General features: G+C 37.8%; 1 protein-coding gene across 1 annotated transcript; it reads right to left on the reverse strand.

Annotated features, from left to right (window-relative positions):
• Nucleotides 1–21,684: 21,684 nt before the first annotated feature.
• On the reverse strand, nucleotides 21,685–34,283 carry LOC112172316 (probable protein S-acyltransferase 23). Its single transcript, XM_024309607.2, has 13 exons — nucleotides 33,872–34,283; nucleotides 33,566–33,706; nucleotides 31,499–31,611; nucleotides 31,096–31,175; nucleotides 29,690–29,853; nucleotides 28,160–28,298; nucleotides 27,967–28,066; nucleotides 26,582–26,639; nucleotides 25,620–25,697; nucleotides 25,377–25,475; nucleotides 23,260–23,338; nucleotides 23,008–23,156; nucleotides 21,685–22,118 (listed from the first exon to the last, which is right to left on the reverse strand). The coding sequence occupies exons 1-13, from the start codon at nucleotides 34,127–34,129 to the stop codon at nucleotides 21,930–21,932; spliced, it is 1,647 nt and encodes a 548-aa protein (XP_024165375.1). The 5' UTR covers nucleotides 34,130–34,283; the 3' UTR covers nucleotides 21,685–21,929.
• Nucleotides 34,284–72,089: the final 37,806 nt, after the last annotated feature.

Raw genomic sequence — 72,089 nt, forward strand, 5'->3', positions numbered from 1 at the left:
ATGACCCGCTCTGATACCAAGTAGAAAAGAATACTTTGATTTTAGGGTTTTCAATAATAATTCTATTCATCCCACAAAGGGGTATATATACAAGGACAAGAGGAGTAGTCTAACCCTAATAGGAAACAATCATTCCCGCCACGCTTGTCGCTGTTTAACATGGTATCAGAGCAGGTTCAATCCTCTGCATCCTTTGAATCCTGAATCCCAAAGCACACCACAAACCGCTGCGTACCACCACCATTAAAATCAAGCCATCCCTGAATTTTTTGAAACCCCAGAAAAACCAAACCTGAAAAAAAAAAAAAAAAAAAAAAAAAAAAAACAAACAAACAAACCCCAAATTCCTCAATGGCCGGACCTGCAATTGAAGGCGAACAGTCAAATCCCGAGAAGACAATGGTGTCATCCTCACCGATCATCCATCACCACTACACCACCCAACAAGACAACTCTGCTTTCCCCACAAGTGTTGTCTTGAATGAATCCAACTACACCATATGGGCTCCTCTTATGAGAATGCGCATTGGAGCACGAGGGAAGGTTGGTTATCTGACCGGAGTAAAGGCTGAACCCGCCATGAATTCTGCAGAGTATGAAGCTTGGGCCACAGACAATGAAAAGGTGAAAAGTTGGCTAATTGACTCCATGGAATCCTCTCTCATGAACCGGTATATTCGTCTTCCTACTGCGAAAGATATTTGGGAAGCTGTAGAGAAAACCTTTTATGATGATTCTGATGAAACCCGAATCTTTGAGTTGAATAAAAAGTGTTTTGAAGCAAAGCAGAATGGAAGGCCCATTCCGACCTACTACAATGAGTTAGTGGCAATGTTCCAGGAGATTGATCAAAGGGTGGCCTCTAAACATGATAATGTTGCAGCTGTCGTTCAAGAAACTTCAGCAATGTCCCGGATGCGTGTTCACTTGTTTTTGAGTGGACTTGACCCAGAGTATGATCAGGTGCGTGGAGAAATCCTACGCAAGAAGCCTAAATTCTCCTTGGAGCAGAGCTATGCTTACATTCGCAAGGTGCAATCAGAGAAACAAGCTATGGGGCGTTCGGTACCTACCGAATCTTCTGTTATGGCCGTTCAACGCCGACCAGGTCCTCCTCCAGGCTTCTCAGGTCCTTCTCCACGCCGTCCTCATGACAAACCAAACCCATACACAAACAAAAAATGTGTTGTCTGTGGGGAAGTAGGTCATACCAAGGAGCGGTGCTATGAAGTGATTGGCTACCCTGATTGGTGGGACTTCACCAGGAAACCGCGAAAGAATCCGGGCAAGGCGGCTATTGCTACTACAGAGGAAGAGCATCTCGACAATGCCTCCGCTAATGTAGCGCAGTCAGGTATGAAGGGTAAGGCTACTTTGAATAATACATGGATAATTGATATAGGTGCATCTGATCATATGACCAATGACCCTAGTCTTGTGAAAAACCTTAGACATTCCTCTCAAAACATTGTCTCTACTACTGATGGTACTCCAACTCCGGTCACCGGAGAAGGTTCTATTGTTGTATCTGATACCTTAACCCTTGAATCTGTCCTAGTTGTTCCCTCACTAGCTTATAATCTCCTATCTGTTGGTCACATTATTTTGGCACTTGCATGTATTGTGACCTTCTATCCATCTTTCTGTGTGTTTCAGGACATTCTGACTCGGCGGACTCTTGGTTATGGTGTTAGAAAGGGAAAATTATACTACCTGGATCTGACAGAGACTGGAGAAAACCAGAAGCATCTTTTGGGGCAAGCTAATCAGATTAATGGGGTAGAGAATGCAAATGAAGCAGTATGGTTATGGCATCGCCGTTTAGGTCATCTATCTTTTAGTTATCTTAAGAAGCTGCAACCTCATTTTTTTTCGGTTGTCAGTGATTTGGATTTCCATTGTGACATTTGTGAACTGGCCAAGAGCCACCGTATTTCATATTCACCAAGTCTTAATAAAAGTCTTGTTCCTTTTATGAAAATTCACTCTGATGTCTCGGGTCCTGCAAAGATTCCTTCTCTTTCTGGAGCTCGGTATTTTGTAACGTTTATTGATGATTGCACTCGCATGACATGGGTGTCATTACTGAAGAATAAGAGTGATGTATTTGGAATGTTTATCGAATTTCACAAAATGGTGGCAACTCAGTATTAACAATCCATCAGAGTGTTTCAGTCTGACAATGGTGGAGAGTTTGTGAATGGCCCTATGATTGAGTTTTGCCGGTCACATGGAATTCATCATCAAACCTCCAATTCTTATACTCCTCAACAGAATGGGTTAGCAGAACGGAAGAACAGGCAGTTGATGGAAGTTGTTCGTGCTTCCTTATTTGGCATGAATGTACCTCGGTCCTATTGGGGAGAAGCAGTAAAATCTGCAGCATATCTTATCAACCGTACTCCTTCACGAGTGATTGAGTTTCAGAATCCTCATCAGAAGCTTCATACATTTTTGACCATCCCTTCTATGCCTAATTTGGAGCCCCGGGTGTTTGGGTGCACAGCCTATGTTCATATGCCCAAGCCTCAACGCAGCAAGCTTGATCCCCGTGCCCGTAAGTGTATCTTTGTTGGTTATGCTGACTTCCAGAAGGGTTATCGATGTTATGATCCCCTTACTGGCACTTTACATGTCTCTCTTGATGTTGCTTTTCGTGAATCCGAGCCTTATTACTCAGGGGGAGCTTCTCAGTCTTCCCTTCAGGGGGAGAGAGGTTGTGAAGGGAATCCTCATTCTATTATTGATTTTGATGTCTTTGAAGACTTGGAAAATTTGGAGGATACATTTGAGGGTAGAAATTTGGAAATAGAAAATGCAGTTGCCGAACAGAGCATTGTGAATTCCGAAATAGACAATGCCACTGCCGAACGAAGTGTTGCGAATTCCGAAACAGAAAATGCGACTGCCGAACAGAGTGTTGTGAATTCCGAGACAGAAGAGACGACTTTTCTGGATAGTTTGAATCAAAATCAAGACGTATCTGAAGCTCACACACAAGATATTCCCCCTTCTGCATCACCAACTGAAGATCCCGGTCAGAATGATCCTCCTCAGGTACCCCTAAACTTTAATGAATCTTCTGGGTTAGAAAGTGTCAAACCTAGGAAATCACAAAGGGTTACCAAGGGAATTCCTAAGAAACAATATGAACCAGATATCAAAGCCAAAGCTAAATACCCTATAGCTAATTTTATGTCTAACCATAGGATTTCTGGGTCACATGCACTTGTTATTGATCAATTATCTACTGTATCTATTCCTAGTAACGTGCAGGATGCATTGACGGATCCAAAATGGACAAAGGCGATGAATGAAGAATTGGAAGATCTTCAAAAGAATGCAACATGGGAACTAGTACCTATGCCGGTTGGAAAGAAGACTGTAGGGTGTCTTTGGGTATTTACTGTGAAGCTTAATGCATATGGAACTATTAATAGATACAAGGCGAGGTTGGTTGCCAAAGGATACACACAACGTTATGGGATTAATTATGAGGAGACTTTTGCACCTGTGGCAAAGATCAATACTGTTCGGATTCTAATCTCACTTGCAGCAAACAAAGATTGGCCCTTGCACCAGTTTGATGTGAAGAATGCGTTTCTTAATGGGAACTTGGAAGAAGAAGTGTACATGGATGTGCCCCCAGGTGTTAAGAATTACCCAAGTGAAGTTGGCAAGGTGTGTAAATTGAAGAAGTCTTTGTATGGCCTGAAGCAATCTCCAAGAGCCTGGTTTGGGAGATTTTCAAAGTCCATGAGAGCCTTTGGGTACAGACAGAGCAATTCTGACCATACCTTGTTTATCAAGCGCAAGAATGGTAAGATTACAGCTCTTATTGTGTATGTTGATGACATGATTGTTACAGGGGATGATCCGAAAGAGATGAATGAGTTACAAAAGTATCTGTCAAAAGAGTTTGAAATGAAGGATCTGGGGCAACTGAAGTATTTTCTGGGTATTGAAGTTGCGAGGTCTAAGAAGGGAATTTCACTGTCACAGAGGAAGTATGTTCTTGACTTACTTACTGAAACGGGGATGCTGGACTGCAGTCCAATTGAGACACCCATTGAGATGAATCACAGACTTGCCATTTATCCTGATCAAATTCCAACTGATAAAGGAAGGTATCAACGTCTTGTAGGAAGGTTGATTTATCTTTCACATACTAGACCTGATATTGCTTATGCTGTGAGTGTTGTCAGTCAGTTTATGCATTGTCCTAGTGAAGAACATATGGATGCAGTTTTTCAGATTTTGAGGTATTTGAATATGGCGCCAGGTAAAGGATTATTGTTTGAGAAAAAGGATGAATTGGAAGTTGGGGGATACACAGATGCAAATTGGGCTGGTGATAAAACTGACAGGCGTTCTACATCTGGGTACTTCACTTTTGTAGGAGGGAACCTTGTCACTTGGAGTAGCAAGAAACAGAAAGTTGTGGCTAGATCAAGTGCAGAAGCTGAATTTCGAGGTATGGCACATGGAGTCTGTGAAATGTTATGGATTCGTAATGTCCTGAAAGATCTAGGTTACAAGCTTAGACAACCTATGGATTTGCATTGTGATAATAAAGCTGCAATTGAGATTGCACATAATCCAGTTCAGCATGATAGGACAAAGCATGTGGAGGTTGACCGTCATTTTATTAAAGAAAATCTTGACAGAAAGGTTATTCGTTTTCCATTTGTAAACTCAGAAGAGCAGTTAGCTGATGTTCTTACTAAAGGAGTGTCCAGGAAGATATTCGACAGCTCAGTTGACAAGTTGGGCTTGATAGATATCTATGCACCAACTTGAGGGGGAGTGTAGAATAGCTGTAAATCTTATGTAATTATGATTCTTATTTATTTAGGTTATCATGTAATTATAGGAATGATTGTTTCCTATTAGGGTTAGACTACTCCTCTTGTCCTTGTAGATATACCCCTTTGTGGGATGAATAGAATTATTATTGAAAACCCTAAAATCAAAGTATTCTTTTCTACTGTTGTGGAAAGTGACTGCCTAATAGCAGTGCAGTCTATCAACACAGAGCTGAGCGATTTCTCCCCTCTAAGCGATTACAGACGTTAAAGGTTTACTGAATTCTAGTGAAGAGGTCTGTATTAGCTTTGCTCCTAGACAGGCAAATACAGTAGCTCATAAACTTGCTAGTTACAGCTTTGATTTTAATGTCCATGATGAATGGTTTGTAAATGCTCCAGACTTAATATTGGATGCCCTCATGTACTATTTGAATCATACTTAACAATAAAACTCTCTCTTCCTTCGGGAAAAAAAAAAAAAAAAACAGATGGAAGACTAATATTTTGAGAGAATTTTTCGGTACATACATCGAACCCCAACAACATTGGAAGCGATTAACAAAGTATTTGTATGATCGGAGATTCTTCAGCCCACCCAAGTGGGTGGTCACCTGGGCTCTGTTAACAGAGCGTGCACTGCACGCGTTAACAGACAGTCTGAAACAAAAAAAAAAAATTCTGATATTCATGTGCGATTGTAATCGGGAAGTCGACCTTACTGTTCTCTTATTTCCATTGCCGCTTGCAAACCAGAGCAGAGGAGACCTAACCAAAATTATCTCGCGCCTCTGTCGAATCTGCAACCCAGATCAAGCTATTGGATCTAAAGCTTCATCCAAAATTTCATCGAAGTACATTGGAACAGAAGATCTGCAACAAGCCTCTGCCATCAATATCTAATCAATATATGTAATTATCCATGTCAGTGGAGTTTTCCTTTGGATTGATTGCTTAAATATAATGAGATTCCATTAGATCTGGATTGGATTGTGAGTTTCTATGTGCAGAGAAAAGATGAAAAAAATGAAACTGATTTGAAATTGAAAGAAGGCTATAGAATTGTAATTATTGTCTTCAGTTAATCAGTTTTCTAAAAATTCAGCTTAGTAAACGCGTTTTGTCTGAGAATTTTTGTTGGTTCTTCTTCAACCTTCTCACCTGGGGATTTCAAATTCTTAATTCAATTGCCCATCTACTACAATTCTCCATTTGTTCACCCATAAAATTCTATCAAACATTTGATTCCTAAACCCACATACTCTAAATCAAACATGATCTGGCTTCACCATCGAGTCCTTGCTCGAGTACTTCTTGATTCCGGCGACGAGGCATTGTCGCACATGCCTTCGTTGATGGCCTTCACAATGATGCCTTTGCAGCTGGCCAAGAGACCCTGGAAGAGGATCACGGTCTTGTTTGGCTTCAAAAAATTCACCATGTTGGCGGAGAAGATGGAAAGACAATGAAGATTTTTTGAGAATAAGACAATGAAGATTAAAAATAGGAGGACTACAGAACTTGCGTCTTTTTTACTTCAATTTTTTTTTTTCGAACACTGTTAACAATGCTGACGGACTGATCGGATGGCTCAGATCGTTTAGTCGCCTCAGGAAGCAAGATCTGTTGACAACATAGTGGGTGACCACCCACCTAGGTGGGTAGAAGAATTTTCGCTGTACGATTGATGATCAACTTAATTAACAATTTAACAGTACTAGATAGGTTTATGAGGCGATAGGCCACCAACTCCGAAGATATTGGCAATAATAAAAACCTCTTATTTGATAATGTGACTTTCATTCTTGATTACGGTTTCAGAAACATTGCATGCATGTATACTGATCATGATGTGAATCGATGAGCATTCTAATGATGGTTCTTGACCCTAAGAATTGAAATCAAGAGAGTGTACCTATGCTCGACATATACTAGGGATAGAAATGAATTTTACCTTATTGAGTTATTGGATGCACTGAGTAGTGTAATAAGGTTCAAGGAGTACGTAATTAATTATTCTGTATTGCTTTTTTCTTTTTCTTTTCATTATTCATTGCTTCAAAGTTTATGTAATAATCGACTGCTTCACTTGAAAATTGAAGTTTCTGTTCTTGATCGAATGAATTGTTAACCTGGATAGAATTGGATTCCCTGGCTGTATGTTAGGTTAAGCGGCCCTGTCAGAATAGCTTATCAACTCATACATTTCATCTCATACATTTCATGCATCAACAGCTAGTCGCTATTGATTTTCATGAAGCCATTGTCATTCAATTATCACTTCTTTCAACAGAAGCAGTCATATGCTTTAGGCCAATCACACTTTTTATGCACAGTTGAGGTACATAATTGAAACTACGGTTGCTCCTCGTACCTGATATGCATCCAATATTATTTTACATCTTTATACATTAATTCTCATTGTGCCTGGGGCTGTAAAAATTTAACAAAATATATGCTTGATTTTATGACTAACATATAGGGGTAAATTAAAAAGTTGATTCATTGACTGATATATTGGGGTAAATTAAAATTATTTTGAAAATAAACTATCGTTGGAACTATATACTATACTCCTCTGTCACCATTCTCATTCTCATTCTCATGCCACCATCCAAAGTTCACAATTAATGAAAAATTTCTTACGTACATTTGTTTTGACAAAATTATCACTACTATATGACACACAAAATAAACACAAGAATTTTTGGGGCAATTGGATAATGATTCAATTCCTCTAAATACAACACAAGTATTACATCAATTAATTGAGTTATTACCACGAAGACTTTCTGTTTTCATTGTGGCAGAGGAAGATGAAGCTAGGGAATAGAAAGTTGAGATTGTCTTGGTAAGCTCTTTTTATTGGTTAATATTGATGTACACCAATTACGAACGATTTTAGACGAATATACAAGTTTGATTGTCAAGTCATGTAGCATCTAACAGATCAAGGCTTTAGTTTAGATTTTTAGATTTAATCGCATGTCATGCGTGGCATGTCAAATCTTGTCTACACCTTTTCTTTTCTTTTTTATCTTAAATATTCTTCTGTGATATAATCTCACTATTGGTAAAACAAGATTTTTAGAATCTGCTCCAAACTGCAAATATATCGACATGATTCTGTTTTATGATTTTTCTCATTTTCCCAACTCCGAAAAATCGTAAAAATTGATCGGGTAGAGATTTTTGAGTTCCATCAGTTATATAATCACTTAAAAATAATATTTTAAGTGTGTGAAGATTTTAGTGATAAAATAAGAATGTACGATTTTGACTGACAAACTATGTGCTATGGTAGTACAGTCCACAGTTTTGGGTGGTAACCATCGTTTCAGTCAAATTTTTTCTTTGTTGAGAGAAAATTCCAGGATTGCTTCCCACAGGATTGAAATACATCATCTTTCAGGGTGTACTTAGCTTCACTTGAGAAGGCACCGTTAGCCTTACTTAACATGGGTATTGTTAGCCTCACTATACATGGATACTGTTAGTCTCACTAAATATGGACATCATTAGCCTTACTTGCATGAGTGTGAACTTAGACTTGGGGACCTTTAGCGTCACTTGCCATGTTGAAACCCTGATTTAGGCCGCATGTGCCTTCGGCAATAACTCTTACTTACGAGGGTTGAAGCCTTGGACCCTAGCATATGTAGGCTTAGTTTGGGATTGTTATGCTATGAGAATAAGCACTTTCGAACTTACTGTGAGAGGAAGCACTTCCGAACTTACTGTGAGAAGAAGCAGCTAAGGTGTTTGGTAAACTGTTTTGAAAAGTGCTGTGAGAACGAAAAGCAATTTCTAGGTGTTTGGTAAGTTGCAAGGCAAAAGTGTTTTGGCTGGGTATAATTACCAAATTGGGCATACATGCTAAGATATGCTACTAAAATACATAATTTTATTTTTTGATTATGTAACCATACCTAATAAAAAAAATTCTCATGTATTATTCTTCTACCCTTGGTTGGACCGAATAAAAGATTTACTTTAAACCCTTCAATATACATATTATCATACTATGTTTTACTATTACACAAAATAAGTCTAGAATATTTGGATTAATTTCCCGACTATAGTTCAATGAGAACTATTACACAAAATAAATTATGGACTAAATACTATTTAGTCCTTGAGCTTTTAACCATAAAACACTTCAGTCCCTAATCTTCTAATTTCACACGTTTAGTCCCTGTACTTCAAACTTTTAGACCAATAGGTCCTTGCCGTCTAAAAGTCACTGCGAAATGTCTATTATGCCCTCAGTTCTTTTTTTTAATTAATTAATTATTTTATTTTATTTGGAAAATGAATTTTTTTTCCCTTTCTTTCTTTCTGTTTGAAAAAAAAAAAAGAATAAATAAATAAAAGAGAAAGGAATAAATTTATTTAAAAAAAAAACTGAGGGCATAATAGACATTTCGCCGTGACTTTTAGACAGCAATGACCTATTGGTCTGAAATTTTGAAGTGCAGAGACTATGTGAAATTAGAAGGTCAGGGACTGAAGTGTTTTATGGTCAAAAACTCAATGAATAAACAGTATTTAGTCCATAAATTAAAGTCACTTGAAATTTGCAACTAAATGGACTAGTAGATGCATTCATTAGACTTTGTGCAATTACATTTCTTAACACCTCCATTTCTTGTCTTCTCGGACCATCTCCATCATGTTCATTATCCTCCATCTCTTCACTAGTCTCTTCACTTGAGTAATTTCCACTTTCATCAAAATCAATATCTCATTGAGCATCTCTTCTTATATAGTTATGAAGAGCCATAGTAGCAATAACTATATATCTTCACTTGATTTTCATAAGGAAAGTGAGGCATATCACGTAAAATACTTCATTTCTTTTTCTATACCCCAAAAGTGCGCTCAATAACATCCCTAAGTGAAGAATGTGCATGATTGAATATTTTTTTATGATCGGTTGGTTCATCACCTCTACGAAAATGTGGAAGGTGGTATCGTTCACCTTTATATGGTCCAAAATAACCCTTCATTTGTGGATATCCGGCATCTACCACATAGTATTTTCTTGAAATTAAAAATGATAAGGAATGATTGATCTCGGTAAAATAAAAGATTATAAGTTATTATTTCCAGGAAAAAAAAAATACCATTTGGGGATTTAGGAAAATTTGATTGAGGATTGCGTAGAGCTGATAAGAATACTCTACTATCATGGGCGGTGCCTTCCCACCCTGCACATGCAAATGTGAATTGCATGTTGAAGTTGCATATAGCCAATACATTTTGGGTGGGTATTCCTTTTCTTCCAATGTATGGCACTTGATCACATGGAGATATCAAAGCTTGAACATGAACACCATCGATAGCGTCAATGAAATCCTACAAATTAGTTTATAATAGACTTGAATTAAAAAAAATGGCTTTCTAAAAAATAGCAAATTGGAAAGCATTTATATAACGATAACATTTTTAAAAGGATAGTACATTATACATACCTTAAAATGAGGCACGTATCTTGAATCAGTTAGAATTTCTTGTGGGATGCTCCTAAATTCAGGATCCAATGGCTTTATGAGCACTTTTGCCATATTATAGAAAATCTCTAACATCATATCAAAAAACCTACTAACCGTCTCACCAGAACGTTGAAAACGTTCTTGTGTATTCCTTTTTATCTGACCTTGTCCCAAAACATAAAGAAACATAGTCAACATTTCAACGATACTCATGTTTCTTGAACCCTTTGTGATGCCCCGGAAATTCGTAATTATTTTCCGAGGATTTTCCGGAATTAATTTTATAACTATTGGATGGTTTCGTAGCTCGTGGATGGAGCGGAAATGTTTCAGGCGAATAATTAATTGAAGAATATGGTTTTAGGGGGGGTTGCCAAAGGTTGACTTTTTATTCATTGGGATTCTCCGAAAACTTCCTTCACGAAAGTAGTAGAGCGCGTCGATACGATTTCGTGGACATGTGGAACGCGGAAATCGGAATTCGTATGAGAAAGTTATGGCCATTGGAAAGAATTTCCATTTTAGTATAAATAGAAGTTTCCCAAGTTGGAAACTTACTATTTTCATTACTTCCATTTTCGGAAGTTTACTTTCTCTCTCTCTTCTCTCTCGGCTGCACCTTCAGAATCGAAATAATCCGACTGACCCGACCCGGACCCGGTCGATCCGACCCGACTTTTCCGGCGAACTACGGCGGTCTCCGGCGACGAAACTTTCCAGATAGGATCGTCTCCTCAGTCTGGTCGTCCCTCTGGTGTCCTCTAGCGCCGATTCTCCTCCACGGCGGCGCTGCAAGGCAGTTCAGTTTGTGGATTTCGGACCCGGTCGGAATTCCTTGTTCCGACGTCGGCAAGGCTTCAAGTCTTCTTGGTTGAACTCAGAGCGGCCTCGTCGATCGATCCTTGGTGGTTGTTTGGATCGATTCACGTGAAACTTCGATCAACTCGGATTGGATTACTGTTCACGGCTTGTGAGGTAGTTTTCGACCCCTTATGCTTGTTTTCTGACTTCGAGCTAGTTATGAGAATTCACAAGCATGCTTAGATGAAGAACTTTGATGTTGGGAGTTTTGTGAAATAATGAGTATTTGGCCGGCGGCGGTGCACCACCGTCTGTGGTGGCGTTCCGGTGGTGTTCCAGCCACTTAAGGAACTGTTTTTGGTATTATATATGTTATACTCGTTGATACGAGCGTTTCGATATATAATATGTAAATTTTGGAGTTCGTATGGAATTGTTATGATTTTTGCAGTTTCATACCGATCGATTTATTCGATCCTTGAGGATTCGAGCGTCCGATCGACTTGTGGTTTGGTCACATCGATCGTGGACGTATTCTGGGGACTTTGGGAGGTCTCGGATGTGGTTTCGCCTCATTTGGAGTCACCTTGGGAATTTTGGTTCGATTTAGGGTTTCGAACGTTATCCCTTGTGATTCGTTGACTGAATGAGAGCTGTAATTCCTTAGGTACGTGACGTAGTACTCCTCGGACGGCTATTTTGTGGATTGGTTGCCTTGTTCTGTATTGAAGACGCAGCGGGAGATTCAAGGTGAGTAATCTCACAAGGTTCATTAGTGAATGAATTTCCGTTATCGTTTGTTGAGTATGATCGATATGTGTTATGAGCAGGATCGATATTTGTTATGAGTATGATCGATATGTGTTATGAGTAGGATCGATATTGTTATGAGTATGATCGATATTTGTTATGAGCAGGATAATATTCGTTATGAGCAGGATCAATATTTGTTATGAATATGGTCGATATTTATTATGAGCATGACTACCCTATTGTCTTGGAGTTATTAGGTTAACTACGACTATAGTTGCTATTGTGGCATTTTGAGTGGATGATTATGTGTGTGTGTGTATATATATTATGGGATGTATATATATATACATATGTATTCATGTATTGGTGGGTTCGTGATGATCGCTATCTATGTGATGACTGGCGATATTTGCGTGAATCTATGTGATGATCGCTATCTATGTGATGACCTGCGAAATCTATGTGATGATCGCTATCTATGTGATGATTGGCGAGATCTGCGTGAATCTATGTGATGATCCTTGAAATCTAGGTGATGATCAGTGTCATGATTGCTCGATAGCGGAGCTGAGTTGTTATTAAGTTAACAAAGATCGAGAGGACTGCTGTGATAGTTGGGGTTACCTACAGACGTCAGAGTGTAGGATTACTACGATTTGAATTGCTTGACTTAATGTGACCTCCTGAACTAAATTATATGCAGGGGTTACTATGATTTGTTTGGCTTGTTTTGATATGTGATTGCCTTGTTTCTTCTTGATTGTATTGATTGATGGTTTGATTTATCTTAAGAGCATAGTGGTGACGAATTGTACTCTGTGTTGAGGATAGGAAGGTGACTCTTTGATTTTCACCTTTGATGTCATGTTGATGACAAAAGCTCCTAGGGGGGAAAATGGGAAATGAGTGTGATTATGAAATTCGCCGTAATGCGTTAGGATGGCGTCAAACATTGCTTGAAGAAGTCTTGTTTGACCTAAATTTGTGTAATTGGATGCTAGGATTGAGGTTATGAGCAGGAGGCTTTTGTGAAATTTGTGTAATTGGTTTTGAGTTACTCATACGAGCTTCATAAGCTTACCGGGTTTTGTTGTGTGGAAACCCGGTGCACTATTCAATGGAATGGTGTAGGGGTTAATCCTGCAGGTCAGGGAAATTGTGGCTGAAGCTGAGGTGGCGCTTTTGCAGCTTTACGGTAGGAAGCCATCTTTGTGACTTTACCGTTGTTAAGGACTTCCGTTGTATAGTTACTCTGAGCTGCATTTACGTTTTATTTTGTTGTTGACAATTTAATTCGTAAGCATTGTAATATATACTCTATGGAGCGAGTGTATGTTAACTTTGAGGGTTCAGGGCATCAGTATGTACTTGGTTTAAAGGAAAAAGATTCCAGGTATTTTGTATTGATGACTGAACGTTCACGCATGTATAATTATGGGATTATATACATCGATTTTCTTGTGTGTAAAATCAGGGGCGTGACACCCTTCACTATCTTTTCCAAATCATTTACAAGCATCAGGAAGACTTGTTTATCCATCCTAAATCGATCATAACACCTACTTTCATTGCCTTCTAACACTTCCATTAACCAAATATAACATGTTTGGGAGCTTGTCATACATGGAGTTTTCTGAATGTACTTTTCAAAATAGACTTGAATAAGACGACCACATACACATAATTTGATCTATCTCCTCCTCATCTCCAGAAGCATCCATACTTGAAAAACAAACATGCCAATGTTTACTTGTTCATCAAATTTCAAAATATAAAATGGCTGTAACAAGACAAGCATGTATATGTACTGGAGCAGCAAGATAAAAATGGAACAAGAATAATATGTATTTGAGCAGCAGACTCCCTAAACTAATCAGTCACAGCAAACACAATTTCAAAGAACCAAACAGCCATCAGTAATAATAAAAAGATGCATCAATATCACTTTCAGCTTAGTAAAATCAAGTAGCATTAACAATGAACAACAATCAATCTTTCAAACTTGGAAAATCACAAAAATAGAAAGAAGCTCAGCTTAGGTCTAAACGACAAGCAACACGCATCTTGTTACAAAGTAGGATCAGCCTACTTAATTTTCAGTTTTTTTCTAATTAAGAATCAAAAACTAGAGCTTGAGATCAGCATCTGTCATAATAGGAAACATCTCTCGCTTCTCGTGAGAGCAGAATAACTCCATTGCAAACCACCATAGCTTGGTACCAGTTTCTGCTCCTGGTAATGTTGCAACAACTCTCATCACCTCTTAAATACTAGTTTCTTGTGAGCTACCATTATCACGGACAGATGTGGTTGTACTCCTACTTTCGACTACATCAACAAGATGATTGATTTGTTTAGACAATTTCACCGCACCTCCCACCTTTTCTTTCTTTCCCTTTGACCCTCCCATAACTCCTTTTCCTTTTTTTTCTTTATCAGCCTCTGTTTGGCACTCCACATTTGTTCTCTTTTTCCCTCTACATTCATTACCTTGCTTAAAATCCTCTTCATCATCTCCAGAAATTAGAAAATGCTCAGAATCCTCCACAACCTCTTCAATATCTGTAGTAGCTAAGGGAATCATAACATTGTGACCTAGGGTTGTGCTACCCTTGAACATGTTATCATAAGCAGCAATCAAGTCAGAACTAACTCTCACATCGCGAAATTTGAGATACTCTGGATTGATCTACAAATAAGAAGATAATAAAGGAATTACTTATCAAAAAATATAGATCACAAAGGTTTCCGGCAACGTAAAGTTAAAAACCTACGAACTGCTGCATAATTGCAGCTTGAAATACTTTAGTTAAAAACAAAACTCATACTAGGAAAAAAAAAAAAACCTATGTACTGCTGCATACTTGCAACTTGAATTACTTAAAACTAAAGTTAAAAACAGAACTCATACTAGGGGAAAAAAAACAAAACAAAACAAAATTAAACCACAAGCAAAGAAGGAAAAACACAACTGAATTTTGGTTTCCTACCATTCAGCAAGTGCATCGACAGTCTTCCTAGCCAGATCCCATCCAATGCCAGTTTCCTTATGCAACAGTGAACTCCACAATTTCCAATCATTTTTAAGCGAATCCCATTTGTTTTTCAATTGCTTTTTATCATAATCCCTTCCGGTTAACTCCTTAAAGGCTAACACAACATTTGACCATCCCTTTTTTATCAAAATGTGCACTGGGCCTATTTCCCTTTGCCACTTCCTTAACAGCTATATCACAAAATATAGCTACTACCTCATCAGGCCATGTGGCTTTTGGTTTTCCAGATCCTCAGTTTCAGTATTGGTGGATTTCTTCTTTCCCATCTAAAGATAAAACATCCTTAGTAGTAAACAAACAATTGTTATAAAGTACCATGTCTAACACCTAACATGACTCTCACAAAACAAAGATGTTGACCACAATCTAAAGAGCTACTTTGTTTCAACAAGCAATCTTTCGATTGATGGGGATTAATATGCAGAGGCACAAGGTCATGTTTTCAGATGAATAGCTCTCTATTTTCTTTTTTCATTTGTTATATACAATCTGTATTCTCTTCCTTTCGGCCTCAAAAACAATGAAAAAAAGGCAAATGACAAATACAAACAAATGGCTTCATTCCAAGCATGAACACATCGTCCGGCTTCAACACCTAGCTGTCATTTAATTATGAGGTTCACCTACTTCCAGTTAACATATGAACTGGGTTTCTAAAGCTGAAAACAAAAGAAAAAGAAAAAAAACCAAACGGCCAACAAAACCAATGCTTCATAGGGAAGAACGTATCACATGTTCTACACATATAGTCGTTTATACAATCCCTAAATCCCTATCCAAGAGATCATATAATACACTCTCTACCAACAAATATGAAATATCCGACATTCATGAGAAAAAAAATCAGTCGATCATATGCAAGTCACTGTTCGGTTGACTTGACTTTATAGTTCATTATCAGTTCAAAGCTAAAGGTAGTGCAGAGAAGTTTTGATAAAGCTCAACTTTATAGTTAATTAGGTCACTTCCATATTTATTTTCCAAATGATCACAGATGCACTTTCTATACCAATGCCATAAAAGGTGGATTTGTATGGCATTTCAATGCAGCAACTATTCCCCTCGTCTTCCCTGCATTTCCAATAAACATAAACAACTCCAGCTAACATGCATGAGACTTTGTAATAGTTACTGGTTCCTATTCCCATGTATAGAAGATGAACCAACACCTTTTCTGATGGTTGGAACATAAGTGACAAGATCCTGGGACCTGAAGTTGAGATATCGATCAGACGATTACCAATGGATCAATGATCAATGTTATAGATAGTTTACACATACTGAAAGGAAATAAAGAAGAACACATATAAACCAAAACTCAAACAACAGGAAAAATGGATGATGTTTAGTCAATTTCAAGGGGATATGTGACATGACAAGAAAACTGTAACATTTCAATAGTACAGAACAACATATAAAATATTGCAGCAAGAAATGTACCAGAATTAAATGACCAAGAACTGCAGTACGTACTGTGATGAGGATGATCTAACAAATAAAATTCCAAGTAGAATGAAATTTTGTAGCACCACATGCTTGCATACAAGTGGTGTAACATTTGACAAGGTGTTCTTGTGTTAAGGCACCAAGCTAATAATGGAATCTCTCTTGGATATTGCTTCCTAGCACAAGCTCCTTGAAATCCAGTTAGCCCACCCAAACCAAGAAATGGGATGGCAAGAAGTGCATATATGAGAAGAACCACTAGGATGGTTCCAAAAAGAAGTGCAGCTAGCTGTAATTAATTCTCTATTATCCTCATTTACAAGAGGAGACCATGCATGTCGGGAGATGCAGATGGCTATATTTCCTTCTCTATAATCATGTTTTGGCACATTTTCACAATTCAAATTTGCAGTCAAACTCATGAAGCTATAGAAGTGTGTGCATTAATTTGGTCACATCTTCAGGCAGGAGGACATGCCTAGGAAGGAAAGGAATGAAAGAACACTATTGGGTTGTTGTCTTAACGGGTAAATTCTTATAAGTAGAAAAGAAAAGGGCTAAATACTGGTTACTACCCTGTGGTTTAGGTCCAAAATCAATTCAGCCCCTGTACTTCTAATTTTATCAAAAACACCCCTGCAGTTTCAATTTTGATCTAATAGGTCCAATCTGTTAGTCTTCCGATAATTGAGTTATTTAACTTGTTGACGTGACTCATATATGGTCTATATTTTATGATGTGGTGTTGAGATGACATGCATAGTCAATTTAGGAGTGGGTCTCACTATTAGAAATCTATCAAATAAAAAAAATTTCATCAAATAATCCAACTATAAGTTGAACCAATAGCAGAATATTAATGAATTGGACCTATTAGATCAAAATTGAAAGTACAGGGGAGTTTTTGATGAAATTAGAAGTCCAGGGACTGAATTGATTTTGGACCTAAACCACAGGGTAGTAACCAGTATTTAGCCCAAAAGAAAATATGATCCTCCCCACCATTTTCTAAGGAACCCACAAAGCTTTACATCCCAATAGCCATTATCCATAGTTAAGTAAACCAAATCAAACCCACCTGATAATTCAGGTAGAATCAACAATAAGAATATCAGAGAAGAATACCAAATGCTTAAAAGCACAAACCCAACTCGTTCCAATCTCTATCGTAAGCAGGACAATTGCACTAACTCAAAAATTAAAAGAACTCAGCATCGTATCCCAAATTAAGCAAGAAACAAGCTTCAATAATGCTTAAAAGCATAGACCCAACTCACACAAGAATATCAATTACATGAGTACGAATCAAAAAAAAGATTGAATCTGAAATAGTAAGGTAAAAAGAGCAAGATTGAACCTTTCAGTGATGAGAATCCACAAATTGAAGGAGGTCAGCAGCGACGAGCTGAAGAAGAAGGCTCAGAGGAAGGCAGCGAGAATCCAGGACGAGCTGAAGAAGAAGGCGCAGAGGAAGGCGGCGAGAATCCACGAATTGAAGGAGGTCACCAGCAACGAGCTGAAAAAGAAGGCGATCTGAGAAAAGACGAAGGAGAACCAGACACCGAAGAAGAGGAAGGAGGAGATGTGGAATTCCTCAAAGGCGAGGTCGGCGAGAATCCATGAATTGAAGGAGGTCAACAGTGACAAGCTGAAGAAGAAGGCAATCTGAGGGAAGATGAAGGAGAACCAGACACCGAAGAAGAGGAAGGAGGAGATGTGGAATGATAATGACAGCAAAGAGGAAGGAGGAGATATGGTGTCTGCCTCGCGATGGAGAAAGTAAACCCCTCATTTTCAGAAAAGGAGGAGGACAAAACTGGTAGTTTGTTATGTTTCATTAAACTCTCTTACTGTTGCTCCGTGTTTTCCCAAAGCAGCTCTTCAAAAGCTACAATTGGTAGCTTCTCAAAATCTGCTTTACGAAGAAGCTATTTGAACTGAAAGATGCTTTAAAAAATTTTACCAAACACCATACTCTTGGCCCAAAAGCAGAAGCAACCCCAAAAGCACCTCAGAAATCAATCCCAAACTAAGTCGTAATGCTATGATGCTATCTGCTATCTGCAGTAAAATAGTAGTTGCGGCTGTTGCCCATTTCAAAATGGGCAAGAACTTCAAGGTCACATGAACTACTGTCAGTACTTGATCTCTTCTTCCATTTTATGATTAATGTGGGACTTCACTCACACATGCAACAGTATGTGGTTCCCCAGATCGATCATAACTAAAGAGGCCTTTGATGCAACTACTACTGGTTGAGCCAATGACCTCAGCAACATGTGCCGCCATGCACTTGATCGATACAGATTTTGGACAGAGAATCCAATCCAGGTGGTTTTCTTTCTTTCTATCTCTGGAAAACCAGTGAGCGATCCATCAGTCAGGTTCTGCGTGGGGCCTTCGTTCCAACTTGGCTTATATCAGTAGAGACTAACGGTGTCTGATAACGGAGAAAACAACAGATAGTGTTTCTCCATTCTTGAACTACTGATTAAAGTGTTGGACGATTTTGAGACTGTTATGATAGTTGTAGTAGTTCAGCCGTTCAGTTTCTGACCTTTAGGCCTTAACTAGCTTATTGTAAAAGCCTAAGGGCTAGTTTGGGATTGTTGTGACTTTTAAATAAAACTGCTGCTCCTGTGTTGTGAATTAAAACAGTTTTGTGTTTGGAAAATAATATTTTTAAAAGTGCTGTCAATTCATAAAACAACTACATAGCGTGTTTTTATCCACATCAGCTTCTAAAAGCAATCTCTAGGCTGCTTCTAAAATCTGCTGTCAGTGAACTGTAACTTTCAATTAAGGCTGCTTTTTATTTATTTACCAAACACATTAAAATCTAAAATTTTGAACAAAAGCTGATTTTTTTTAAAAGCGAAGAAATCCCAAACGGAGCCTGAAAGGTTAGTTTTGTGTTTATGTCTAGAACTCCATTGTTTAAGTTCAAGTTAGAAGTTGAACTCTAAACTCGAAAACACACTTAGAGAAGATCGTTAAAAGATTCTCTTTACAATCATTTGAACACACGCCATCTTTTAACGGAAGTACCCATCGACTTTTCATGTCATCAAGTGCCAGAACTCAATAAATTCTATGATGTAGATGACACAGTACAAGTTGGAAACTCGTGCGAAAAATTCTGTGCTGCTCTTCCCTTTATAAACACACTAGTTAGACAACCCATTGGACCTAGCCCATCAGGAAAGCTCCCCATTTCTCAAATTGTGCATCCAGTAGACAATGGGCAATCGTGTGACAGACATGGTAATTCATGCTAGGCAAATTATCCCGAGACATAAAAGCAGGTCTCATTCCATCTCATCTTATTCAGAAGTCAGAACCAACATCAACAGCAGCATTGGATGTTCCGAAAGGCTATTTTGCAGTTTGAGGAAGACAAGAAGCAGAAGCGGTTTGTGATTCCGATATCCTACTTGAACCACCCTTTGTTCCAAGACTTGTTTAATCAGGCTGCAGAAGAATTCGGTTTTGATCCTCCAACGGGTAACGGCGGACTTAGAATACCTTGCAGTGAAAGCCACTTTCTTACTTTCTGTTTAAATAGATAAAATTGCCGAGACCAGAGAACTTGGGTTAATGTTGTGGTGGTCTTCAGATCTAGTTGATATATATGTATGATTGAAGAATCCATGCCTTCATTTAAACATTTTAGATCTGCCCACTTATGCATGATTGCAGTGAACCCAATAGCAATGATGTTGTCAGCTTAACTCAGAAACTAATGTAACGAGTTTGGTTTTGTAGTGCTACAAGTGCTTTCACATAACCAAAAGCTATCGCCTGTTACAGTTGTGAGTAAATATGCAAAAAGGGTTGTTAGAGGTTAAAAATGTTCTCCCATATGATTTCTTAGTATGCTTCATTTGTTTTTTGAGAAAATTGCCCCCAACAAGCCCTAAACATAGAAATACATAAACCTATAACTAGCAATGTGATGCAATGAGTGTTCCATCATGAGAAATACGATGTGATTTGGAAAACCACACTTGGCGCAGCATACAATAACACCAGTAAATATGTCATACAATAACGATGAAGAGAGGGCTCACAAGTGATAATTCTTGTCCTATATGTCATACTCATTATGAATCCTTATTGCACTTGCTAAGAGATTTCCCTAGAGTAAACAAAATTTGGCAGGAGATCAACTGTTTTGACAGTATTAGAAGAGCTATGCAAATTGATTGGGCAGGATGGCTAGCTGCTAATGGTTATTGCACAATGAAGTGTTACGGTGGAATGAATTGGAATGTCCTATTTACCTTCACTTGTTGGTATATTTGGAAATGGAGGAATAAAAATGTTTTTGAAGAAGGATTTCAATTCCCTATTAACCCAGTTAAGGTCATTATGGAAAGTGCCACTGAATGGTGTCTTGCTCAAGAAAAGAAGAATACAAGGACCGACCAGACTACTGTGGCTTTAAAGTGGCTTAAACCTAGTAATGGATGGGTAAAATTGAATGTCAATGGTGCTAGAGCTAATTTAAATGGGAAATTAGGAGCTGGAGGGGTTCTTAGAGATTAGCATGGTAAGTGGATACATGGATTTGCTGCTCATATGGGGCAAGATCAGGTTTTGGAAGCCGAGACATGGGGCATGTTACTGGGTTTATAAATGGCTGCTAATTTTGGGACGGACAAAGTGGTCGTAGAATGTGATTCTAAAGTATTGGTTAGTCTAATGAATAATGGAGTTGATGATATGCATCCTTTGAAGACGGGTATCAACTTCTGTCTTCATCTACAAAGTAGCTTCTCCAAGAGTGTGATAAGTCAAGCATTTCGAGAAGTTAATACAGTTACAAATGCCCTTTCTAGATGCAATCTATCTGCTGAGATTAGTGCTATCTACTTTGAGCAACCTCCTCCACAGTTTACTAACCTTCTGTTAGATGACTTGTGTGAAGTCACGGATGTAGGAAAGTTGCAACAGCCATTGGCTGATTGTGTTTTATTGTTTCTTGTTTTTCCCTCTGGGCCCTTTGGGTCCCCATCTATCCAAAAAAAAATAATAATAACACCAGTAAACTAGTGACGCAATGCCAAGATTTGCAATGGAATTCTAACAAACCACGAGTATCAGCATTATGAAAGCAGATAATACCCTTGAAATCCAATTCTACCAAAAACGTAAGATGCGCTGGTGTGTATTTGATAGAGATTCGATACAGATTCCACAGAAAAACATAATAGAAAAGTAAAAAGATCACATACAGCAGTCAGCTGGCTTCAGACAGATTATTAGCATTAATCTTGCAATTGTTATATCACCATGTGAAACTGTCTGAAAGGTCCATATTTTGCGTTTGTTAAATGTAAAGGATTCAAATGAAGACTTCTTTAAAAATGAGAAAGAACACAATCACAGAATAACGAATTTCATTTTTTTTTTCTTTTTTTCCATTTCATTGATTCAATTGTACATCTGGGTAGCAATAATAGATTAGAACCGGTACATGACCAGGTATTTATGAATCTGATTTGGGTACCTATATCGCATCAGCCTTGATCAAAGTACTCACATAAGTCTGCATATTTAACATGAAGAAATTAACTGGCAACCTGCTGCAATGGAGGCCAGGCAATTTCAGCATCGTCTGTATAGCCCTGAATGAAAAAATCTGCACAGTTCTTACGGCACCCATGATTATATGGGTTTCGAAACCGCCCATCTGGACCACGAAGATACCCATAACGAATAGCATTTGCCAGTTCATTAGTTGTGATATTTCGAGCAATCTGCTTAGAAGACATGAACATTGCATTATATAAAATATACCCATTACCTTGAAGGAGTTCACAAATGAATAATTCTACAAAGATATATGAAGGCTTCAAAACACATTGCGACTTTAAGGGGACACAACTCCAAAATATGAGTAGCTTGACTTCCAACAGAAATTACCCCCAACACATAATCTAGCCTTGGTAAAAAAAAAATGATAATTCTATTATTTAACTATGTACATCCCATAGGTGTCCACAGTTAACTATTCATTACCCTTATTTTCTTTAGTTTTCTCATATTAACCTTTTTTATAGCGAGGGTTCACATTACCCTCCTCTACATAATAAACTTGTATTTCAAATTTGAAAATCTAACTCATCAAATCCTGCTCCTCAAAACATTATAATCCATTGGTATTTGCTCCGGCATTCTTTGTACATTCTGCCTAGTCCTTTACCACGAGGTATAATTTGACTCTAGGAAGGCAAGATTATGGCCAGTTTACATCCTCTGGGCATCTTTTACGGTTTTACCTGGTAATCAGGGTCTGGGATGTAATTCATCCCCTAAATTGCATTCAAGATTCCCAGAAATCAGGTACTAGGGCAATCTTTCCCTTGCCTTCCTCTTTTACCCCATAGGAGAAAAAAATAAAATAAAAGAACCCAGAGAAGAAAAAAAGGATATGTGAAAAATGATAAAGCTGCCAGATTACTGGACTGTCTGGGGTAAATTGCATACTTGAATGCAACAGCATATAATTAAACCATTTAGACAGAAAAGTAAGACTAGGTGTTTCATCTAATTATATGTACTTCAATACTTTTTGTTTTGGGTGAGGTGCAAGAATATTGCTGTAGTAAGCTTAAGCCAAAGGACATAAAGGATTGTGTCTGTTACCTGAGATGCTTGTGCCGTTGTCAGAGTCGTAGTAGAAATCATAATAATAATGTCAATACACAGAAATGCAACAAGACTTGGATATTGAACTATCACATGATGAATCCATATTTCTTCTGTTTGCCATGCTGGCACTGCAGTCCAAATCCCTGACGATCATGAAAAAAAAACTGTCATGTAGTTCAATTTGGTATAAAGAAAATTTATCAGAGAATTTGTAACGGTGGCATCAGCTTGTCTGATACAACATACTTTGAACTGTGACAGCAGCAGAAATGGTTGATGTCAATGTTCCCATGCAGATCAAAATAAAGAAATCTCGCTTGTTTCTCTGCAAGAAGATGATAGTGAGCTAGTGAAGCTGGTGTAAACAAAGGAAAGGATAACATAAAGGGCAAGGACTGATCTTCCAGGGTTCTTTTTTTTTTTTTTTTTTCTCTAAGAATAGAAGAAGAGTTTTATTAGATATGTGAAGAACTCCAAAAATTGCATGACAGTGACAATTGCCTATTAAACAAAATCCCTTCAATCTGCAAGAATAACAAAAAACAGAAAAACAAATGTCCCTCAGCCTTGAATTTGGAACCCTAACCCCCATATTATTGTCAGATATCATTTGACTGCTTGTATTGCCCCAAAACACAGCCAACACACACTACAACTCCATAGATCTCCACCCTTCCCTCCAGAAACCTTGAAGTTTCACACAATATCGCAAATAACAGTATACCAGTCCATATTTTTTATTTATGATAGCCATAAGGAATTTCTCTCTCTTATGGAAACCTCCATAACCAAGTTTCTGAAGAAATGCTTCCTCTATCTTTCACAGCAGACACTACATCCAGATCAACTTCCTCAATAACTTTTAACATAAACATCATTAATAGTTTTTCAAACATTAATAAGAGTGAAAGATAGTAAATTGGCAACATGCCCATTACAGGTTGAACTACAGTCATCCTTTCCTCAAATGAAATGATTTCTTCCAACCTTCTTATCTCTTCTAATCGTTTTCCACTAGTAGGTCCTAAAAAGTTATAAGCACTTACCCTTGGATCACCAACAATACCACAAAGATAAAGCCAACGCCTATAACAGAAACCTCCCCACTCCCGTTACCAAAGATGGAGCTAATTCTTCTACTTCCGCTTCTTGTTTAGGAAGACAAAATTGCAAGGCTTCTAGACTATTGGGGTTTGCAAGGTCAGTGCATGGCCGATGAAGAATTTGGGTCTTCCTCTAGGAGGGAACCCTAGAGCTATTGAATTCTGGAATCCGGTGTGACGAAATGGTGGAGAAGTGGCTTCAATGTTGGACAAAGGCATTTTTTACCAAGAGTAAAGCTAGTGTTGATTCACGCTGTATTGGGCAGTTTCCCCCTGTACTTTATCACTCTATCTCCTAAAATGCCACAATTGTTCTCAGGTCAACCTTTTCAAAATGCCCCTACATACCTGAAACAAAGCCTTGGGAAAACCATATGATCAATGTGACTTGACTTAGTAGAGTAAAACGTACCTCACCTCAATTCTTCCCCAAAAGATCTTTACTATCATCCAAACTCTAGTCTCTACTTAAATTGCTTATGCTTACGCAGTTTAGTCTACTAGTGTCTATAACTGATGGGATTCTAATCCAATTCCTCAATCCTTGGTCTTTGAACGAAAAATGAAATTCTTACAATAATGAACTACCCTTTCTCTCTCTCTCTCTGCTTTGCTGGTGCAATAATTCAAATATCAATGCTGGGCCCCAGGTTTCCAGTCCCACTTCCACCCTCCATATCCTAAATTCCTATAACATGATATTTAATTTGCTCATTGAGGTGGTTGGCTCATGTTCCAGTCCAAAATAATATAGAAATGTGTAGGAGCTCAAAGATCATGAAAGACAGTGAGAGCTCAAAAATCTTGCAAGGCCACAATCCTATGCATTATTTTCAGCGTCGTTGTCCTGCAACGCATATCAGAAGCAGAAATTTTGGAACCCAACTTCAGAGAGATCCATGACCACTAGATTCAAAAATCCTAAACTTAAAACCGCCCAGAGTTCACCTCTACATTCCCACCGCACATTCCACACATATGGGACAATGACCACTTCACACATCTAAAATCACCAAGGTCCCCATTTTTCCTCACTGGAATTCATAAATTAAGAATGGTCTGCAAGACCACTCCGTCTTGCATTCAAGGCTTCTTGACTTCCACCCAATGACTTGAGAATACAAATGAGTCCAAACTCCACTCTACCCCAAAAGCATCAATCCTCAAATTAAAGTATGGGATCTGCTATTATTTTCCTTGAAGATTGGACTAACACATATTAGTCTTAGCACCAAGTAATGCTCAAGTAAATAAACTTACCTTGCCAACACAATTAGATATCCAGGGACAATGATGGTCAAACTGTTCTACACATCGATTACATGTGGGGCAATGTTTGGAGCGAACAGGTCTGATTATCTGAAACACAAGCATTTGAGAGTACAAGATATCAGTTTACCGCAACATCACAATAATCATATGCTTCAGATTAAATATCCAGTAATTTTGTTATCTTTAGTATCATCTTACAAAGAAATAGGAGAAATAGGACATTAAGTTCACCTTGCAAGTAGGACAAAGTTGAGACCAATTTCCCATCCATACAGATGAATTGTTCAAATCAATATTCAACAGAGGATCCTGAAATTGTCAGCGTGCCATTAGTGAGCTGAGTTACACAGAATCAGTCGACAAAACACCATTTGCAACAACATTTTAGAACACTGATGTAACCTATAAGTACAGAACTTTTTAGCTGGTAAATAGATTGCTAAATCACCTAATTAACCATCTCTGTCCAGATTCATTGTATTTTGTAATTGCTTGATCTTAGCTTCCTCTTCATTATGTAATTGCCTAGATTAAAGATCTACTTAGCTAACTCATTGTAATTGCTTAGACTAAGGTTCTAGATAGCTTAGACAGAGGATCTAGATAGCTGTAATTTAGTAATCCTAGCTTAGACAGAGGATCTAGATAGCTGTAATTTAGTAATCCTTTGTGTATATAATGCTTTCCTCACAATGAGAAGAATACACAGCAAATTCTATAAATCCTTTTATAGATGCACCTCACATATGAAGCTTTTAAAATCTGAATCAGGAATTATTTCATCTATTTTTTATTGCACTATACAACGGTTTGTTATTGCCCTACTGCAACTGACTTGTCTTGGACAGTTCCATATCATGTTCTTTGGTCCGAGAGTGCCTTGATTTTTTGGTAGGGGGAGATTAAAGTTATGTGAGTTGTATTTTGACATCAGTGTTTTAGGTAGAACGGAATAGAAGGATCTTTCACATCACCAAAAACTCAGACCCCATAATTCGACTCATATAATTTGGTAAATAATTTTCCTCGGGCTTTCTCTCATATCATCAGATCATATATAAAAAACTCATCATCATACTCTTGAAGTTTCAACTGTATGCCCACATGGGTGGGGAAACTCCTGCTGTTGAAAACTCTTAACAGTTATAGTGTACTTTCTTTTCTAATTCGCAATACAGAGAACAGAAGCATACCTCTGTATCTATATGACTGCCCAAGTCCCCTGCTCTTTTGATGTAGCCAGGATCTTCACTGCACGCCATTATGGTAGATAATAAAAAATAAATAAAATAAAAAGGAAGAAGCTTTAAAGATATTATAGTAACAAACCAGAAAGGAAGCATTTTGTACTAATATATGAGCACATCTATACTTATTCCCTAAAGTACAACTTTGCCAGCCTGGGACCCTATCTGCACGGTAACTAGAGATGTGACATCCCAAAAAAGAGTTGTTGTGGGGTTAAGTGCAGAGGGAATAACCTCCCAAACCTTTGGCCTTCAGCCTTTGAGAATGATACTTTTTGTCTGACTACAATGAGATGTGGCATCAGTTAACTAGAAGTCTAGAACCAAGCAAGGTTTCACAGGACAAGCCACTCAAAAACATCAGGCATCAAGTATATAAGTATAGTTCACACGCATCAACAATTGAGCAACTGCAACTTATTGCTTCAGATCAAATGAAACTGGTTAATCAGTTTATAACTGCAGATCTCTAGTTTCATGTGATTGGACCTCAAGCCTTTCTCTCTCCCCTCCCTGTTGTCTCAGTAGCTAAGGAAACACCTTTCATCTCACGGGCACAATGCAACAAGAACTCCCTAGTCTTTTAGAGAGTGAGAACATCCATAGTGTATAGAACTCGTTGTTTTCCATATAAAATAAAGTAAAAATTTTGGCATAATTATTACACAATTAGTAACCAACTTGGACTTCCAAATATATATATATATATATATATATATATATATATATATACACACACACAGCCCTTCTTGGCTGCGGACGTCCGTTCCTAAGCTAAGGAACGGATTTCCAGTTTTGACCCACTTTTCGATCACATTTTCACATCACAACCGTTCAGTTTATATACTGTAAAAAAACACAAAAGAAACAAAAAAAGGATAAATTCTCCAAATCATTTGTTCGGTCAACAGACGTGTAAATTTTCGACTTTACCTATTTGGTTTTATCGTCACTCTGTTTCAAGAGTTTTCAACCTTGGTTATTGGTGCCAAATTTCATCAAATTGTCATTCAAGATCACATGTATATCGCTTATGTACAGGCTCTTTCATCTTTCCTCTTACCCAAAGACTTGTGCAACTTTAGTAGAGCCCTATATGTCCCGCTCACGTGCAACTTTCAACCACAATTCAACAGAAATAAAGCACTACTGACCACTATAAAGAACATGAAAATAAAGTGACCACAAAAGTCAAACTGATAACACAGGGATCAAGTTGAAATTCAACCAAACCATGGACAGAAAAGATTTTCCCTTGAACAAGTTAAAAAAAAATATGACCATAGCCATTAAGAGTGTATTGAATAGAAGGAAGGATATAAAAAAATTACCTACTGCACCTGTACAACATAATGAGCGAACCCACTGCAAATGAAATAGCTGCCCATCCCCAGAAACCAACAGCAGCAGTAACCTTTGTCAGATTAGGAGCTAACATAAGTGGTATGAAGTCAGTGACGACCCACGACTGAACATAAATCTATCTGCAAATAATCTAAAGAAAATTCAGAAAATCTTTGATACCTGCGAGAACTGAGTTCATAAAGAGAACTGTTTGACTGATTATTGTGCACAACAAGATAGGAGCAAAACCAAAATGTGCAATCCTCCCACCACAAATTCTCTTTAACCAGTGGTTTCCTTGAGCCCGCTGCTGGCTAGACTGCAAAAAGTTTTCAGAAGTATTTAGCCAAAGGAGCATAAGCGAAATACAGGAAAGTATATATGACGGAATTACCCTGGATACAGCTGAAAACATGAGGAACCATAGAGTTAAACAAAAAGGTGAGGAAAGAAAAGACGGCAAGTCACTTATACAAAATACAAAATCAATCACCTTCACTGTTTAAAATCCAAATAGTCCAGCCACTCAAAACAGCAACTCTCCCATATGGACCACAAAAGCAAAAGACTTAAAAAAAATTTTAAAAATAACAAAGAAGCCAGGTATACACATATATTCAACTATTTTCAAAAATTCCCAGGCCAACTTAAACGTTTACAACTGATGGCTGTTTTGACTTTTGAGCCCATTTTTAATGATCAGATGCTGCTGTGATTTAGCTTACTAATATTTCTGTTTCCTTGTAGCAAATTTGATATTTATTCTATTCTAAGATCTATTGGAGATTTCAGCAGATGCCTTGTCCCCTGTATCTTAATCTTTAACTTTAAAAAAGCTTTTTTATTATCAAAAAGAGATTACAAAAGAGGTATTTCCTACATGGCGAGTCTATTGTGCTCCAATAGCAAGTTGGCGCCTAATTGTGCAAACTGATTTTTGTCATCAGCAAAATACCCCGACACACTTCTATATCCATCCACCTTCTTGCAATTTAATGGCTAATTCCTCTAGACTTTCCATTTGTACCAAAATAAACCTACAACATTAACTAAGATTAGTATATTACCAACAATTACAACCACTATCCCCCCGTCATTATCTCAACTTCTATGTTTCAAGGAAATAAGTTTGCTTGACTCAAAGCTCTTCTATGATTTAAAGTACTTCTGGAATATTCCTATGAATTAATTGTCAACTAACTGTTGTAAAATACAATTTTCCCTTTCAAAGATAAAAGCCACAAGTGAAATATCTACAAATTTTGTATTCCTACTCCACAGCAGAAAACTACATATCATTAGAAAATTGTATTTTCTCAAGAGGAAGCAAAAGTGGAATTACAAATAATAACTGTTGTTATAACTAAATCGTGAATGGAAATCAACATTTGGGCAGGCATGTGCTTAAGTGGCCGAAAGTAGATGAAAATCCAGACTTCCTTAAGCTTATGAAAAATAAACCAAACTGAAAGATCTCAGCAAAGAAAAGAAAATGCAACTCATAACCGGATGGAAAAGTGAGAACCAATAAGTTTTTAGTCTATGCAACCTTTGCAAAAAGATAATTTGATATATCAAAATTTCTTTTCCCAAAATACAACCACATACTACAGACGTGAAAAACCTCATATTCTGATATCTGCTTTCAAGTCTTGTTAAGATTTGGTTATGAGAAATCTACTGGGGCAATATCAATACAGAATTACGTACGAGGAAAAGAGCGACACGCTGATGACCTTTATCAGATGCAATCTGAACAGGTGTGAAACCAGCATTGTCTTTCACCATTAATTCCTGCTTTGTGCCTGCATGAACAAGCACAGTGCAAGCCTCCACATTTCCTTTTAAAGCAGCCCAGTGCAAAGGGGTACAACCTAATAGCATAGGTTACACAACTCATCAGAAAACAAGGATTAAAACTAGGAAACAACCACAAAGTAAAGATATGATCTAACTTTTTTTGGCATATCTAAGAAATGATTTAACTGATGGATGGTTAAAAGCAATGGCGAGGGATCCTGTAAAAGCAATGGTCAACTAGGAGTTGAAATGGATATACGAATTTGACTTTTGTCCAAACTGTTTAAAACCAACCAACACAACCCCAAAATCAAATAGTTTGAAGAGTGTCTGAGCACATCTCCGTCCAGATTCAGATAGCAAAAATTTAATATATAGGGACAAAATGTAGGTTGGGCTCCAACTTGATTCAAGCCATCCCAAATCTTAGTTATAGCCACCATGATTGTAGGGCTTCGTGTGATATGATTCCAGATGTCTATAATGAAATACTATTTACCAGGCTAGCTTATTGTTATATAGGAAAAAGAAATTCATTAAGAAAGAGAAAGAAGATACAGCAAAGAGGATAAGAAAGCCCCAAAATTGGAATCTATAATTAAATGAGCCAGCCAAAACAAACAACTCAGAAATCTAAGCAACTAAACAACATCAAATTTGAACAAATATCAAAAAAGGAACACTCCAGAAACTCCAAAGAAACTGAAGCTTATATCAAAATACAAAATTCAACCCTCTCCCTCAGATCATCCAAGTCCTACACCATCACATCCTGAAAACCTCATCTCGCTTTCCAGCGAAATAACCAAATCACAGCCATCATAGAAAATCTTCCCACCACCATACCCTTCTTTCTCGCACCAAAAGAGTTGTGCTTTTCACTCAGTAGAGCCACACAAGGAGCTGGAGTGTCCAACTCAGCATAACCGGTTCTTGTTTTTACCAGATTAGGTAGAAGCTTCATCATTCCCATTGTCTTGTATTACATATTCCAAACTACCAACTACTAAACATGCTTAACCGCTTTCCTTTAGTAGAAATTCAGTTAAACTATGTACACGAGCACGCTAGTGAAACCTATTGCAATTCTTTTTCTTTTTTTTCTTTTTTTGTAGGAAACAATATCTCATGTTCTCATGAAAACAAAAGTGAAAGCAAGAACATTTTTCTTTTTTTGGTTGATACAACCTGTCCAATTGATGCAACAAAAAGCCAACAAGCCACAAAGTGTACTGCAAATTTTATAAACATTTTGACAACATACATGTAATATTACAGCATATTTACGTAGAAACCAAAATGCACATTTGGTATACCTTCTTTATCTTGCCTCCCTTGGCTTGCATCTCTAAACAGAAGTAACCTAACTGTATCTGCAAATCCCTTATATGCAGCCCTGATATGTCAATATTCCACCGTTATAATAACGAATAACTAACTTTCCAATAAAACAATCTAACCACATTTTATAAAAAAGAGATGGAGAAAATTTCTTCATTATACAATGTATATAAGTAAATCAATCATTTTCTATAAGATAACAACTACAACAATGTATTCAGTGATTGCGTCCTTGTACAGAAAACTACCAACAAATAAATAAGTTTACTCATTAGAGTACAAGTGTACACTGAGAATCAAAGATTAAAAAACCGATGTCCACAATATAGCCATTTAAACGCAAACTATGTCAATATGCCACCGTTAATTGCTTCATACCAATGAAGAGGACTCCTGCCCTCATTATCAGGTGCATCAAAATCAGCATGATACTTTGCAATGATGTGGTTCAAGAAAGATGTTTGCCCATACTGAGCAGCAACGTGAACTGCCTGCAGTAAATAAACATGTAATGAAACATAAAACTATTGGCGCGATGTCCTTGCAAGAAAGACATTATAGGCTTTAATTCTTCAACTAATCTGAACATCAACCAGTAAACTTTAAGACCAGAACCAAATGTGTGTGTGTGTGTGTGTCAAATACGTAATCACCACTAAGGTAATTTTTACTGAACCGAAGAAAAAAAATCTATACTGATCACTGTTAACCAATAAGGCAATAATAATTTGAAACTTTTGTTACAGCAACCATACTTGTGATGAACTCTATGAGCTTCTAAGTTTACTTCATATATATACTCACAAAATTGCATGCCTTTTGTTCAAAGAAAACATTTCATTGGACATGAAAGTTGCAGCATTCCAATTTATTAGAAAGAAAAAAAAGGTAACCACTTGCCATTGGTTGACTTCAAATCATGTTTACAAAAAAAAATAAAAACTGAAGAAGTAGGGACTGTTTTGGTGGTGATGAGTCATTAAAGTGGAAACTGAGATTGCATCATGTGATAACTAGTTACATTCGTAATAGGCAACCATGCGAGAAACAAGTGGGCTGTAGTGATGTTTGTTAAGCAACAGCAATGGAAAGAAAAAAAGTAATGGAGGTATCCATTAAAGTCAATCCATTATAATGAGAAAATAATGAATGTACTCGGATGAAAAAGAAAAAGTAAGTTAAACAGTTGAGAATCACTCTACGAGTTGCAATCAGATGCACTAAACCCTTCAAGGCTTCAACTACATCTTTCTAATGGGTATTAACCAACTTAATTGAAACACTTTTTCATAATGTATGCACAATGCATGAGTGTGCACAAACTGTGATTGTCCCAAAGCTAACTGCAGGTAACATTTTTATATAAGGAAATTCTTGACCCTTATTCCACATAGGACAGTAAGTTATATTGATTCCCGTTTGCCTCCTAAAAATGATTTCAACTTTCTAAACTCTGCTGTCACCATTTCTGTTATGTTTCACATTAAATTATCAGGGTCCTAAACACATGTTTAAGAAGAAGCAAGCCCACCAAGAAAACAGAATACAAAATCAACCCTATACCACAAGTGATCTATTCCTCATCCCCAAGTCCCTCAAAAATTCTCCTACCCCTTCAAATACACACCATCCAAAAGATTGACAACACAACTATCTTCCAGCACAATTCCCCTTTTTCTGCCTCCAAAGAACTTATAACTCTTACATAAGGGATTACATGAAACTGATCTTAGCTGATTTTAGACTTCACTAATCATTTCTGCTATTAGTTCAAAGCATAACATAATAAAAAGCAGCAAATGATTCTAAACTTTTAGCAGCCATTTTACTCGTCAGATACAGATGGGGCAAGAAGCTCCAAGAACGCTGACTCCTCTAAACCATATCTCAATTATTCATCATCCCATGAGTATAAGCCAAACTTATAAGTAAAATAAAAGAATAAATTAACCCAAATTAACAGCAGTACCTTATGAGGTAAGTTAGCTTCCGATTGTGTCCATTTTTATGTAAGAAAACTCCTTTGAGTCTCTTTAGAAAGGAATTTTTTACCTCAAAGTAAAACTTTTCCTCTCCTTCACTAATGGGTTTGATTGTCCTATTCAGTTCTTCTTCTTCTTTGACCTTCTTAGCTCTTCATGTTCTCTGGCTTAGTATACCATCTAGCCCTTCTATGGGAAGTCTAACAGAACTGATGACAGGACAGTATGGGCCACGGGGAATAGTAGGGGTAAAGTTCATGACGCAGTCCTAAAGTTATTTTCCTTTCAGAAATACTTTTGCACAAAATGTTCATGGACCAAGGTGATTATTCTATCCTTTTTGTAGCGTTTGTTAGAGCAAAGAAAGGAAAACCAGTAAGCAGCAATGTGTGACAATTAAACTTAACCAAGAAGCAAATTACCAACTGAAAGGAAAAAGAAAATTAATTAATGAGACTATTACCCGGTACCCATTTACATCAGCAGCCTCAACCCTAGCTCCATTCTGCAAGAGCACATCGGCCGCTGCGATTGCACCCTGCACGGCTGCCCAATGCAATGCTGTCTGCCCTATATTCTCGGTGGCATTCACGTCCCCGCCATGCTTTAACAACATAAACAACAAACAGTACAGCTCAACAATCAAAATGCCAAACACAGAATAGAAGTATAGTTTCATACAAACACAGAAATGCTTCATCAACAACAAACAAGCTATTCATTTCATCATTTTCCACACAAATTCCATGAAATCGTAGCACCAGAATACCTGAATTATGTAGTGGGCGAGATCAGGGAAGTTATTGAGAGCAGCCCAATGGAGTGCGTAGTAGCCATGGACATCAGGCTGGGAGAGAGAGGCACCGTCTTCCTCGACGAACTTCCTGAGTTTGGGAAAATCGCCGTAAGCAGAAGCAGAGAAGACGTCGATTATAGGGACCTCGACGGCGACGGCGGTAGGGTTTTGGTCAAGGGGTTTTGAGTCCGACGACGACGACGAGACTATCTCTATCTCTGAAGAGACCATTTCACCACATAGGGATCCGGGTTCCGTAATTTTCAGCTTCTTCTGCTAATGCCTATGAAAACTGAAGGGTAATGCTTTGGGTTCCTACACCCTTCCCAGGTTCCAGAAGCAAATGGTGTCGGTTTAAGCTATAACTATTGTATCCAAAACTCAAAGTCACAAATCTTGTTGACCCAAAAAAAAAAAAAAGGTCTCCAAACTCGTATCTTTATTTATTTTTCAGGAAGTAATTTAGTAGAGTTCTTAGCTTGCTGTATAAATTACTTGCTCATTGTACTCATCTGTTTCTTGTAAATGTGAGGCTTATGTAGGTCATGAGTTCGATTCTCACGGACATATGTAGGAGTGTGCTGGGTTAAGGGGTTCAAAAAAAAAAAAAAAAATATTCGCATTTAATCTCATTAGTCTCCTTTATATTGAGGTAGGGTTTACATTAAAGTACATAATCAATGAACATTTACATGAACCGCCATATAGATTATAACATTTACAACACTCTCCACACCAATAAATAATGGTATTGGACGCGCTTATTGTTGCCTCGTTAAAAATCTTGTCAGGTAACAAAAACTCAATGGAAGCGGAAAAGCCTCGAGTACCGTACTGATTGTCCAATGTCAATTGAATCCTAAAGCACATACCATATGAAACCCAACATCCAAGGGGAGAAGATCCCTAAAAACAGCATCATTCCCTCCACCATAGAGACACATCTCAAGAAAAATCAATGACTGCAGAGATGGAACCAAGAACCAGAGCGTGGAACAAGAACAAGAACAAGCACAAGAACAATGGAGAATGGGGGCAGGAAAACCCATGCGTGAGCACCCATACTCGCCGAAGTAAGCGACTTGCAATTTATAATCGCAACCATACAAATCATCTTGGAGGTTTAAGATGTATAGAGATAACATGTTATGAGGTTGAGTGATTTTAGATCTGGAAACATATATATGAGATCAGTTGACAATATGAAAAAAGGAAAAGAAAATTTGAGGAACAAAGTTCGCCCGATCTGGACATATCCAGGAACTCACCATAAAGGGTACAAAATATCACCACAAGGGTGAGAAAGGATCTAGAAAAGTTTGAAGAATGGAGATTGAAGGAACATGTGATAAAGCTTGAACAATAGATCCGCCCCCCAACTCTCAAGTTGTCGATCTAGATCCTGATGGATCAAGATTTGGGTAAGAGAGAAGGGGGAGGGGGAGGAATTATCAGATCTGTTTTCTCTCTCTGAAACCTAGAAAGAGAAGCTCTCGCTCATATGACATTGAATGGTTTTTTAGATTTGAAGTGTAAGAGATTTGATTAAATGAGATGAAAAGGGTTGTGAGGCATCACACCTAACCTCCTTTTTGCTAAGTCTAAGTGACCAAATCTAACATGCTCATGCTGTTGAGTAAAAATTGCACACAATGAGCGGAAATGTTACCCAACATAATTTCACTCGTATTCATTTAGTGAACAGAGTTTTAATTATTTCGGGTTCGACTCATTCAAGACAAAATGTGTCTTTTAATTACAATCCCTTATTATATGGAAACACTCTTTGATTCCATTTCTAAAGAAACCAATTGATGGGATGTGTGTTTGTTTCTTTTTGCAGTTGCACTCGGATATTTGAATGGGTTGCCTATACTCTTGGAGAAAGATCAAGCCACTTCTAGTTCAAGAGTTCCAATGAGTGGATGACACATTGGAGGGTTTTGATTTTAGAATGAGAATAGTGTTTGGGACGAATTTGATTTAAGTGGACCAGGAATTCCATTTTGTGTTTAGAACCAGTTGCATCTAGATAAATTTGGTTCTACATTGCTTGCATACCCTTTGCGGGGTCAAACGACATGTAGTTAGGATTTAGATGGGTAGATGACCCATTTATTTTTGAATTTGTGTTTGGGAGAAGGTTTAAAGCCCTTGAATTTGATTTGGACTTTATTTGTGAAATTTGGGAATGAATTTGATTTTTCTGGTGTTGGGAGAATTTGACTAGTGTCTATGATTCACTTGAGACCAGCCAAATTTGACTAATGGAGTCAGAGATTCTGTTTGGAGTTGCGATTGCATCTAATGGGTCGCTAAACTGCCTACATGCCGTGTGAATGGATCAAACCATTGTAGTGCATAGAATTTGAGTTTACGGTTTTGCATCGACTTTAGGTTTGATGGATGTGTATATATTTTGAATCTGTCAAACAAAAATTTATTTTGGTTGGGCATCCAATTTGACAAAGTATCCATCGCTTTGATTTGGGCACTATGTCGTGCTTTACACTTGGGCTTTTAGAACTGAAATAGGCCTTGCACATGCTTGATTATTGTTGCCCTAAAATTTGTGGACATGTAATTTGATTAAGCCCGAAACTTCGAAGTAGGTCTAGAGTTGATTTGGACACCTTCCAAACTCTTGGGCTTTCATCTCTATATACATGGGAGAGCACAACACTGTCATCTGCCGTTGATTATTTTTTGCCTCCTGTTTGCATTTCAAGTTTTGATCACTCTAGCAAGATGGAAAATGTAGGTACAATTTGGAGAAGCGTCGACCCATGTAGTTTTCTAAGAGTACTCTCACATATCTTTTTTTAGGATTGATTATACTTGTTCAACTCTTGATGCATGCTAGACGTGATGGCTTATGAGTGTTGGCAAGCAAAGGCATTTATCATTTTTTTCGTTTCTGCTTATAACATGGTGACCAGAATATAATTATTAGTATGTAATTAACCAATTTATTCACTACTTTGCTGCACCACTACTTCAAGAGTCTTCGAGAAGTCTTTTTTTATGTGAGTGAATAATGTAGCCACCCATGCTGCACATGCAAGAAGCAGTGAGGTTTTGTCTTTGCTTTGCTTTTTATGCAGACGTCGTAGGAGCTATTGCCTCATAAGCAGGGGCGAACTTATAGTCAGGCCTGGGAGGGTCCAGACCCCCCTTGATTTCCTAAACTATCTAATTGAGCTTCCTTGTTTACCTTAATTATAGCTTATTCCTTGCTCAAATTCATTAATGGACCCCCCATAGATTAACAAAAATGCATTTGTTTTCAAATCTAATAAAGAATTATCTATCAATTATTTCCTTTTGTGTTACATTATGTTAATTATATCAAATTTGAAATGTTATTTCCTTTCTTTTTCTTATTTGTATTCCTTAATAAGCATAATAAAATTGATATTTCGTTTTTCATATATCATATTTTGTATTCTCTCTTAAAAGAAAAAATAAGTTTATTGTCGAACAAAAAAAATTTAATTTGGACCCCCCCCAATCTTAGAATCCTGGTTCCGCCATTGCTCATAAGAGGTGCTCTTTTACCTTATGCAACCCTGAAGCTTCGACATATATTTTTCTGGGTCAGTTTATATCTTTGCTCTATTTATGTAGCTATCCTGCAATGAATCCTCTATTTATATGGGTATCGTGTAATGAAGGCTCATTTGCATGAGGGAGAGACACCACCCACCATTAGGTTTATTTCACTTTGCTTTTGCCACCTATACGCAAGACGCACCGCCATATAGACATTGAAATAAAGGAAACACCTTGCTCGGTCTATCTAACTTAGCTTCCGCCGTCTATATGCAGGACGCATCGCCATATAGACATCGAAAGACAAAGTGAACATAGAATGACATTGTGGCTGTGAATGAGCTTTTGATGTTGATTTTGCGTCTTGCCCGGAAGCCGTTGGTAAGATTTGTGAGGATGAAAGCAACTAGGACTTCTGGAGAAAGGATAGACTATCAACTTCTCATTCAGAGTGCTCATAGTTTTACATGATCACCTGTTAGCTTTCTATAATCATATAATACTCAGTCTTACATGATCACCTATTAGCTTTATGTAATTAGGGGTGGGTTTGCGAAATCGAAAACCGAAAAAAATCGAGCCGAAAGCCGAACCGAAGCTGAAAAAAACTGCATTGAAGAAAACCAAACCGAAACAAAAAAACCGAATTGAACCGAATCGGTTTTCGGTTTTTAGGGGTCAAAAACCGCTCAAAACCGAACCAAACCAGAATTTTCATTTGACGGGTACTCTTAGTAATCTTCCGCTGTGTAGTGAGAGTGGTGGGTGTGTGTTTACTTATTGAATTGTTGTTCAGTTTAATTTTAAATTCATGGTAATGTAATATACGACTCTAAAGAACAAGTCGGTATTAACATTGGTGAGGTTGGTTTGTTTAGTTGCTTAATTTAAATGAAAAATTTTCCAAGTGTTTTCTTGTTCTTGTTAAGTTTTCGCATTTCAAATTTAAATTCCTTTATTCAGAATTTGGGGTGTGACAAAATCAATATCAGCATCTCTAAGTAGCTCATAGAATTTTCTTGCATCCGGGGTTGGACCAGAGTCATGATCATCAATTGGTTGTGTCGAAGATTCTGACATATTGTTATCACTATGAATCCCAAATGCATCCTCCAAGATATCGGGCATATCATGGTCGGGTATAGGATGGTGTCTGAGGGACCGGCCATATCAGGATTAGATGAATGGCGTAATTGCTTACTATGTGACAACCAGGGCATCTTTACATATTCATTCCACATACCGATAACATGCATATGTTCCTCTACCACCATTGCAGTTTTATAATACCGATTCTTACATTCCTTACAAGGGCATTTGATCGTATCTGTAAAAAGAGAAATCTTGAGTGAACGATTGATAAATGCCTGTAGCCCCAAAATATATTCATCTTCTCCAATCAAGAAATACCAATTTGAAGTGGCGTAGCTAGAAATCTTAATTAGGAGGGTCAAAATTTAAATTATAATATTAAACAAACATAAACTTCATCAAATAATATAAAAATTATAAATCATCACAATACTTAAAAATAACAAGTCTATCTAAAATAATTATAGTTGTCCACGACGATTACTCATTTCTGAAATATCATTATTTGATCATTTGATGTATTTCTTATTTGAGGAGTTTCGGGTGGTGTCAACTGTTCTGTTGCTTTTCTCTTATAATAACTCTCTAAAAAGGCTTTCATATTCCAAATTTTCAATTACGAAGATTTCAACTTGCTGTTCGGAGAGACAAAATCTGAGAGAGACAAAAGACGAAATTATAAGAGGAAACGACTTAAGAGAATAAGCAGGAGACCAAAAAAAGCTATACTAGTCTAAATATATATAGCCATACATAGGAGAAAATAATCATTAATTAGGAAAATATATTAACATATTAAAAGAATGTGGGAGACCGTTTTCTGTCCAAATTGGGACAATTTTGATTAGGAAAATATATTAAAATATTGGAGAGGGTGTGGCTATTGCCACCATACTGTTTTCTTTGTTCACCCTACATACTCATTACACCCAACATATTAATTTTGATTATTAAATTTACTTATCTAACCCATTTATGTTTCTAAAAATATCCTTATATGACATATCTAAATAAATAAATTAATTAACAAAAATCTCTCATTTAATTTATACCAATAAAAAAACTTTAATATTTTAGTGTCCTAATGAAATCATAATCAGATTTACTTCCACTTTTTATATTTTTTCTTTCAGTTTTAATGTTCGTTTATTTCAATCCATGTCAAAAGATTAGCAAGTTAATAACTATGAGCAATGAAGAAGGGATTGATTTTTTTTTTTTTTGTGTTTTAAATTTATATTTTCAGTGTTCACAAAGGGTATTGCAAAGATTTTGATGAAATTAAAACTAATAATTTTGTGAACGGAATAATAAATTAATGTTGAGGAGGCAACAAAAAGACAAAAAAATAGTAATAAATTTTAATTTGGGTGGAGAAGTTGAAGATTGATGTTATCCAATGAGAAATTAAGTAGTCTTTGTATGTAATTAATTAGTTGTGTATTTCGTTTTCCCTACAGATTTGTATTTTAGAAAATTAGTATACTTATTAGTCATTTTACAGTTGGGTAATATAGTCTTTCAATAATTCAAATGTATGTAGTGTAAACTAAGAAAATTGTAGGGTGGCAATAGCCGCACCCTATTGGAGATTGTGGGATACTAGGAGTAGGACTGTAGGAGAACCGTCCAAGTTGATCATGATAATAATTAAAAGCAAACGTTTTTTTCTTTGTCAGAAGGGTCAATTATTGGATTAAAAAGTCACTATCACATATTTCGACCAACCATGGCTCAGTTTGGAAAATTGAGAAGGGTCAATTGACCATTCTCGCCCTACTGTAGCTACGCCCATGCCAATTTCTTGTCCATCTTCGTCAAATATGAACTGTGATCAACAACTGCATGATAAGAAAATTATTAAAATCACACATTTATGAATGAATTAACTATCCCCTTATATCTTCATTCCTAAGGTGTAGATCCTAACCAATTCAATAGTGTTATATTATGTATTGCATTATATATGGACACCTATTCATTGTTACATGTCTTTGGAAAATTCGGCAGCACTCTGTTTATGATCCCACATGTACACAAACTTAATATGCACAATGGGATCATTGGTTCGAGCCGACGGAAGTTTTAGAAACATTTAACAACAAATAGATATCATAAGCAATACATAATATAACATTACTAAACTGTCCAAAAATTGGACAATTCAAGAATTAGGCATGGAGGCATCAAATTCCAATACCTAATTCTTAAACGGGTACTATGGTTTTAATGGATGCATAATCTAAAAAATTAAATGTTAAAATAATATTCAACTTTCAAAGAGAGACATACCATCAATAAAATATTAACCTTTGAAAAAAAAATCAATCTAAGATCTGTATCTTGAATATATTGGAAACACATTCTATAACAATCAAACATTTATAACAAGCATCATTTATAACATATACATATCTGATCCAGCATTTATAACAAAAACATTCTATAAATAGAAAAGGCAATATATCATTATCCTCTACAACATAAAACTAATAATTAACTAATTCATGTAATGGAATTTTCATTGAAGAGGTATAACTTTTATCCAAAAAGATAAAATTCATAAATATAACAAAAATGAGATAAAAATGGTAGATTTCTTCTAATATGAAATGGATATAGTAGAGCCAAACCTCTTGAAAATAACCTAGGAATGGAACTATGATGAGGTAGGGCTTCCATCAAAATGAACGAGGAGAACATCCACTAAAACGAAGAGAATATCAGAATGATGAGTGAGAGAAGATAAGAGACACAAAAATGTTTAATCTGTTGCTGAAAACAACAACAACATGTCACGTCATCTGTCAATTAAAGATTTGCACGGCTATTTGTGGGAAAGTAGCAGTTGCTACAGATAACTGTGTATATCTTCATACATATCAATGTCTCTTTCACATTCCTCAATTCAGACTGATATCTTTGTGTATTAACAAGAATAATACAAACTAATATCTTGATAACTGCAAACATGTCATCTCCATAGGTCAATCAAAGATTCCCTTAAATATTTGTGGGAAACCAATAATTGCTACAGATAACCGTGTAAAATTTCCTACTGATATCAGTGCCTTTTTTACATTCCTCAATTCACATTGATATATGTATGAGATGCAAACATATCATGTCTCCATATCAATCCAATATTTACACCAATGTCCGTGAGATAGTAGCAATTTCTACAGATAACTGTGTAAAACTTCATACAGGTATCAGTGCCTTTTTGACATTCCTCAATTCACATTGATATCTATGTGTCTTAACAAGAATAATACAAACTGATATCTTTGTGAGATGCAAACATGTCATGTCACTATATCAGTCCAATATTCAGATGGATGTCTGTGAGATAGTAATTTTTACAGATAACTATGTAACACTCTATACAGATGTCAATGCCTTTTCCATTTTCACACAGACAACAGTGTGAAAACTCATTGTAACAGAAGTATGTATGAATGAAAATTAGTTTGCAAATTATAATTTTGTTATTTTTGACTGATATCTGTGTATAAATAACCCACACAAATATTAGTACAAAATAAATAGTTAGTGCATACAGACATCTGTGACAAAATAAAGCCACACTGATTTTAGTGAGAAAATGTGCAAGAGCATGTGCTTCTGTAGAACCCATACATTCAGTTCACATGGAAATTTGTATTTATAAGTTAAAACCCACTGATTTTTAATCAATGTGAGAGTCAGTGTGTTTAAAATCAATGTGAGTTGCTTATTTTGTTAGTAGTGGGCTTACCCAACTATTCACAACTCATGGAATTATACGTAAATGCCTAAAAAGATTAATATAGCATAAAAGCAAAGAGAAGATGGTGAGAAGAAGTCATAATACCCACTAGTTTGGTGTATCAATACCAAACCAAGATGAATCAATCCCAAACAAGCTTTTTGGATGCAAAACAAGAAGATGTAATACTTTAAAGTATAATATTTTCGGTTTTCTCAAACCCAAAACACTATACAAATCTACAAACACAGAGAAGATGAAGAATAAGGCTTTTTGGATGTATTCACAAGTGTGATTGATCAAACGGTATAGAATCTCCGATTTTGATTATCAAGCAAAGATACTATACCTCTCTCTCTACACAAAGGCTAAACAAAAATACCTAAAAGATGAGGAACTAAGAAGAATTGAGAGGAAATAGAGAGAGAAAGAAGATGAAAATGGATGAAGGAAGATGATAAAACGTTCAAAGTGAGGGGAGGGTCTATTTATAGGCCAAAAGTGATGAATGGAGGGTGAATATCAAAGAAAATGAAGGGTTGAATGTAATGGAGAAATGTGTAAGCATAAAATGAGAATCTAGTCTTTAAATCCACAAAAAATGACTTAAAAGTCCATAAATATTTTGGGGGAGGAGATAAAGTAAGGGTAGGGGGGTTATTGTACAAGAGAGCAAGAAAATAATTGGGAGACATGCAAATGTGTAAGATGTAGGAGGGAGACCACTTGTCATCTTTCAAATTTTGAATTTCAAAACAACCGACACCACATCTTCACGCCTAAAGTCCCTAAGCCTAGTTAACAGTCATTTTGTGTTGTCCACACATATTCTTGGCCAGCCAACTTGGCTGAAATTGACACATTTTTCGTCATTTTGCGCACTTGTATCGAATTTTCTCATTCAATTAAATCTCTTTCAAGAATTCGGAATTGGCCTTCGCTTTTTTCATATCAAATGTTCATCCATGAGGTAGATCATTTTTGTAAAATTTTAGGGCTTAGTAAACTGTGGTTTGGTCAGAAATTCTACTAGAATCTGTATAGGTCCGGTTTTGAAGCTTTTCATCTTCTAGTACAGAAAATTGCACCGATTTTTTGAAAGCCTTACACTTCGAACCAAATCATTCAGTCTTCATAAGAAATGATAGTCAGAATGTTTAGAATGTCGATGTAAAATTTTAGCTCATTTGAAGTTCATCTGATTAGGTTGCCACTTCGTCTTCCTTGCTTAGCTCGGTTTCCCCTAATCGGAGTAGGAAAATGTGCTAAATCTGACTTTTTAGGACATTTCCAATATTCTCCATCATTTCCTAGCATGATAAAGAAAAAACAATAAATATATATGAATAAAAACAAAGGTTAAGCAAAAGTGTAAAAATAGGGGAATAATTACTAGGTAATTATAGGCCTAACACTTATTTATAGAGAATAGAGAAACTTGAATTTTTTTATTTTTTAACTTGTAAATGTGGAATAAAAATGTCTAATCAAATTGTAGGACAAATTTTATCTATAACACCATAATTGATTCTATATCAAAGATAAGCGAAATTCTTACTAAGTCTATAATAAAGGTGGCTGCGAATTGAATAAGTCACATTAGTATGACCTAAAACTGAACTAAGAAAGGAGAAACCACAAAAATTTATAGATATGAGAGAAAAATAAATAGATAAAGAATTGAGAAGTATGTGTTGGAAAGAAAATATAAATGCATGGAAGAAGGAGAGGAAAAAAGAGATGACTTGGTAGAAAAAAAAAAGAAGAAGGAGGAGGAGAAGGAGGCAACACGTAATAGGCAAGATCAAGGAACAATAATGTCTTAATACACACACACACACATAATAGGCAAGATCAAGGAAAAATAATGTCTTAATACACACACACACATAAATATATATATATATATATATATATTCCTTTTTTGAATTCAATCAAGAAACTAATAATGTAAATCAAACTCAACATATTAAATTTGCTAATTTTACATTAACAAGATTGCAATAATTTAGGATTACAATTAATATATTAATTTTTGCTGTTTATTGTGCAAAATATATTAAATAGGGGTATGTTAGGAATGAAAAAAATAGGTGTTAAGTTGACAGGATAGAAAAAGAAAAAGTCCAATGTGACAGCTGAGTCATAGGACTGTGATTAATAAAAAAATTCATTAGGACTGCATCCAATACAGAGTATGAGTTTCGGACATAGATCAAATTAACTTTTTTGGTACGTAGCACCTTAGTTAATGGCCATTTCTCATGTTTTTTCGATTTAAAGATTGAATGCAGTCTATAAATAGTAGTTATTGAACCCACTTTTGCATCAATATTGAATTTAACTTTATCATGTGTAATTTAGTCATTATACATTGTTAAAGTATTTTTACACAATGAATTACTAAACACATTTAAAATGCTTCTTATAATAATATTAATTAAAAACACACAATTTACCAAACACTTACTTGTATTGTTTTGACAACTGAGTTTTCTCACTGTAAATTAAGCCTAAGTGCAATTTGAATTTTAGAGGAAAAGAATATATAATTCTAAAATTTAAAAAGGACATTAGATTACATTTCAAAATTAGGAAGCAAGTTTCTTTATTATTGTAAGGGGTTAAAATGAAAATTTAATAAACAATAAAAAAAAATTACAACTAATAAATCCATACACCGAGTCTGTTCCTCAGACTTGTGTGGCAATGAACATCACATTTTCTCTATAACATCTATATCTCCACATGAGACTATTTCTTATTTGCTTATAGTTCTTTAGCAAGAAGCTTAAATATAAATTTTAGGATTTGCACCAACTAGGTTCCCTAATTTGTGCTTATATTATTGGGACCTGTTTCATGATTGTAAGTCATCTCTCCAATGTACCATTTTGTGATGAGATATGATTGTCTAATGAAAGAATTCCTTTTTCATTTACTGCATTGTATATAATATGGTATTCTCTTATTGTGGAAACCCCAAGTGACCATCTGCTTTAGCTATGAGAAATCAATTAAAGTGAATTGGTTCTGTGATGCTCTGGAAATTCGTATTTATTTTCTGAGAATTTTCCAGAATTTAAATTGTGGGTATCGGACGGTTTCATGGCTCGTGGATGGAGCAGAAGTGTTTCGGGCGAATAATTATTCAGGAAGAGTCGTTTTAGGAGGGGCACAAGGGTTGACTTTTTATTCGTTGGGATTCTCCAGAAACTTTCTTCACGAAAGTTGTAGAGCGCGTCAATACGAGTTCGTGGATATGTGGAATACGGAAATCGGAGTTTGTATGAGGAAGTTATGGCCATTGGAAGAAATTTCCATTTTGGTATAAATAGAAGTTTCCCGAGTGGGAAACTTACTATTTTCATTTGGTTTCCTTTTCCGGAAACTCTCTTCCTCTCTCTTCTCTCTCTCGACTCCTTCAGTGTCGAAATATTTCGACTGACCCGACCGAACCCGGATGACCCGACCCGGATTTTCCGGCGGTCTCCAGCAGTGAAAGTTCCCAAATCAGATCGCCTCCTCTGTCTGGTCGTCCCTCTGGTGTCCTTTATCAGCGATTCTCCTCCACGGCGGCGCTAGAAGGCGGAGAACTTTAAGGTATTCGGACTCGGACTGAAAATACAGCTCCGGCGACGTCGTGGCTTCATGGTTCCAGTGGTGAGTTCGTGGGAGCCTCCTGGATCGATCTATGGTGGTTGTTTGGGTCGATTTACGTGGAATTTGGTTCAACTCGGGTTGAACAGTAATCCACGGCTTGTGAGGTTGTTTTCGACCCTTTATGCTTGTTTTCTGATTTCGAGCTAGTTATGAAAATTCACAAGCTTTGATGTTGGGAGTTTTGTGAAATATTGAGTTTTGGCCGGCGGCGGTGCGCCACCGCTTGTGGCGGTGTTCTGGTGGCTTTCCAACCATGTAGGGAACTTTTTTGGTATTATATATGTTCTAATTGTGGATACAAGCGTTTCGATATATAATATGCAAATTTTGGAGTTCGTATGGATTTGTTATGATTTTTACGGTTTCATACCGGTCGATTTATTCGATCCGTGAGGATTCGAGCTTCCGATCGACTTGTGGTTTTGGCATATTGATCGTAGAAGTATTCCGGAGACATTGGATGGTCTCGGATGTGGTTTCGCCTCGATTGGCGTCACTTTGGGGATTTTAGTTCAAAACAGGGGTTTTGGACTTAAATCGTTTGTGGATTATTGCTAAGTTGAAACCGTATGTGATTAGGTACTTGACGAGGTATCCTTGGACCGTTGTTTTGTTATGTGGCTGTCTTGTTCTGTATTGAAGACGCAGCGGGAGTTTCGAGGTGAGTAATCTCACAAGGTTCATTAATGAACGGAATACCTTTATTGTTTTGAGAGTTATTTAGTTAACTGCAAACTATTGTTGGTATTAGTGGTATTCCTAAGTGAATGACCACGTGTGTATATATATATATATTTACGTGAAATATGTATATTCTTGTGGGTTGATGGGTGATTTATGCAATAGGGATTGATGAGTTTCATTCTATTGCTTGAGGCTTGACTTTTCGGGAGACAATGTGTTAGGAATTGGGAATTCCTATTATTTAGGAAGTGTCAAGATTTGTGTGGGTTGTTTAATGTTTTGATCTGACGACCTGGGGAGGTCTGAGGATTCAGGGTTGCTGGGAGTGATCCGTGTGGTGATCTGTGTGATGATCTGTGTAGTGATCTGTCTGACAATCAGGACTTCACGCCTTTGACCGGGTTAGTGGATATGATCAGTTAGCGATCTGTGTGACTTGTGTGGTGATCTGTCTGACGATCGGGACTTCACGCCTTTGGATGAGTGAGTTGATACGATCAGTTAGAACTCTAGTCTGTTGTTGGTACATCATAGGGGGTAGCGGGGAGCTATCTGATGCTCATGAGTACGTGTTTTTAAAAGAGAGTTTCAGGGATTCTTTCTTTTAAATGTCCTGGGAGGACTTGTGAATCATATTCTATTTGTTAGGTTAACGATAGATATGATTGAGGTATTGTGTGTCTAGGTTGAACTGATTTGTTGTTGGTACGTCATGGGGGGTAGCGAGGAGCTATATGATGCTCATGAGTACGTGTTTTTAGAAGGGAGTTTCGGGGATGCTTTCTTTTCAATGTCCGGGGAGGACTTGTGTATCATATTTAAATTGTCAGAGTTTCAATTAATATGATTTTTGTCACGGGGTAATTGTGTTGTGTTCTTTTGGGAAAAGAATGTGCTATGTTGGGAAGATAGGGTGTGTGTCCCTTTTTACGAGTTGATGGGTTTCCTCATTGGATGAGTTGTGCATGTGTGTTTTGAGTTACTCATACGGGCTTACAAAAGCTTACCGAGTTTGTTGTGTGGCAACCCGGTGCACCATTCAAACTGTGTAGGGGTTATTTCTGCAGGTCAGGATAATAGTGGCTGATGCTGAGGTAGCATGCTTGCAGCTTAACGGTAGGAAGTCATTTATGTGACTTTACTGTTATTAAGACTTCCGCTTGTAGTGAGCTCTGAGGAGCATTTACGTTTTATATTGTTGTGGCAATTTAATTCGTAAGCTGTTGTATTACATAACACTGTGGAGGGCGAGTATATGTTATTATTGTGGGTTCAGGGCATCAATGTGTTCTTGGGTTAAAGGGGAAAAGTTTTCAGATATTTTGTATTGATGGCTGAATGATCGCGCATATATAAGTATGAGATTATATATCGATTTTTAATTTTGTTAAAAATCAGGGGCGTGACAGGTTCTCACTAAGTAGGACTCAACTTAAAATTAAATTGGGCGACACTAATTGAATTTGCATCAAAGAAAGTGGTGGAAATTAAATCTCATTTATGTTGGCTTTTCACCAAACACAATTTACAATGAAACTAAAATCTTGATATTCTCTTTGCAGTATCCTTACTCATCGATGATTGACAATTCTTCACATAATAATCTTGTAATATGGAATTTGTCAATTTCATAATCTCTCGCAACGACCATTTGATTGAATAAGAGTCCTCAAAGCTCCAAATTGGAAGAAATGTAGTATCGCTCCCATGCCTGTTTCAAATTAACTATGAGTACATGGTAAATGTGTGTGTGTGTGTGAGAGAGAGAGAGAGAGAGAGCCCTGAAACTCCACGGTAATTGGATACTGTCTTGGAAAAGCATGCACTGTTTTCGAAATTTGACAAGTTACACTACAGTAAGTAGATAAGTCTTCAGGAATAACCAATTGAGAATAACAACAATAGGTATCAAATTGGACAACAAAGCTATTTAGAATGAAAAAAGGGTACAAAAATTCATTTCAAAATTTGCATTTGTGTTAATCTTGATCACAGTATCCCTTGTCAAAATAAATTAATTAACTAGCAATCTCCCACAATGCATCTGGTTCAATGTGTACAAATAATAAAAGGGGAAAAATTGTAAGCTGTTGGCGTAGTTTTTACTTGGTTATATTGTTAAAAGTTATTTTGTAACTGTCACAATAGTCCTTGACTATAAACTAGTTTCCAATTTAATATTTCAAGGATATTTACATATAAAAATTTACTTTTAGTCGTCTTAAATAACAGTATTGAAATGAAAATCTGGAGTAAAATTTTTGGTCAATCCTAGCCGCTTTAACATTTTAATTATATTCTGATGTGAAGGATGTAGTCTTTTGTAAATGACTTGGAGGATTCTTCTTGCAGTCACTTGCCTATAAGTTTATATATAGCATAAGAGGGTGAAAAATTAGCCATTTATACAGATTATCCATATATAAGTGCAATATCTAAAAAATAATAAGCCAATCATAAAATAAATGTATTTTTAATTATATTCAAATAATTGAGCAATTCCTGATGAAAAAATTCGAGCAATCAACATACAGGGATGTTTGAGAAGGCAAGATCTCTAGCAGTATGCTCTTCTTGATCGAATTCCCCCTGCCAAATTTGATAATTATCAATCAACAAACTTCAAGAAAATATAGAACAAAATAAAAGGGCAAATATCATTGTCTAAACATGTAAATAAGTATACCTTTCCTCCAGTGATACAATTTTTTCCAAGCCAACCATTTCTACAATGGAATAAGAGTTTCTATTTATCACTATTTTTTCTCCTTCTCGATCCTTTCCGGTTTAGCCTCCTCTTCTTTTCCCCTCCTCCCCTCACCCTAAAACCATCTAAATCGGTAATCATGTCGCAAGGAATGAGCAATGAACAATATACAACTTAACTACTAATATATGTTTTAGAAGAAGTTGTTGATGTATTTATAACCAAATTTGGGCAACACAACCTATTTGTTTCACTGCTATACAAATTCGTTAATAGGTTTCACGTGAAATACACAGATCTCATAGATGTCGTGTGAATAAAGTTGAATGCATTTATGAACAAACGTAAGTATTATGACAGCTTTAAACTTGCATTAACTGATTTCTCACATAAAAATACAAAAAGATTCAGAGACTTCACGTGAATAAATTACCATTAATAGAAGACATTGTACATCATTTGTACATTAAGGCACAATATGCCACATCCAGGCACCACCGAAGAGTTGGTATGGTCAGATGGCGGCAATGACAATGTATAAGAGTCGTCCATCTAGAACAAGGCACATTTGAATTAGTTTCAATTTCACACTAGGTAAATATATATTACCACAGGCCCCTCCGAAACTACACCTCCTGGGTTTCACCTAGCATTACTCCTCACCAAAAGCATACTAGGGGTGTGAGAGAGCAAAGAGAAGACTTCCACTGCAGATGGCTGCCATAGCATTTACACCCCAGGTTCAAAGACCTCCCCTATCCTTATTTTCCATACCTAAAACCCCAAAACCCAAAACCAGAGTCTCACTCCAACCTTCTTCTTCTGCTTCTCCTTCAGCTTCAGAGCTCACTGTGGGAGTTGTCAACTTTTACTGGGCCAGCAATTAAGGTGATTAACTATGTAGTTAGTATGGCGTTAAATTTCAGTCATGAATGCGGCGATTATTACGATAATAATTATGCACAATGATTATAATTATAAGTGCGCAATGAATGACCGTCGTAAATGAGTCATGATTAACCATCGTTAACACAGCAATGATTACCATCATAAGTGAGCAAATGGATGCGACCATAAAGGCGGGAATAATGACTACTTGTCCTCTAAGTAAGTTATCGTCTATATAAAGGCAGCTCAACGTCAAGGTAAATCATCTCATTCCAACTCTTTCTACTCCACTACTAAGAAACGTACTGACTTTGGCATCAGAGGGTTTTCTGTAGTTACCTACCTCCTCGAGTCGACAATCAAACTTCGAGTCAACGCTCAAAGGAAGCTTCTCGATCCTTCTCAGTCAGCTCTCGCTCCAGTCCGCATTTATTTGTGAGTCAAACTCCTCTACGAAATTTTTCGTCACCAACAAGTGGCGCCGTCTGTGGGAAGCACTTTTCCCTAAAAAGTGATGGCGGGAGCTGTCCCTCAGGAAGTCTCATTTTTGTCACTAAGGACGGGGAGTGATAGAATACAAGCCCAAAGAGACAAAAGTCCGGGTAACGTAAACTAGCGTTTCTTTTTTTCTTAGTAAACATATTTCTGATTTTTGCTTCCTTTTATATTCGAAATATATTTGTGGCCAGTGTTTCTGAGTTGTATCTGTAAGGCTAGTGGCCAATTTACATACCCAAGGCCAGTGGCCAAAAAGAATAAAATGTTGTTTATCAAGTTCAAAGGAAAATGGGGGCAATTCCATGTCTCATGCTGAAAAAGAATCTTGACCTCGAGGAAAGATTCAGGGATGCCAGGGCTTGAGGAAAGATTCGGGGTGGCCAGGGCCCAAGGGAAGAATCAGGGCGGCCAGGGCTCGAGGAGAGAATCAGGATGGCCAGGGCTCGAGGAAATATTCGAGGCAAGATTTGACACAGCAAGGGATCTGGAAATTTCCTCTTAGGACGAGTGTCCCAAGAGAAAATTTGGGGGCATTGTGGGAGTTGTCAACTTTTACTGGGCCCGCAATTAAGGTGATTAACTACGTAGTTAGTATGACGTTAAATTTCAGTCATGAATGTGGCGATTATTACGATAATAGCTATGCGCAATGAATATGATTATAAGTGCGCAATGAATGACCGTCGTAAATGAGTCATGATTAACCGTCGTTAACACAGCAATGATTATCATCATAAGTGAGCAAATGAATGCGACTATAAAGGCGGGAATAATGACGACTTGTCCTCTAAGTAAGTTATCGCCTATATAAAGGCAGCTCGACGTAAATCATCTCATTCCAACTCTTTCTACTCCTCTACTAAGAAATGTACTGACTTTGGCATCGGAGGGTTTTTTGCAGGTATCCCCCTCCTCGAGTTGACAATCAAACTTTGAGTCAACGCTCAAAGGAAGCTTCTCGATCCTTCCCGGTCAGCTCCTGCTCCAGTCCGCATTCATTGGTGAGTCAAACTCCTTGTCGACGCATCCGCTGTTTCACCCGTGTGAACACATAAGTATCTCTCAGATCTCAGGTTTCCTGCAATATGCAGAATGATTAATTTATGCTGAATCTGCTTTTGCTATTATACTTTTGGTTCATCAATTCTTCTACTACTGCTTTGTTAATTATTCAGATACATTAAGCTAGGCATTAGAATATGGGCAATTGATTCCTCAAACATATAATTCGATTGATTTCAGCCCCTCCTCCCTCCCTAAAACTCTCTTGAGTTTGTTGTTTCATCTCTCAAAGAGTCAAAAAAAAAAAAAAAAAAATTTAATTTCTCAATGAATATTGAAGATCTCTTCTTTGGATCGATACTCAATGCTTCCTTGTAATTGAATGTCCAAAAACCAAGTTTAAACATCTTTTCCGAACCCTCAACGGAAAAAACTTGCCCTAGCTTCTTTGAATTTTGATAGGAAGAACCATTTCCTAATTCTAGGTTGATAAAGGTTTATTCTTCTTGTTGATTGAAGGCTAGGATAGCTTGCTTTATAGGATGTAGGTATAGCACAACATATTGTCGACACTGACTACTATTATTGCTATTACAAGTTTGCTTTTTATCGTTTGCTTGTTACTGATACTCCGTTGATCCCAATCAATATGAATTGTTCAAGCATGTTCTCTAGGGAGAGACACTTTTTCCGTAGCAGAGTGATGCAAAGAGAATTAAGCTGTAATTATCTTGGTCAACCCCTGCGAAGAAAATTCGAAAAAGCTGGATTGGAGGATGTTTCGATGGTTCCCATCAGATCGAGTTAGGTTCTTTAAGCAATTTCGAAGTGGAATCCGCTTTTGGAATGCATATGCTACTGAATCAATCTTCTTAGCTGAAAAAACACTTAATTGTAATCTCCATCTTATCCAATCCAAGATGGAGCGGTTTCGCTTGATCGTGGAAGAGGATCTTTCCGTAATGGGTGTCCCAGAAGATGAGCAGCCAGCTATTATTCAAAAATTACTTAAGGTGGTCGAAGTGGCTGTCCCGGCTCTGCCGATTTCAGTGCTTATAGTGGATGTTACCGTGCAGATTTACATGGGCTTTGTAGCTCCTATTACTGTGATCATAGGCGACTTATTGAATGTGGATATCATTGATTCCGATACTTGGGAAAGCTTGGAAACACGTCTGCATGCTCACAAGTTTATTCCTGCAACTAAATTATCCATAGAGGGTTTGGAGAAAGTGAAACTTTACAGTTTGGAAGCTGCTGTAAGAAATATACAATGTGCTATTTGTAAGGATGACCTTGATCCGGTTGGTTTGGGAGAAGAAGGTATTGATCCTGATCCTGATGATCAACAGCTGATGATTACTCGTCTTCCTTGCTCCCACCTTTTTCACAGAAATTGCATTTTCAACTGGCTAGGAACATCTCACTTGTGTCCCATCTGCCGATACCCGATGGAAACTGAGCAAGTAAGCGAGGCACCAGAATTCTCAGTGGACGGCCATTGGCTTATGCTGCTAATAATGTCCGCAGGGTTTGTAATAACTGTTACAGTACTTAGCAGATTATCAAAGAAAAGTATGGATTAAACTTGTAATAATTGTGCGATTAGCCCTTTTTTTTTTTAAACGTACAGTTTATTTATTGTCCTCGAGCTTTTGAATCTACATATAGTCGGACAAAATTAAACTTATTTGTGTATCTCTAATTTTTCTTCGTGAACATAAGTAGTATAGCAGATCATGATGGCTGATTTTAGTATCAGTTTCCTAGGACAAAATTCACACAAAGATTGAAAGATGTAAAGTAATCTGATTATACTTCATTTTTGAGTAGCTTCCCTTGAAGGTCGACTAGATTTTGAATTTTTGAGGATAGACCGATAGAGTGAGAACACGGGCAGTAATTCCAGTGATGAATGTTGTACTCCCGATCTAATATCTCAAACTACTAAAAGACTTCGGTACAAGAAGGTATGTATCTAAAAAAAAAAAAAAATGTTTCGGCCTGCTGAATCAGCAACTGTCTTAAATTGTTTGCTTTCCTTTTTTAGTCTTGCATTTGTAATATTGTTTGCTTTATTTACAGATACCTATAAGAAAGATAGCTTCTACTGATGGAACTCTACCGTCAACTTATGTTCTGAAGGTTTACATTGCAATAAGTGACCACTCTGAACAGATTCCATGTAAAACCTTATGCTCTGCTAAGATAATGATTGTACGGAGTGAGGACTGCTTCTCACGGAATAGCTTCTTTAAATTAAATGAAATGCTTTACATTGTTTTGTTTGACTATAATCCCTGTGACTATTTTTCTACTTCAGGTGCAAAATATGGAGCTTGTTCTTGCACGCAGAAGATTCATTTCCAGCTCTTCTTTCGAGGGAAGAAAGGACAAGGCACTGGATCCATTTGTTTTCTGTTTTCACGTACCCTCGTCATTTGAAGGCTTTGAATGCTATTTTGTCCAAAAAACAAAGGTATCATCACTAGCTTGCTCCTGTTAGAATTGACGTGAAAATCCTGCTTATTAACAAGGTGCTAAGTTTTTATAGGTTGCAAAGCGAAATCCGAACTTACTTATACATAGCTATTGAAATGCGTTCTGCACTGTTTATGAGATGAGTTAAGACTTTAGAGTACGTATGAGTCCTTCATGATAATTCAGGTTGGTTGAGGCTGGATAGTTAAAATCCAAAAGTGAAAACTGAGAAGTTTTGGTAGCGCAACTTGATCTTTGAAAGCCTTCTTTGCTTATCCATAATATTTAGGAATTTAGGTGTTTCAAGCAATTCATCCTCCCTTTTGCAAATATAGGTTTACCTTACAGAATCACGATTTCTTGTTTGGAATTGATTTAGGCATTTTCTTTAAATGACATATGTAGTGACATATATCGTCGAAGTGTGTTCAATCCAGTATAATTACATGATTACTGTTTTAATTTCAACAAAGTTGTTTAGACTTCTAGAGGCCGAAGATTCGCTTTATGGCTGGCAAATGGCTCAAGAAGAGGAATTGGTAACGATTAATATGAGATAGGATGGAAGAAAGGAACCAAGATTACATTTGAAGGATTGGGAAACAAGAGACCTGGCATACCTAGCTGACATAACATTTGTGATTGCTGAGAAAATGAACCCTTTTTATGGAACACAATGAGTCAAGAAGATGACTTGGAGTTGACATTAGAAATCTATTCTTACTGGATGCACAATCTCTATTCCTCTTTTGGGGAAGGGAATATGACATTGACAATTGAAGATATCATTTACCCCGGCTACGAAAAGACCATTCCAGACCAAGGCGTGCCAACCACAAAAGAGGCAAGGAAGAGAGGAAATCTGTAAGTCACGTTCCTGGTTGAGTTTCCTACTTCTCTAACACGACTACACCAGAGCAAAGATCAGATGTTCTTACTATTTTTTTTTAGGGAAATGAAATAGTTTTCATTGACTTACAAGTCATTACAATCAATGGATAGAAACGCCACCACATTTGGAGGAGGTAAAATAAAGAGCTGCATAAAAAACTGAGCATTTTCAGCATCTTGTGCTTAAGTATGAGCCACCATGTTTGCTGCACGACGCACATGGTGAACCTGCGCAAAGGATGCTAGCTGCAGGGCCTCTCGAAGGTCACTTAAGAGGTAGCCCAGCTCCGAATGATCAAGGGAATCAAGTGCCACAGCTTGTACCAAGTCTTGACAATCAGTTTCCACTATCAGAGGGACAAATTTATTAAGGAATGAGATCGAAGATGATATACTAGGATATGATTGGTTAGCTGTAAAGATATGCATAGTTAGGTTTTGATTCCATACTATAGTTATCCCTACTTTTACGTAGGAAAGATCTGCATGGAGTTGTATATAAAGTCTGTAATCTTCTTTGATTCACATAATTGAAAATATATTTATCTGCAATTTCTTTATGGTATCAGAGCGGCAACGCTTCTGAGAACCTAGAAACCCTACCAATCCAACAAACACACTTACAACCTTTACCTCATGGCTGGAGACGAAGAGAAGGTTGCCATTGAAAAACCTCTCGAACAACAGACCTCCAAGAATGCTGCTCCATGGGAGAATTCCAATCACCCGCTATTTCTCCACCACTCAGACCAGCCAGGCTCCATGCTCGTTGCGCAGGCCTTGGTGGAAGATAACTATACTGCATGGGAACATAGAAAGAAGTCAAGTCCTCCCCTATCAACCAAGGATCAGTCCATATGTTGGTGGACTTACCATCCCCAATATGACGCCGAATACCGGCCTGCAGAACATCTCTACCATTCATAATGCTCCGCCAAGCATAGGATGGAGCTGAACCAACCTCTGCGTCCCAAAAATTACAATGGGGAAAATAGATTGCCTTCAACAGCCTACCAACCAAAGACTCAGGATTTTGAATTAGATGCCATCCTTGTTTAGCTAACATAGCTAGATTAAAAGCAAACAGATGACGAAATCCCATTCCACCCATCACTTTAGGTTTACATAACTCATCCCAAGCTCTCCAATGCATAGCTTTTTTATCTTCTGTACTCCCCCACCAAAATTGGGCACAAAGTTGGTGGAGTTCATGAATCAAATTCTGCGGTAGAAGGTAGCAATTCATAGTGTATAGGGGCATAGCCTGTGCTATGACTTTTATCAGAATCTCCTTACCAGTTGCACTTAATAATTTGGTACGCCAACCTGTAAGCTTCTTTGATATAAGCAAAAGTATCAGCTTTCGATCTACCTACCAGAGTAGGAATACCAAGATACTTCTCATGCTGGTCCACTACCTGAACGTCTAGAATGTCAGCCAATGATTGCCGCATATGGGAAGGCACACTCCTACTAAATACCACACTACTCTTTTGTAGGTTAATCTTTTGCCCCGAAGCTCTCTCATAGACATTTAATATATTCCGAATCAAAATGCAATCCTGAGAAGAAGCGTTAGAGTAAAACATACTATCATCCGCAAAAAGCAAATGACTAATAACAGGGGCCCCATCATAAACGCGCAGCCAATGTTTTAAAAGGCTGAGGCGTAGCCGGGAGAGCCTCAGCAAGGCGTTCGCCTTGAGGCGTAAGGCGTAAGCCTTACGTATAAATTAGTTGTATTTACGTATAGAACTAGTCTTATATATATAGAACATGTATTGTAATAAAAAAAAACATTATAAATTGTCATCCATTCATAATAAGCAAGTACTAAAACCATATGATTCAACAAAATCACCAAACCTAAAATAAATCCAAAGATATAAAGTTGAAAGACCAAAGAACAAGAACACTTATTGAAATCAACTTCATCCTTGGAAATCATCATCCTCATCAATTAGAAGATTAGTATTTCTTTGTTGTCCTTGAACCTAAATATGCCACCAGTATTTCTTTGATCACAAAATGCACACAAAAAGTACTTCAACTCCCCGGGAATTGGTTTAGTCCATCGCCAAGCATAATCTTTCTTTGTTGTCCCACTAGTACTAGTACTCATTGTGCCTACACAATTTGAAGGTATGTACAATTATAAAACACAACCAGCTGGAAGAAATTAGAGTATTTACACTTGTAAGTAACCAATTAATGAAATGGAAGATCCACAAAACAGAATCTGAACCTAAACAGAATATGACTTTACCGAAAAATATGACAAATTCAAGTTGGCATGGACTATGTCTGTTAGTAGTCATAATCCAAGGACTTTACCAAACTATATGACAAATTCAAGTTGGCAAGAACTAAATGACTTTACCGAACTTATTCATAATCCAAGGACCTTTTCCGATTGGTTCGAAATCCAAGTGTTCATATAGTTAACAACACTTGGAACTGTATTCATTGATTTCATTCACAAAAAAATTGAGATCGGCAACAACAGCAAACAATTATAAGGTATCCAAATTCCAATTCCAATTGCACATAACAAAGAAACACGAAACCATATCCAAAGAAAGCAAGGAAAGTTGAGAGAAAAGCATGATCATACCTTAAACCAAATCGAACTACAACTCTCCAACTCTCTTCAAATCGAACTTATTTCCTCAAATCGAACTACAACTCTTCAAAAGTACTTCAAATCGAACTTATTTCTTGCTCCAATTCTGCAAATAGCCTCCTCTAGAACCAAATTCTTGAAAAAACTTATGGGCCTTTCATGATTTTATCAATTTTTTGAGTATGGGATTGGGATTGGCTGCTCTTGAGAGTGAAGAGTCGGGGAGGAGGCTGCTGAGAGTGATTTGGGGCCTGGCTCGTGTTCAAAACGCGATCTAAATGAATATAAACTCACAAAACACCAAAACGACGTCGTTTTAGTGTCTGTAAAAAAAAAAAAAAAAAAAGTCCCAGGCGTGGGCGCAGAACGCCTTGACGCGCGCTTCCTCCGCCTTCTGCGCCTTCATCTTCGCCTTCAGCGCCTCTGCGCCTCATCTGCAAAACGGAGTGAATTTCTCTAACGCCTCACACCTTTTAAGCATTAAGGCGCACCTGCCGCGCGCTTTTTAAAACATTGCGCGCAGCCCTTGCCACTGACCATTAGCCACAGAGTGAGAAATAAGAGCTGACAATCCCTCAGCACATAATAGAAATAAATAAGGAGAGATGGGATCACCTTGCCTCAATCCTCGATGAGGAGTAACATACCCTCTTGGAATCCCATTAATGAGGAAAGAATACCGGACAGTGGAAAGACATAACATGATCAAATCCAACCATTGAGCCGCAAATCCCATTTTGAGCATTATTTTCCTGAGGAAATCCCACTCCAAACGGTCGTAGGCTTTAGTGATATCCAATTTGAGAGCCAAAAATCCTTCCTAGCCTCTTCGCAACTTATTCATGTAATGACCAAGTTCAGATGCCACCAAAGTGTTGTCAGATATTAACCTGTCTGGGACAAACGCACTCTACTGTGGGGAGATAATGGCTGGTAATAGCACTTTTAATCTATTAGCCAACACCTTCGAAGCTATTTTGTAGAGGACATTGCATATAGAAATAGGTCGTAATTGTGACATATTCAGTACTTCTTTCACTTTCGGAATCAAAACCACATGAGTAAAGTTCAAATCCGTAGGCATATCCTTAGTTGTCAACAAAGAAATCACTGCTCTACTAACCTCTGACCCCACAAGATCCCAGTACTTCTCAAAAAAGGAAGGAGACATGCCATCCGGTCCAGGTGCTTTGGAGGGATGCATTTAGAAGAGAGCAATTCGAACTTCCTCCATACTATAAGGAGTCAATAATGACTCGTTCATTTCGGTAGTAACTCTTGAATCAATTGTCTGCAACACCACTTCTTGAGCTCTAACATCTGGTACCTGTCTAGCATAAACCTGCTGGAAGTATTGCATAACCACATCCTCAATACCATTAGAGGAAGTCTGCCATACCCCATTATCATCAAACAAACCTTTAATCTTATTCTTCTGCTTACAATTCGAGGCTCTTCGATGGAAGAATTTGGAATTCCTATCTCCATCTTTAAGCCAAATTGTACATGAATGTTGACGCCAATAAGTTTCATCAATGGACATCAACTCACTTAATCGCCGAGATAACTGGAGCTTTTTAGCTTGGTCACCCAAGTTATAAGGCTTCTGCAGCAGCAAATCCAATCGGCATCGGACCAAATCCAACTCTTCCCTCCTACTATTGAAAGTAGTTCTATCCCAATCCAACAAAGTCTTTCCCGTATCCTTTATCTTTCGACACACTTGCACTATCGGGCTCCCATTCTGGGGTACTGTCCAGGCGTCCTCCACAACCTAGGTAAAAGATTCATGGGAACACCACATTTCTTTGAATCTAAACCGCTTCCTGCCTCTATGATGCACAATCTGTTTCGAACGGACCTCCAGAAGCAGAGGAACGTGGTCAGATATGCTAGGGGGCAGGTTAACTACCCTTGAAAAGCCATAAGCCCCTTGCCACTCCGAGGAACCAACAACCCGATCCAACCTCTCCTTTGTGTGGGCATCACTCCATGTGAAGGGTCCTCCAGCCGCCCCCAGGTCTGCAAGATTGCAGTCCAGCAAAGCTTGGCGAAATGCATTCATCTGTTGCTGATTTCGGAGCCTTCCACTAGATTTCTCATTCAGCTCCAATATCTCATTAAAATCCCCGGCTATGATCCATTTTTCTGTCGAACTGCGCACGAGGGAACATATCAGATCCCATGAGAGATGACGTTGCCCTGTCTCCGGGTGCCCATAAAAGCCAGTAAACCGCCATTGGATATCATCAGGCCCTTTCACATCCACATCAATGAAGAAATAGTCAACATCTCGTACAGACACCGTAATCGAATCATCATAAAGGAGGGCAAGCCCTCCAGCACGATCAACTCTATCGAAATATATTATGTTTGGCAGCCCCACCGCCTGGGGAAGAGATTGATGCTGCTGCTTGGTGCAATGGGTTTCACTAAGGAAGACAAGACGAGGCTGGTGCTTCTGGGTGAGAAGCTTGAGCGCATGCCGGGTTTTCCGATTCACGATTCCTTGGCAATTCCAGACCAAGATATTCATCTTCCACCAAAGAAGACGAGTTCTCTTCTTCCTCCTGGCCGTAAACGGCTATGCAGAAACCCTAGAACCCAGGGGTGGCAAAATCCTAGGTTTCAAGAAGTTTCACTTTTTTGAAGCTATTTTAGAGGACTCTTAAATGAAAAAGTGCTTCATGGCACGATGGATAGAACTTTGTAAAAGATAGGTAGAACCTTTATGAGATAGTTATTAACCAAAGCTGAGTTCTTGTATGTTGCAGGCTCACTAATCTGATGTCTATATACAAATGAGTGTTTATAGTTTTAGAGATGAATGCCGAGATGGAACATCGTATTTACATCATTAGTCAAATTATGAAATGGAAATAAAGAAATATTTGTGAGTAAATTTTCGGATATTCATTCAATGGTGCATATAGGGTTATGCATACAAGCCCTACACTATTTCATGGTGTATAATACAAGTCATCTTGTTCTCTAAGTATTCTTGTCTTACAAGTTTCCTTCTCCTTCGAGTAAATTTCTTCTACAAGTCATGATTCACAAGTCAACACTCCCCCTCAAGTTGGGGCATAAACGTCACGAAGACCTAGCTTGCCTAATGAATCATGAAACAACTTGCTAGATACAGCTTTGGTAAGTATATCTGCTAATTGCTCCTCCATTGGAACAAAAGGAAAGGAGATTAACTTTGCATCCAGCTTTTCCTTAATGAAGTGCCAATCAACTTTCACATGCTTTGCTCGGTCATGTCATACATGATGATGTGATGTGTCAATAGCTGCTTTGTTATCACAGTACAATTGCATTGCTGACTTAAGCTTAAAACCTAAATCTCGAAGTAAATTTCATAGCTACATATTCACATACTCCATGTGTCATACCTCTGTATTCAGCTTCAGCACTTGACTTTGCAACAACCTTTTGCTTCTTACTTCTCCAGATAAGGTTTCCTCCCACAAAGGTAAAGTACTCATATGCACACTAACATCAAGATGCTGATGTTTAGAAAACATTAAACTTTTTCCTGGTGCTGGCTTTAAGTACCTTAAGATTCTTACCACTGCCTCCATGTGTCGTTCATTTAGATTGCGCATAAATTGACTCACAACACTAACTGCATAAGCAACACCAGGTCTAGTGTGTGACAAATAAATCAGATATGCCACTAACCTCTGATATCTTGGTTTGTCAGTTGGAACTTGATTGGAATATTCTGCCAGTTTGTAATTTTGCTTAGGAGTGTCAATCAGACAACAATCCAATCCATGTCTCTGCTAAAAGATCCAACACATACTTTGGCTGACATAAAAAGATGTTATTTCTCCCCCTGGCTACCTCAATCCCCAAGTCTCCCAAATTCTTCATCTCAAATTCAGATGCCAACTTCTTCTAAAGACTTCCAATTTCTACCAAGTCGTGCTCTGTAATCACCATATCATCCACATATATAATAAGCATAGTTACCTTCGCTTTTTAGTGCTTTAAGAATAAGGTGTGGTCTGAATTGCTCTTCTTGTATCCAAAGCGTCTCATGTACCGAGTGAATCTGCCAAACCATGGCTGAGGTGATTGTTTAAGTCCACGAAAGGACTTCTTCAATATGCAAACAACATCACTATGTGTGTCTGGTGCATAGCCAGGAGGAAGACTCATGTACACTTCTTCAGTTAACTCCCATGAAAAAATGCATTTTTAACATCAAACTGATAGAGTGGCTAGTTCAAATTAGCTGCAAGTGACAAAAACACCCAAACAGTTTCGTCTTGGCTACCGGAGCAAAAGTCTCATCATTATCAATCCCATATTCTGAGTGAACCCCTCTCTAGATTGATGTGCAACAGACCTTCATCTCTGTTTCTTACCTTCTAAAATGGGAGCCACCCCTGTGATGACTTGGATTTTCGTTATTTTATTTGAGTAATTAATAATTGACTATTTGTACGAATAATTGTTGTTGTGCTTTATTGGTAAGTCGTTTGCGAAGTGGAATGGTTTTCGTACGTATAATTATTCGAAATTCACAGTTTTAGAGGGCGTGTGAAGTTTGACTTTTTATACGTTGGGATTCTTGGAAAACTTCCTTCACGAAAGTTGTAGTATGTGTTGATACGAGTTCGTGGACATGCGGCACGCGTCAATCGGAGTTCTTATGGGGAAGTTATGGCTTTCAGAAAAAGTTTCCATTTTGGTATAAATAGGAGTTTTCCAAAAATATTTTCATAATTCCCTTTTACCATTTCCGGAAATTTTCCTTCTATCTCTTCTCTCTCGGTTGCACCTTCAGTATCGAAGAAAACCGACTAACTCGACCCGGACCAGGCTGATCCGACCAGGCTTTTCAGGCGAGCTTCGGTGGTCTCCGGCGGCGAAATCTTCCAGATCAGCTCGTCTCTACCGTGCGCTTCTCCCTCTAGCATCCTCTAGCGGCGATTCTCGCTGTGTACGGCGCTGGAAGACTGCGAAATCTGTGTATTCGGACCCGATCGGTTCTCCAATCTCCGACGTCGACGAAGCTTCAAACCGAGCTTGGGGAGCTCACAGCAGCCTCCTTGATTGATTCTTGGTGGTTGTTTGGATCGATTTACATGGAAGTTGGTTCAACTCGGATTGAAAAGTGATTTTCAGCTTGCGAGGTAGTTTTCGATCCTTTTCGCTTTGATTTTGATTTCGTGTCAGTTATGAAAGTTATTATGCATGATGAGAAGAAGATTTTTGATGTTGGGAGTTTTGCGAAATATTAAGTTTTGGTCGGCGGCGGAGCACCACCGCCTGTGGCTGCTTTCTGGCAGCATTCTGGCCATGTGAGGGACTTTTTCTAGTATTATGTATGTTCTACTTGTCGATACGAGCATTTCGATATATAATACGAAATTTTTGGAGTTCGTATGAATTTATTATGATTTTTACGGTTTCTAACTGTTCGATTATTCGATCCGTGAGGATCCGAGCGTCCGATCGACTTGTGATTTTGACATATCGATCGTAGAAGTGTTCCGGAGACTTTCGGAGGTCTCGGAAGTGGTTTCGCCTCATTTGGCTTTACTTTGGAATTTTAGTTCGATTGGAGATTCGAACTTTATTTAAATTGTGATTCGTTGACTGAATCAAGGCTAGACTTTCCGTAGGTGCTTGACAGTGAGTGTTCTGTAAGCATTCTAGTGGTGTGAAGATGCAGCGGGAATTTCGAGGTGAGTAATTTCACGAAGTTCATTTATGAACGAAGTTATCTTTATTATTTTGGGAGTTATTTATTTAACTGAAAACTATAGTTGGTATTAATAGGCATTCCTGAGCGAATGTCTGTGTGTGTGTGTATATATATATGGGGAAATTATTGGTCACACCTCATACTTTGAGGGTGACAACAGTTTAGTCTTTGTTATTTCAATTTTAACAGATTACTCCTCGCACATTCAAATTTCGCCCAATTTGATCTTTCCGATAACTGTCCGTCGAATCGCTCCGTTAACTTGCTGAGTTGGCACTTTTTTCCATGCCAACTCAGCTGAATGCATGCCATGTCAACGGAAAAATGAAGAGTTCAGTCCTTGTACTTCATGTTCCCTCTTCTCTGTGAAAAGAAGATCAAAATCTCACACAATTTTTTGCGTCTCCAGATGAAGAAGCTGCTACAGGTGGGACTGGGGTGTACTGAGTGGTTGTGGCATGAAGACCGCTCGACCAAAATGCAAGCTATATATTGAGAAATGAGACCGGGAGGGATAAGAGGGCTGCCAGCTAGTGAAATTAGCGAATTGAGCTGCCGCCGGGATGAAGGAGCTGCCGGCATTACAAGCTAGAATCTAATTCAGCAACTTCTAAATAGAAACAAATAACAGCCGTAAACAAATCCAACCAAAAACAAAGTTCATCATGACACCAAGTCTCTCAACATAATAACTGCTATCCTCACACCTGGTTAATCCCATTTGTTCCAAAAGACAACCTTGCGAGAAGGTAGAGGCGCTTTCCACAAATGAGGTGGAGCGAGCTCCTGAGTCCAGCTATGCTCAGTTGTCAACTTCTGGCATATAAAATCATGTTGCTTCAAAATCAGTATTATATACATAACAATTCAGATCAACCAACAAAATATTTTCCAAAAACAAAATGAAAAAACACAAAAGGTGCTTCTTTTCTTTAAGTGAAAGTAAAACTCTTTAAAGAAACTTCCTGAATCGGAAGTCAATTGTAGTCAATCCCTATGCTAATCTAAAAAAAAAAAACCAACAAAATTAAACCACAAAACAACAACTCAATGTCAAAGATCCAGAAGCAAAATGCACAGCCTTTCTTGAATTAACAAACCCAGAATCTTAATAAAACCAAAAATGCTGGTCACAAAATCCAAATCTCACTGGATTGAATAAAAGGGTACGCAGAAAATCCACAAACAAACTTTTTTCAAAAAGCAAGACAACATTTGGCACCCATTACACCAAAACCCTGAATTGAATGATTTGGTTTTTCAATTTTTGTGAAGAAAAAAAAAAAAAACAAAGAGGGAAGAGAAGAGAAGAGAAATCATCGTGGGGAGCTTGAAGGGGTCAGAGAAGTTAGGGACCTTGGAGGAAGGGAAAATGGGGATGTGGACAGAGAAGAGAGCCACCAGAGCTATTATGCATATGGGGCACGTTAGCAGTTTCCTCAGTGCCGCCAATGCTATCAGCTTCTTATTCTGCATCTGTGGTGTGGGATTGTCTTTAAGAATCAGTAGCCATCACCAAAACAAAAATCCCCAAAAATTTTTGACTTCTCTCGCTCTTCAATGAATCCAGCCCAGAACCTGTAAACGCATGACTCTAGTTCCGAAGTCGCCAGTCATGGAGGAGAGAGAAAGTCCCAGGTCTACTTGTTGGTGCCAATTTCGGCATCAACGAGTCAACGGAGGTTCCATTGAAATCCAAGTGTAAAGTGGTGGGGTTGTTTTCTTCAAGTGGGCCTATCTTTTCCTTCGATTAGTTTGGCTACATGAGTAGCCCTAGTCGTCCACTTGTGACTGAAGGTATGCCCTGGTAGTCCTGTGCCTAGCCTTGGTCGTTCACCTCTTGTGACTGAAGGTATGGCCTCGGGCTTCCTTCATCTGATCCTGGGCCTCCAAGCTACCTTGTTTGGTGAAACTGATAGTCTCGTCTCGGACTTCCTTCACCTGGTGTTGGGCTTCCACCACCTCGTGTTGGGCTTCCAAGCTCCTTTCTTGGGTGGAACTGATGGCCTCACGTCGGGCTTCCTCCACCTCGTGTTGGGCTTCCAAGCTCCTTGTTGGGTGAAGCTGATAGTCTCGTCTCGGACTTCCTTCACCTCGTGTTGGGCTTCCACCACCTCGAGTTGGCGGAGCTCTATGGAAAGGACTATACATTTTGGCATAGCTTTCGGAGAGAAGAGAAAGTCGAAGTCCCCCCCTCAGCCTTGTGAAGGCTGGGTATTTATAGGAGAAGAGAGTTGACGTGGAAAGGGAAAGACATGGCTCAATCCCATAAAATCGGGGTGTCAGCCCCCCACTCTCTGCCTACTGACACTCCAGGATGGGCTGACAGAGTTGGTACGTGACAGGTGTCACCATGATGTGGTCTGGTTTGGTTGAGATGGAAAGGACAAAGTATGGGTTCTTCCTTAAAATCGGAGTGTCAGCCCATACCTTCTGCTTGCTGACACTCCAAGGGATGGCTTTGACAGAGTTGGTGACAGGTGTCACCACCATGTGGTCCGATATGGTTGGTGAAGGGTCAGAGACAGGTGTCGCCTATCCAAGCTTCCTTTTCCTGGAATTACTCTTAGGCCATGCCTTATGTCGGAACTTGACACGTGGCATGGTTGGTGAGATTTTGCTTTGATTGGTGCTCCATGTCTCTTCATGACGATTACATGTGCGTAGCTTGAAGGTCGAGGCTTTAGCCTTGGAGCTCGTGGTCATGATCCTTAGAGGTCGAGGCTTCTAAGCTTAGGGGTCGAACTCTTGGTCTTGGGGATTGAGACTCTTGGTTCCTTTGGAATGTGCTATTCCAGTAGTGAGGTCGTGATATGCTTTTGCCTTGCCATCCAAGATGGTGAGTTAATCACATGGTGACCGTCCGAGACTTAAGAGGTGGAGATCCAAGGTTGAAGACTTGGAGTACCAAAGTGAGGCATCTCACTAGTCATGATTATTTCCATCTTAGGGTTATCTTTTCTTTCTCGATGAAAGGTTTAAGTGCGTTGAAATGTCAGAGTCCTACGTGGACTCTTTGACATTTCAACGCGTACCACGTGGAATGGGTTGAAAAGTTAAAAGTATTTATCGAACCAAATTATGACATCAACACTACTTTCTCCCTCAAAATCAAAACCGCACCGCACTCCACCGCCAGCCGCCGATTGTCCTGAAACGAACAGATAGCATAAAATGTCGTCGCCGCCTCTTTCCTCTCCTAACCCTTGCCGTCCCTGAGAAGCGAAATAAGAGCCAGAATTGCATACGGGCACAACCAGATTGTGGCCTTGTTGACCTCCACGACGGCCAAGCTGGTCAACATCGTCACCGCCACGGCCCAGCTGTTCGGCGAGCTGCCTTGCAGCACCGCCACGACTTTAGTAATCAGCAGGCTCGGCTCATCGGAGTCCATGCACTTCAGCACGGCGGCGACGGAGCGGGAATCCCTCATCTTGGCGCGAAACTCCACGTCCCGCTTCGAGAGGCGGTTGAGCTAGTTGAGCAAGTCGAGCTTTGAGGCGGATGAAAGCTTGTGTGTGAGAGAATGGGAGGCAGATAAGCTTGACCTCGAGGGAATGGAAGCCAAAATATAAGGCTACGGGCATTCAAGACATTTTACAATCCCAGGTGGCGCCATATGGCGTATCCAGGTTGCCACATCACCAATTCACAGTTAATTTGGATGGAAACGTTAGTAATGGACCAAATTGGGCGAAATTTGAATGTGCAAGGAGTAATCTGTTAAAATTGAAATAACAAGGACTAAACTGTTGTCACCCTCAAAGTATGAGGCGTGAACAGTAATTTCCCCTATATATATATATTTACGTGATATATATATATATATATATATATATATATATATATGTGCGTGGGTTGATTTATGAAAACAATATGCATGGGTGATGCTTTTTATTATTTTGTATTTTGGCTTTTCGGAAACAGATGATTATGGAAATGTTGATTTGGATTTGTTTGAAAAGTGTTGAGATTTGTGTAACATTTTGAGTCCTGAGCGACACCTTTGAATGTTTTATTCCATGGGACTGAGAAGTTCGAGGAATGAAGGTCCATGAGCGACCTTGGGCAGTAATACCGAGTAGTCACGTCTTTGGCCGGACGAGTGGCTATTGTTTCAGTTAGAGCTCTAGTCTGTCTGCAATTTGTAATTCATAGGGTAACGGTGCAAGGTTATATCTAACTCATGAGATCACATGCTTTTAAGGGAACAAGTGTGAGTTGCTTTCCTTATTAACAGTTTTTAAGGGGACAAGGTGCAAGTTGTTTTCCTTATTAATGATTTGATAGAAACAAGATGTAAGTTGTTTTCTATGTTGTGATTTGATAGAAACAAGGATTTAGTTGTTTTCTATGTTATGATTTGAAAAGGAACAAGGCGCAAGTTGTTTTTTTTGCTGACGATCTGAAAGAAATCAAGGTTTAGTTGCTTTATTTGTTCCGTGTTGATAGAAATCAAGGAGTGAGTTGATTTCTATGTTACGTTTTGAAAGGAACCAAGGGTTGTATGTTTTCCTTTATTACGTATTTTAAGGAACCAAAGTGTGAGTTGTTTTCCTTACTTTCCGGTGTAAGTGGTGTTAATTGTTTTGAGTTACTTATACGAGCTTTCATAAGCTTACCGGGTTTGTTGTGTGGCAACTCGGTGCACTATTCAATGATGTAGGGGTTAATCCTGTAGGTCAGGATAATCGTGGCTGAGGTTAGGATAGTGCACTTGCAGTGTAATGATAGGAAGCCAATTGTGTGACTTTATCGTTATTTGGACTTCCGTTGTAGTAGCTCTGAGGAGCATTTACGTTTTATTTTGTTGTTGACAATTTAATTCATAATTTGGATAATATATAACTCTGTTGGGCAGTGTATATTGACATAGTAGGTTCAGGGCATCAATATGTACTTGGTTAAAAAGGAAAAAGTTTCCAGGTATTTTGTATTGAAGGCTGAACGTTCACGCATGTATAAGTATGATATTATATATATCGGATTTTATGTGTTTAAAATTTGGGGCGTGACAACCCCCACCAACCTCGCCTTATACCTGCTTACTAAGCCATCTGCATTATGTTTCATAGTAAAAATCCATCTATACCTAATAGTTTTTTATTTATTTATTTTTTTTACGACGAGGAAGTAGTACAAGTTTTCAGGTGTGACTCTTTTCTAACACCTCCATTGCCTTGGCCCACTTCAAGTCTCCCAAAGCCTCATTCACATTGTTAGGTACAGATATAGAGGATATTTGATTCACAAATGATGCATAAGGTTCGAATAGCATATGGTGTGACACAAAGTTAGTTACTGGATATTTGACATTAGCAGTGGCTCATACTTTTTTGCTGGTTGACCACATGTAGTTCTACTAGGTAACACATATGTAGAAGAGATAGACTTTATAAGGTTAGTAGGTGAAAATACTGGACTTTCCTGAGATGCAGCTTCTTGACCAAAAAGTTTGGCATCAGGGGTTGAAGTATCAGATGAGGGGAAAGCCGAAATAGAGTCTTCTTCAGCTTCAAGAATCGACTGGTTGAAATTATCCTTTGACTGGTCGAGTACACTTCTGCCCATTTTGTCGGTTTCCTCCTTTGACTGGTCGACTCAGGCAATTCAACTAGTTGATTCTGGGGTGTTAGTACTCCCTTTTTCTGCGTCCTGATTCTTCTTCAACTCTCCACCAACAAACATCTCTTCAGAAAACTCGTTCTCCCCTTGAAGAGAGGCACTGTTGGGGAAGAAATAGCACATATCTTCATAAAATGGCACATCCATGGTGATGTAGAATTTTTGTGTAGATGGGTGATAGCACTTATAGCCTTTTTTATGAGAACCATAGCCTACAAAGACGCATTTGAGTGCGCAAACATCCAACTTTGACCTTTTTTTTTTTTTTTGGGTATGTGGACAAAGGCAACACAACCAAAGACACGGGTAGGAAAATCATGGAAAGAAGGAATAGAGGCATGGGTTGACATGGGTTGACATGACTTCAAATAGAATACGCCCCTAAAGAAAGAAGAATAATAAGATGTGAGGCAGCCTAAAAACTGCTTCATCCCATAGATATTTGGGCATATGAGCACCAAATAACAATGATCGTTTCATGTCTAGGAGATGACGGTTCTTACGCTCAGACACACTATTTTTTTTAGGTGTTTGGAGACAAGTGGTTTGATGGATTATACCTTATTCTTGAAAATATTCCTAAAAGTTACGATTAACAAACTCCTCCCTCCCATTCTCAGAATGAAAAACTTTGATATGATCATTGAACTGTATTTGAATTATTTATTGAAAGGCTTGAAAAGCAGAAAACACAGCATCCTTAGACTTAAGCAATGCTACCTATGATAATCGAGTGCAATCATCAATAAACAAGACAAAATAAAGCATTTCAGAAACAATGGGTTCTGTGGAAGGTCCCCCACACATCAAAGTAAATAATCTCAAAAGGCAAAAACTTTTATTAGAAAGACTCAATGGATAGTTCAAGGACTAAAAAATCGAAAGTTTCAGCGATATTTCGTCGAAATTTTCATTTTTTTGGGGTGTCGATATTTCCGTGACCATCCAAGTATATTTCGACGGATATTCTGGAAATTTCTCGAAATTTCCGGAAATAGCTAGAAATTGATGATATTTTGCGAAATTTTGGGTAATTTCCGTGACCATCCAAGTATATTTCGACGGATATTTTGGAAATTTCCCGAAATTTCTGGAAATATCGAGTAATTGGTGATATTTTGCGAAATTTTGGGTAATTTCCAGAACATTCCGACTCTTCCCACCTTTTCTCACATTAGTCACACGCAAAATCACCACCACTCTACCACCCTTTCTCACATCAGTCACATGCAACATCAACATCATGTGGCTGACATATATATAGTTGGCCAAAAATTCCAATAAAAAAAATCAACAAAGTCACCAAGGCTCAAACCTTGGTCACTTCATTGCTCTTTGAGCAAGAGTCTTAGCCAACTCTGTTGCACCTACACTTGTGTTATCATTGCAACATTCTAATGTATATTCATTTTGCCTACGAATATGAAAACTTAGGTAAATGTTCAATCAATAACTAACATAGAACAATCAATTACATTTTGAATTTTGTACCTCATAAGTCTTCTACGTGATTATAAGTTACTCATATAATTGAAGGTGTAATGATATGTACAAAGAATGTATATAATATGTAATAGCCTAGCCTCCCATTGGGTTTCTAGCCATCAAAAAAAAAAAAAAAGATGTTTATTTCTAAAATTTTCAAAGTTATAGGCAATTTAGTATTTACCATTTCATCTTAAATTATTACAAATTACTATATAACAATGTTTATTAAGGTTTTCTTTTCATATTTAGTAGACAATTGATCAAATAAAATATCTAAAAGTCTTACTTAAAATTTCCATGTTTTTCTTCAAATTTCCATCATTTTTCTTGATTATTTACCAAAATCGATATATCCTCGATATTTCCGTCAAAATTTCCGTTTTCGGAACCATCGAAATTTCCTCGAAACTCGATATTTTGGTCCTTGGGATAGTTGACTCTAAGGCTTTCTGCCAAAACATGATAGGAGCATTTTAATGCGACGTTTTAACTGCTTTTTCCCTACATTTCCTGCGTTAATTCCTTAAAGAATCCCTGTTTAGAAAAGTTTCCATTCTTTGATTGGGAAAGTTCCTTATTGTAGAAAGTTTCCGTTTTTGTAGTTTCTATTTCTCATTTTTAGCAAGTTTCCATTTTAGTTTAGGAAAGTTTCTATTTTTCACTTTTAGTAAGTTTCTATTTTCATTTTTGGAAAGTTTCTATTTTTCGTTTTAGGAAAGTTTCTATTTTTAGTGATAGTTTCTATTTTCAGGACCTCGGGGCTAAAAAGTGGAAATGAACTCATGAAAGTAAAGAGGAGCTTGCGAACGTTAAGGGGAGCAAAAATGAGACACAAAGGGTCACACAAATGAGCAGAAATGAAGAAATAAGCTTCCCTGTTCCAACCAGGAAACCTTGCGCAAAGGAGGAAAGCATACCAAGCAAGTTTCCAACGCAACCATGAAAAGAAAATGGAAAAATGAAGTGTCATGACGTTGGAGGATGACAAGGCTTGAAGTTGACGCAACAAGGCCCAAGAACTCTATGAATTGACTTCGATTTTCGGCAAAATGGATCAAGGCCCATAAAAGCCCATGGAATTAGGGTTTTGTGACGCATGGATGTACCCTAGGGATGTTTGCCGTGAAATACCAAGGGGAAGAGAGAAAGTTGGCGTGAAAATCAAGAAGAAAATAAAAGATTACGCCAAGAGATTTTCTAGGGAGAAGTTAAAGGAAAGAAGAAGTGTGGACATCAAGAAACGACTCAAAAGGCGTCCTATATTCCCTAAAGGTATTTTGGCCGAAATAAAAGAGAAAAAATCAGAATATATTCATGCAATTTCGGCAACAATATATTAGGGAATCATCTTGGAGTTTTGTGATTGGTTGGATGACACACTAGGGCTTACTTGGCAAATTATCATTGGTGGAAGCTATATGGAATTATTAAATTAATTCTATGGAAAATAAAAGGAATAACACGGCTTGGAGACCAAGTTTGGCCGTCCCCTATATATACTCTTCATCCCTAGACGTCTCAATC

This window comes from Rosa chinensis, chromosome 6, assembly GCF_002994745.2.
Source record: "Rosa chinensis cultivar Old Blush chromosome 6, RchiOBHm-V2, whole genome shotgun sequence".
Classification (NCBI taxonomy): Eukaryota; Viridiplantae; Streptophyta; class Magnoliopsida; order Rosales; family Rosaceae; genus Rosa; species Rosa chinensis.

What these genes read in the sequence shown, in the direction of transcription:
- LOC112172316 (XM_024309607.2), bottom strand. Translation starts at nt 34,129, where the DNA reads ATGGTCTCTTCAGAGATAGAGATAGTCTCGTCGTCGTCGTCGGACTCA. An exon ending in TATCTAATTGTGTTGGCAAG is followed by an intron (nt 23,339 to 25,376) that starts GTAAGTTTATTT and finishes ATCTTCTTGCAG; the next exon opens with AGAAACAAGCGAGATTTCTT. An exon ending in TGCTGCTGTCACAGTTCAAA is followed by an intron (nt 23,157 to 23,259) that starts GTATGTTGTATC and finishes CATGATCGTCAG; the next exon opens with GGATTTGGACTGCAGTGCCA.